This window comes from Medicago truncatula, chromosome 2, assembly GCF_003473485.1.
Source record: "Medicago truncatula cultivar Jemalong A17 chromosome 2, MtrunA17r5.0-ANR, whole genome shotgun sequence".
Classification (NCBI taxonomy): domain Eukaryota; kingdom Viridiplantae; phylum Streptophyta; class Magnoliopsida; order Fabales; family Fabaceae; genus Medicago; species Medicago truncatula.
Genome location: NC_053043.1, coordinates 3,143,736 through 3,200,874, shown reverse-complemented (window position 1 = coordinate 3,200,874; position 57,139 = coordinate 3,143,736). Strand labels below are relative to the sequence as shown.

Genomic DNA, 57,139 nt, shown 5'->3' with positions numbered 1-57,139 from the left:
GGCAACAACATGGACTTTTTAAATAAAAAAAAAAGCATTGTACAATTACCATTCAATATTCTTCAACCGATTGATTAATTTGAAGACACCAATATCTAAACGTTTGGATTTGATTAAAAAAGACATTTAATATATCCTTGAACCGATTAATTTGATGACACTAATTGCAATATCTTACTCAATTGATATATGTCTTTATAGAGACACTTATACTTCTTTAAGTAGACAACCATTAATTATCCGATATGGTTATATTCGTATTCATAATTTGAAATCTACCTAGTAGTATTCTTTTGTGTGTCTCATCTTCCAACTCAATTACTTGAGCTGCCATCTTAGAACACATGATTTGAAATTGTCTTTTTACCCGCTAGCTAACAAAAGAACAAGAACGGTGTTCCATAAAATATAAAAAAACAATATAGCTACTAGAGTCGGATTGTTCATGCAACTAACTATTTTAATGTAGTTGATATATGTCCATCCATGTTTCTAAGGATGTTGAAATTTGGGATATCTCGTTGAGTGTTTTCTCTAAAACAATGAATAATTGTGGACCAAGAAAGGAAGATTGTATTATAAGGAATCTCTTTTTGTTCGATATAAGTCCTTTTCGTGCATTTTATTCTCTTTAATTTACTCAATGCTCGATTGTTAGTTAAATTACTTATTAAATAATTAGGTAGATATTGGATAGACTAAGATTATTCGTAAATATATTTAGTTAAGATTCAATGGTAAGTTTTATGGAATTAATTTGTATATAGTAAAGTTTCTTTACACATCTTGTCAAAAAAAAAAAAAAATTCTTTACTCATGTATACAACCATTTCTATATACTCCATTGATACTAACACATACAAGACACCATTAATTAAAAAAAGGTCATAAAGCAAGTCAGCTATTCTTTTCTCACGTGATCAAATACTTGAATATTTCATCAATCCCAAAATATAAGTCATTTTAAAAAGAAAAAGACGTCCTTAAACCTTAAATCATTCTATCAATTAAATATTATTGTTATTTTTTTCCTATTATATCATTAATATTTTATTACTCTCTTTTATTTTAATTATTTTTTTTATCAATAATGAAGAATAATTATGTAAAATAACTCATAATTTCTATTTCTCGTACATAATTAATTAAGTTTTTTAGGGTCAAAATTAATTAAGTTCTTGGTCAAACAACTTATAATTTATGAAGGAGGAGGAGTATTATTATTTTGACCAAAATATTAATTATATTTTGAAGGGATATTAATTATTATTATTATTACTATTATTAAGGTCTTACTAACGAGTATTTTTTGAACATTCTTTAAGCATTTTAAATTTAAAAAAGTTAGATATTTTTAATTTTTAATAAATTAAATACACATAATTTTACAAATACTTATTATCTATAATCTTTAAATAGTGTTTTAAAAGCACCGGTTAACATTATCCTTGTTATTGTCAAAAAAGCATTTTCCTTATTGTTGTTTCAAATGAAAATCCATTGAAAAAAAAGGTAAAATTCCAGTAGACCACTAGAAATGACACGTCACCTACGAATAGACAGGATACATGCAACATCAAGAAATAAAGGGTTCTTGGGTCCAGAAAAACCTGTAGCCATGAAATTTGAAATAAGAGAGTTATTTTTCGATCGAATTTTATTTTTTATTTTAATAATAATAAAATTATTACTTTTAAAAGTAAAAACGTTTTTCCTTAAAAAAAGAAGTAAAAACGTATTAAAAATAATTTCAATGAGCTGAAATAAACAAGATCTAAAACACATTTTTTTCTTTTTGCTTAAGTAGACTAACAACTAGAGAAATTTACCTAAAGATAAACAAGTAAGGTGTTTGAAATTCGAACTTCGGTCCTGCATATAATATGTATTATCCATTGTCAAGTGAACTAAACTCACAAGAACATATCTAAAACACATTTAATTCTGTCAATATTTTTTTATTACAATTTTTATTGCATTTTTAAGTTGACACACAAAGAACAAGTCTTGCTTAAGCACAAACACAAATAAAAAGTGCTTAGATACACTCACATGAATGGAAGAAAATAAATAATAAAGAATTTAGTTTCATTATTCAATTATTTTTTCTTTTAATTTTTTTAAGATATGTTTATGTGGCTAACCACTTTTTATTTGTGTTGCTATATAAATATTTCTCCCTGACAAAACTGAATAGGTTAAGTGGTACAATTATCAATTGAGTTTTCGAATAAAAGCATTTTAAAATGCAATATGATTATCTTTTTCCAAGCTAATATAAAAAAATATTTTGTTAAATTGTATTTTTTTACGCAATCAAAATTGTTTTTTCTTTGCTTACTGACTTATTGTTGGTTTGTTTATCACTTGAAAGAGAGATTTATTGCAAATCAACGTGTCGTTTTTTTTTATATATATAAATAGATGCTGATGCATCATTTCATTAGATAAAACAAAAAAAGAGTACAAGAAAGAAAAGGGAGACTATACCTAAATCTTTTCAAAATGTGTTAAATCTAAAGTTGGGTATTCCCAACATATTCGTAGTGTACTCTCCTCTAATGAAAATTGTTCTTTTCTTTGCTTACCGACTTACCGTTGGTTTGTTTATCACTTGAAAGAGAGATTTATTGCAAATCAACGTGTTGTTTTTTTTTTTTTTTTTTTTTTTTTTTTTTTTTTTATAAACAGATGCAGATGCATCATTTCATTAGATAAAACAAAAAAAAGAGTACAAGAAAGAGAAGGGAAACTATACCAAAACCTTTTCAAAAGATGTTAAATTTAAAGTTAGGCATTTCCAACCAAATCAACGTGTCGTTGCTCCGCACATTCAATTCATAAAAGGAAAAATGAAAATAATAATAATAATAATATTTTTTGAGAGATAATAATAAAATAAAAACATAGAGAAAAGGTAGTATATTTAATTTCTTATTACCTTTATGGACGAAGTGATAATCATAATTTTTTTTGTGTATAAAGTATTCATGAGTGTAACTGCGTGTTAATCTACATTTTCAAAGTTATATTCAAACTCACAATATTTATTTAAGTAGAAGAAAAGTCGATTCTTAAATCGGATATCGAGTTTTTTTTAAAAAAAAGTAGAAGAAAAATCTCTTATCATTTGTTTATTAGTGTAAATGGAGTATTTTCTGTACGTCCAACTACAATGACTAATCTCTTAAGTTTTGTAGTATAACCTAAATCAGCGACAAACTATCTTTAAAAGTTGTTGTATATCTAAAGTTGGATTTGAATTGAGACATATCTCATCTAAAACTTTTAAATAGACAATGATCATTTAGAATTCAGATATGATAAAATTCTAAATTTGAATCGAGATGAATGTATCATAAGATAATTGTTAACTAGTGCGCAGTTAAAGATTTTAAATGATAAATTTTTATAAAAGTTTGTATAATCAATGCAATGAAAATTGAAAAATTTAATATTTTTAAAGACTAATTATTTAATTTAAAATATTTAAAGAAAAAAACCATTTAATTACTATTTGTTGGTTGAAAATTGAAAAATTTAATATTTTTAAAGACTAATTATTTAATTTAAAATATTTAAAGAAAAAAAAAACCATTTAATTAATATTTGTTGGTACAGACAGAAAAACATTTAATTATTACAATTGGAAAAATAAAAAGGAAAGAGAAATAAATTCTTTCTGTGTAAGTAGTTCTAAGTTCATCTAAGAGTTGAATCTGAATTATTCTCTTTTTAAATCAATATTATAAAATATTTTTCAGACAATTTTTCATTCTGACATATACAATCCAATTCCTAACTTCTGCTTCGGATTTCATCTTTTTCCATTCACCTAACAAAACAAAACTGCTTCTCAAACGTGCTTCTTCAAGAAGCAGAAAAAGTCATTTTTGAAGTCGACCCAAGTCATCAATTGCTGCTTTGATTCAGAAAGGAGTTTTTTTTCAGCTCAAGAAGCTGGTTTCATAGGTGCCCATCAAAAAATGGCAAAACGTGGCTACAAAATTCGTATCCTTTTTTATTTTCTTATAAATGTATTATGCTTGATGAAATTGCTTATCTGGAACTGATTCAACTTTTATTTTATTTTTTTGTTAAGAAATAATTTAAATCAAATAAAGTTAGGTACTTTGTATTGAAGTCTATTTTTTAAATTTTTTTAAGCTTTTGGTTTTCTGATTTGAGAGGACAAGTTTTGATGTAATCTGTTTGTTTTCTGGGAAAATCAGTGAAGCAAATTTTTTTGAAGTTGCTGTGAAAAGTTTAATTTTTTTTTAATATTTTAATTTCTGAAAATTGTTGCAAAAGTTAATGGGAGCTTGAAGATTTTGCCTTTGATTTCTGGTTTTATCTGTTCTTTTTTATTTCAATCATTTGAAAACATTCAGCTTTTTTCATCTTAATGAAAGTCATAATTTTTTTTATATGATGATGTGAATTTTGTTGGTTAAGCTTAAAAAGGTGATTTTTAATTTATTGGTGGTGTTGAATCTTTGTTTTTTATGTTCATCTGATTTTGTAAGTTGTTGAGTGTATTTGTTGATAATGTGATTTCCTGAGCCAATTAACTTCAGAGGAATTTGTAGCTCATTCAAGCAATGTAAATTGTTTAAATATTGGGAAGAAGGCGTGTCGTCTTTTCGTTACAGGAGGGGATGATCACAAGGTCAATTTGTGGACTATTGGCAAACCAACTTCTCTATCGGTCAGTGCTATTGCTGCCTTTGTTTTTTGAGCATTTCAATCATTTTAAGTGTGACCTAATAACAATGCTGACTTAGTTTGATTATATGCAGAGCTTGTCTGGTCATACTAGCCCGGTCGAATCGGTTACATTTGATTCGGGAGAAGTGTTAGTTCTTGCTGGATCGACATCGGGTGTGATAAGGCTCTGGGATTTGGAAGAATCAAAGAGTAAGTTAAATCTTTAATTAGTCTACGACTTCATGATGATCTTGGGATATACAATGACCTAGAATGATGTTTATTTATGGAGCATTAGAGTGTAAGCTAGGGAAATGAAAACTTGCCGATCATAAACTTAGACATTTATTTGATGCAAGAACTATGAATTTAGCTATCTACATTGCATACATAACCTTAAAAGGGGAATCCATAAGTACCATTTTAAGTTTCAGTTTCCAAAATTTATTAATATGCTTTAATATTTGTCATTGTTCTTGAAGTATAGTGGTTCGCACTGTTGCCGGGCACAGATCCAATTGCACTTCTGTTGAGTTTCATCCATTCGGTGAGTTTTTTGCATCCGGCTCCATGGACACTAATCTAAAGATTTGGGACAACCGGAAAAAAGGATGTATTCATACATACAAGGGTCATAGCCAAGGTATCAGTACTATCAAATTCACTCCGGATGGCCGTTGGGTAGTATCTGGTGGTTTTGATAATGTTGTAAAGGTAATACTACATACATTTATAAGTCCTTCGCAGTACACCTTGCAATAGATTTATTACAGTTTTCGTATTAATAAACCACATCACAAATTTACAGGTCTGGGATCTAACTGCTGGAAAGCTCTTGCATGACTTCAATTTCCATGACGGACACATTACGTCCTTAGATTTCCATCCACTTGAGTTTCTTCTGGCTACAGGTGATTTAGCGACTTTTGAACGATTGGTTGGGATGCTCTAGAGTGGTAGATGTTTATGTCTGCAATATCTATATCTAATTTCATAATCACTTACTTTAACGGTATTGAGTATTGATACATAGAAAAAATCTCTTATAAATGAGTGATATATAATATAAATTCTAGTGCTCTAAATGAAAATTTAATGAGTGATATATAGTATACTTCACCTGGGGGGGATTCTGGAGACAACGACTTCTCAATCAAGGATTACCATGGAAACTTTTGGTCCAATTGCTCAACTTAGGGCCATCAAAAACAGCAAGAGTTTTATGGAAATTTAATTTAAAATAGCTTAATATCAGCAAGATGCCAAGATCTAATAATGGGGGAAAGTTTCACTCTTCATTTTATTCAGGACCACTTTTTGTTCACTCCTTTCCAGACTTGTATTTATAACTTAAACCTAAAACTTTTAACTTTCTGAGATTTCGAATCAACCTGCATTAATTCTAACTGCGCCTAGGTCGATTATATCTTTCACATATCGTTTATCTCATGACTATCTAACCACAACAATTATGCATGCAAAACCTATCTATAATTATTTCTGTGCTCTCTCACCCTAATTAATTATCAAATCCTCAGCCCTATCTTGCCTAGAAATTAATAGAAAAATCAAACTTAAAAGAATGAGGATAAATATGGTTGATCTCATGTAAAAATTTCATTGTACTATCTGATAGGAAAATTAAAAATAAACATTAAAGATCCTATTCTATCTCCCATAGTAATAATGTCAATGTGTTATTTTTTTATAGCTGTGCCTTCCCTATCTTTGAAAATGTTTCAATCATCTTTTCTATACATATATAACTATGAAGTTTTTGAAAAAACAATTATTCAAGTTCTCAAACGGTTTTGCAGGTTCAGCAGATAGAACAGTCAAATTCTGGGATTTAGAATCCTTTGAACTGATTGGATCTGCTCGACGTGAGGTATTTTAACCAGCTGATCTTTGTTCTTGAGAAAACTATTATGTTCACATATTGTATGCTATATCTTTTGCTTGTTCTACTCTTATATTTCTCCACAACACCTATAGACAAATTTCAAACTACTATTAGTACTACTTGAGTGCTAACTCGTACCATTCTGGACACTTCTTTAGTTTGTCACTTTACACTATCGTAATGGTCAAGAACATCACTCCATTTACTGAAATTGTTAGGGTTCAAGTTTTCCTTAATACATTTTGATAGTACAATACATTTTCTTAATTTTAAACATATGGATGCCTAAAATGCTCTTGCATTTTATGTATACGATAAATATTCTGATGTTTCAACGTTATTGCCTCTGAAGCCTGCTAAATGTCCACAAATCTATGTTGTGCTTTAACTGGCTTATCTGGTTTTTCTTCTAATGGAAGCTTTTACATTTATTCTCCCAAATGCATGGCATTACAGGCATAAACAATAAACTTCATCGATAAGTATAAATTGCATTGCTTTTAATTTATATCACTTTTTTTTTTTGTGATGGTTCTTATTACTTATCTGAAGTACATTATATTACTTATTATTAGGCCACAGGTGTACGCTCAATGGCTTTTCATCCTGATGGAAGGACCCTATTTAGCGGACATGAAGATGGTTTGAAGGTAAAAAACTGTTGCAAAATATTTATTATATTTAGAATATAGAATAAATATAGCAGACATGTATCAGGATAAAGATAAAGATGTCATTTGCAAAACTCATATATTGCAGGTGTTTTCATGGGAACCCGTTATTTGCCATGACACTGTTGATATGGGATGGACAAAACTTGGTGATCTTTGCATTCACGATGGCAAACTTTTAGGGTGCTCATACTACCGAAACTCTGTTGGAGTTTGGGTAGCAGATATATCGGTGAGACCCATTATCATTTAGATATGTTCTTGCTTTTAGTTTTTATCTTGAAGCATCATCTTTCTGCTATAAATATATATTTGGCATACATATTATTCTGCAACGAAGAATGTTTTGAGATGCACATGCTCTTCTCTGTTATCCCTTATTCTGAGTGGTAGTTTCAATGTGTCAGCTTATTGAGCCGTATGGGGATGGCTTGGATCTGAAGAAAGATATCGGCACAGAGCAGAAACATAGTCTTAAGGGAAGTAAATTGGAAAATGTAGAGGTTGATGTAGGACCAACTGCTGGGTTTCGCAGCATATCTCCTGATGAGTCAAAAGAAATAAAGAATATATATATCGACTGTAAGCCACTGCTTTTTTTTGTTTTTCCTAAGTTGCTTTTGAAATTTGAAGTTCAGTATTAATTATCTGTGTTATTGCTGCATTTAGTGAAAGTATTATATCCCACTATATTCTTTCACTTAAAGGTATTAATTTCTCAATTGTCACAGTAAAATAAATAATTTCTCAAATTGTCTTCTAAATTTCATTACTGGAAACTGTTCTGCTATATTTTGCAAGTCTCTAGCTTTCTTGAAAGTGTTGAGTATTTCCATTTTGGTGTTGGTTAATTTCATAAGCCTAACTTGTATTGACTTTTTAATGGTTTAGTTGTAAGCTGTATGTGCCACCTCTCATGATGTTGATTTAAGTTCGGTTTAAATTTGGATTTGTTGAAGTTCAATAGAGTCTGCTCCATATAGTACGGATGAAGATTCTTAGAATTTGGGTTGAGTCTAACTCAACTTTACAAAACTAGCTTTTAGAGTGAGGGATATCTCCCACCGATGAATTCAATTTCGCGCCTTATCACATCTAATGTGGGACTCTTAGTGCACACGCCTCATGCTTAGGATTGGACATCTGGAGTGTGACCTGAGTAGCCCGATCGCGGGCTTCCCATCTAATCTTGGATAGGCTCTTATAACATCTAAAATTTGGGTTGGGTCTAATTCAACCCCCACAAACCGACTTGTAGAGTGAGTGAGGGATGTCTCCCACATATAATATCATTTTCAGGCCTTGTCTCAGTGTGGGACTCTTAAAACACCCCATCACGCCCAGGAGTGGACATCTGAAGCGTGACCCAAGTGGATTTTGGATAGGCTCTGATACCATCTTAAAATTTGGGTCGAGTCTAACTCAACTCCTACAAAACTGGCTTGTAGAGTGAGGGATGCCTACCACATATAAACTCATTTTCAGACCTTATCCAATATGGGATTCTTAACAAAGATGAATTGGTAGAATTCTACCATTACATCAATGGGTTGTTTTAAGGAACGATGTACAAACAATTTTCTTGAAGTGACTCAATCTGGAATCTTAAATTTACTTGCAAGCAAACTAATGAATTTCTTGACATGCTGAATGCATTTCAAGGGGATACGAACATGTTTTTCTGGTGTCTATGCATTTATGATTCTGATTACTTTGGTGATTGTGAATCTAATAAATTGTTTCTTTTTATGTATAAAGCTTCTGGTGGGAAGCCTGTTTCTTTACAAAGATCAGCATCTTATCATTCTGCAAAAGTAGATCTCGCAGAGGAATCCAAGGAAATTTATGACTTGGAAACGTTGAAGCAGAATCCTGCAACAAAAGTTCATGTAAAATCAAATGAACAAGAAACTAGAAAATCTATAATCGTGCCAAACATTCCTGATTCTAAGGACTCTGCTAAACCTGTAAAAGAAACCATCACTTTTTCAAAGACAAAACCCGGGATGTTACTTAAACCAGCTCATGTACGGAGAGCATCCACGGGCAGATTTGATGTTGATAGGTTTTCTGATGTGAATTCTAGAACTTTTTGCGATACTGCAAGTAAATTAGACAGTGCGAAATTTCCTAAGTTTGAAAGTTATGTTGGATCTCAGAATGAAGTCAAAGAATCTTGTGAAGATAAACATCCTATCAAGAATGTCACAGACAAGTCAAACAAAACTGTGTCTCCATACAAAATTTTCAACCTGGCAAAACGTAAGTTTTTCGTGTTAAACAACTTGGCAGATTAAAAATGCAAGTAACCACTGATTATATTTCCTTATCCTATTCTTCTTGTCTCTTTTATGCAGTCTACATTTCCTCTTATAGAATGAGTTCTCTCTCAGTCATATCATGTGTAGATTGTTATTTGAAATCATTTCTCCCATAATAGCCAAGTTCTAATCATATTTTGTTTCTCATCCTTTCATTATAATACCATATATTTACACTAAGACCTTGCTTGTGAAATCTTTCAACTTACACAATGTTATCTAAGACTCTTAATAAATAAGATCTTTTAGAGATGTGAGCAGGTGTATATTCTAACAAGTAGCTTGTTTAGTAAACGAGCTGGACGGCTAATGCATAAGTTCATTCAATCAGTGATTTGTTGCGTCTTTGACTTTCTGATTTGTTTCAGGTGTTGAGTCCTCTACTTGCAATGAAGAAATTACTCCAGTTAAATATGTGAATGGAGGTTTGTTTTTCTTTAAACATGTAGTTTTGAAATGTAGAGAGCCAAGGAAAACTGATTTTTTTATATTTTATTATTGCAGTTGCTGTTGTACGAGGAAGAACCCGTTCTCTGGTTGAGAGATTTGAAAGAAGAGAAATAGTTCAAGTCAATGAAGATGAAATTAATGCACCCCTTCCCACAATAAATGAAGCAGGGGTAAATATTCATAATGAAGATCAAACTAATTCATACCCCACTTCGGTATTTGAGAGGAAAGAAATAATTCCCTGCAACGAAGATCAAACTAGTGAAACTCCTTCTGTGGTATTCGAGAGGAAAGAAAAAATTCCTCGCAATGAAGATCAAACTAGCGAATCCCCCTCCACGGCATTTGAGAGGAAAGAAAGAATTCCTCGCAATGAAGTTCAAACTAATGCATACCCCCCTATGGTATTTGAGAGGAAAGAAAAACTTCCCCGCGATGAAGATCAAACTAATGAATCTCCCTCCTCGGTGTTTGAGAGGAAAGAAAAAATTCCCCGGGATGAAGGTCAAACTAATGCATCCCCCTCTACAGTGTTTGAGATGAAAGAAAGAATTCCCCGCAGTGAAGTTCAAACTAATGCACCCCCCTCCGTGGTATTTGAGAGGAAAGATAGAATTCCCCGTACTGAAGTTCAAACAAATGCACCCCCTTCCACGGTGTTTGAGAGGAAAGAAAGAATCCCCCGTGATGAAGTTCAAACTAATGCATCCCCCTCTACGGTATTCGAGAGGAAAGAAAGAATTCCCCGCATTGAAGTGCAAACTAATGCATCCTCCTCCGTGGTGTTTGAGAGGAAAGAAAGAATTCCCCGCAATGAAGTTCAAGCTAATGCACCCCCCTCCACGGTATTTGAGAGGAAAGAAAGAATTCCCCGTAGTGAAGGTCAAACTAATGCATCCCCCTCCATGGTGTTTGAGAGGAAAGAAAGAATTCCTCGCAGTGAAGTTCAAACTAATGCACCCCCATCCTTGGAGAGGAAAGAAAGAATTCCCCGCAATGTAGTTCAAACTAACGCATCCCTCACCTTGGTATCTGAGAGGAAAGAAAGAATTTCCCGCAATGGAGTTCAAGCTAACGCATCCCTTGCCATGGTATCTGAGAGGAAAGAAAGAATTCCCCGCAATGAAGATCGAAACAATTTTCCCTCCATTCCTAACACACCATCTGACATTGATGAATCTCCTAGTCCTAACATACCGGTAATTTTTATCTCAACTTTCACTGTAGCTTGTACGTTTTAGTTAAAAATCTGTATACTATATGTAGATCCAAGTTTATAGCTTCTAGCCTGCAACTATCCCATTGAGATTTTGGTAGGCTTGATAATTTGATATATATAATTTTGGTCAGTTGTTTATTTTACCCCAAAAGATTTAAATTCTGTAATTTAACATGATATCAGTAAAATATGTATGTTTCTTGGTTCTTTCTTTTTCTTGTGCATATATTATTGGTTGCTTTTGTTTTATTGCGTAGTATAAGTATTTAGGATGGTCTTATGAGATTAACCTCCTCTAAGGTCGATAGGACATGTTTTACCAATTATTTTCCTTCAAATTTGGGGCTTAAGCTTTTAGGCCTATGGTGCTGGTCAGACACCATGCTAAAAAGATAGGAAGCAATGGAAAGGTTGAAATCTGAACAGAGAGGATGTTGAAAAAGATTCTTCGTATGTGGTCACATTCCTCAGAGTGGTTGGGTTATATATAGCAACTCTAAACCTCTCTATATTTACCATTCATACAAGCCTGAGAAATCATACTTTTTAGTTGAAAGTATAGTACAATGAATCACCTCTTTACTCCTGGAGACTTTCATCATTACTTTTTATTTCTTAACACTCCTCAAGCTGGAAGCTTAGTTGCAATAGGAAACCCAAACTCATCAAAGTAAAAAAAGCTTCAAAATTAGGCACTAATTTGGTATATTTTCTAATAGAGAGTAACATCTGAGCTTAAATAACAAGAAAATACAATTTCTAGGACTTTTAAAATTTATAGTATTTCAGGGACTAATCTTATAACACCATACAATTTAGAAATTATTTTTGGGGTTCGCTTAAAAACTAGACCTATCCAGAAATGGATTTTGGCAACAAACAAGTTTACTTTGTGCATCCAGATTGAACTGCAGTTTAAATACTACATTTTGCCAGTATACACTTTGGAGCAATTCCTAATTGATTATACATAGCCAAATAAAATGTAATTGCTTAAGTTGGTACTTCAGATTTAATTTCTTATACATAGAAAATATTATTTACTAAAACAAGCTCTATAATTTTACATGATGCCTCTATTTTAGAAATTAGCCTCTCAGGTCTTTTCTCTTGAATCCTTGCATGAAACATCCTAGTGGGATTTAGATAATTGCTCAATTGTCTTGCTTTTCTTTTTTTATTTCTCTGAATTTCACTGTTTTTTCATCTATAATGTACAAAATAGAAAATGAAATATCAATTTGAGAGAATGTGAGAGATATGACACAATCAGGTTCTCTCGCTTTCACACATTTTTGCTTTGGGTTCAACTAGTCGTGTTTATTCTGTTGCATAATTTTTTCAGAAACTTGAACCTCAAGTTTCTCAAAGGGATTCAAGCAGTCCAAATGAAATGGCAATAATTGAAGGTCTGATGGAAACTCATGATGTAACATTAAGTAATCTCCGTTCACGGTTGACAAAATTACAGGTAATTTTAGCAAGTCATTAATATTAATATTTTTCGTTTGCATGTCTTTTTTAATTAATATACTCAAACTGTTTCGGTCTCTATAATCCTTAGCCATGGAACTTTCTGTGTTGTGTTTTGCTATAAGCTGACGTGTAACTATACTTTTTTCTCTTTGACAACACTAAAAGAAAAAAAAGATGATACAAATTGAAAACTGTTTGCAATTAACATCACTTACTGGTTAGTGATTGTAATGTGGATTTGTAGGTGGTTCGACATTTTTGGGAACGAAATGATATCAAAGGTGCTATCAGTGCTTTGAGAAAGCTGCCAGATCAATCTGTGAGTATTTCTTGAAGTCGTTGTATTTGCCGAGTCCCTTCAGTCGTTGGCTTGTTTTTGTTCTGTATCAGTGCTTTCTATTTTCTAACTAGAAATTAATGGCTTTCTTATTGAATATAGTCTTGAAAATAATTTCATCTTGATGCAGGTTCAAGCAGATGTTATTAGTGTCCTTATGGAAAAGATGGAGATTCTTACATTAGATTTACTTGCTTCCTTACTTCCTGTACTCACAGGTTTGCTGGATAGCAAGACCGAAAGGTAATTTTTCATTAATACGATGCCTTTGAAACTCATGATGGGAATTGAATGTGGGAAATGTTTTACGTCAACACATGATATTGACTCATAAGTATTTATCAGATCTGATGACATACAAACATTCATTCATTCAATCACATGCATATGATATTCAATAGGATGCAGATGAATGTTTCGCAAATAATTATTATAATTACATAATTGTTATTTGTGGTTTAAATAAAATAAAAATGTAAAAACGTGACGATGATTTTACGCTTTTATTTTATAAAAAATGTGAAGGCCACCATTGTAAACAGCAGAGTTGTGCATGTGAGTCCATTTACTCTATTCTTACTATGCAGACATGTAAAGGTGTCACTGGATATGTTGTTAAAGTTTGCGGCAGTTTTTGGTTCAACAATAACTGCAACCATTTCAGCACCTCCCTCTGTTGGGGTTGATCTTCATCGGGAGCAAAGGTGCACCTCGTTTTCACTTAATTTTCCTTTCTCTATCTTATGTAGTTTATTTATATGTCGACAAATCTAACTTGTTTGAAATCTCGAGGACAGGAGGGAATGCTGCAACGAGTGCTTTATGGAACTACAAAAAGTCCAAACAATTCTTCCAATGCTGATACGGTAATTTTGTAGTCTTCGGTGTTGCCAAGTAATATGTACATAATATCATATATTTGCATTTCTCGTCATGTCTCTCATATAACTTTTCTATGATTCTTTTATGCATCAATGAGATTTATGAAACAAGTACTATATCCATCCCATCGAGGGACTCATTCTTTCTTGCCTCTTATTTTCTTTTGGTTACTTAATTCAACAACTTAGTTGGCCTGTGAATGAGTTGAGTAAAATAATGATGCTTAGTAAACCTTCGAACAAAATTTTACTTCCCTTACGTTTTGATACAGAAACTGATATTTAGCTTCTATTTTTTCTCTTGATTATTTGATGCAGGAGGGGTGGTTTATTGGCCAAATCTTCCATGGAGCTAAATCTTGTTCTTCAACGATCGTAACAGAAGATGTTTATATGATGATCATTCAATTTGTGAAGGAGCAACTTGCTTTCATGTCGGATTGTTATTATCGTAGCGTATAACCTACAATTTTGTCTTGGTGGTTTTCTCTGTTAGTTGTTGTCATCACCGGCTTAGTTGATGGAATGAGACATTTATGATAGTTGAATGAGTTCTTTTGAAGATGGAATCAGCCATCCAAGGATATTTGTCTTCAACAATTCTGAAGGCTTGTGGTCCTAACTTCAATTCACTGATCAATGGTTATTGTTTGTATGTAAATCTTGTTTTTCTTCAATTTGTTGTTACTTCTTGTTATTAGTGGTAGTGTGATACTGACCCCTATATATTGCATTACTCCAAGTGGGGGCTTGGCTTTCAACAAATATATTAGATGTATGTAGTAGCTTTGCTTATTTCAATGTATATCTCATATTTTGTTCAATGAAATGGATTTTCGATTTTTTTGATTAAACTACTCTATATGTGTTGTGATTATTTTTTATTTACACACGTGGGGTTACTTTGACGATTATGTTCTTTTATTTATTTATGGGCTCTAACTACGCCCTAACATATCAAATATCTTTCCACTCTTTTTTCACATGAGACGTACGTCCGAGTAGACATGGCAACAAAGCCCATATCTATGGGTACCTACCTGAACCAAATTCAAATCGATGTGTTTTCCTCGTTTTGATTGAATTAGAGTTTTTCTTAATTTTAAAACACGGGTATGGAACGAGTAATGAGGATATAAGTACCAACCCTAAATTCATACTCAAACCTGTCCATAGAATTAAAGTTAAAATTAATAGTTTTGGAAATTAAGCTAAAATTATTTAGCAATTATTATTTTATTTTTATTGTCAGGTAGCCTAGTGGCTAGAATTCACCTTATAAGGTGAATAAGTGGGGTGTCTGAGGTTCGAACCTCGACCCCTGCATATAATAATGCATTGTTCTACCAACTGAGTTATGCTCACGGGACAATTATTTAGCAATTTATTAACTTAAAATCTATTTTTGGTTAGAAAAAGTTAAAGATGTTTGAAAAAATATTCTAGAAAAGCTCTACGTTTATTACTAATCAACGCATACTAATGAAATATTTAAAGTACATAATTTTTTGCAGTATTAAATAAGTTACCTGAATTAGCATATTATCCTTCAGAAAAATGAATTAGCATATTAAATTTTTTATAGTATGGATAAATTTCATAATTTAACATAATGAATAATTTTTTGAGTTTTTCTATTTACACCCCATGTTTTTCTGGTTACATCCAAATTTTATTAATTTTTTTTTATAATACCAAAATTGCCCTTTTATATAAATTTTCTTAAAACCCTAATTTTATTCATTGTCAGTGAGTTTCACCCTCTTTCACCCCACAAAACGATCGATCAAACAATTTGATGTTCAATATCAATCTCCATGAAAATTAAAGAGTGAATCAAAATATTTTTCATCCATACTCAATTGGATATAAGTAAGTGAATTTCTTCTTCTATTTGCTAGTTTCAATTTTTTTCCTTCAACTGCACTGATGCACTGTACGATTACGGTTTTAATTTACATTGACAAGGTTAACTTAAATTCAGTTTAAGTAGGTTCATGTAAGTAGGTTCATGTAAACATAAGTTTACATGAACCTATTTAAACTGAGTTAACATGAACCTACTTAAACTGAGTTTACATGAACATACTTAAACTAAGTTTACATGAACCTACTTAAACTGAGTTTACAAAATTGCATAATTGTGAATCGCAGAATAAGGAAAACACAAAATCAAAACTGAGAACCATAACAAGAAAAACACAATCGATTGAAGAACAACACTTGTTAACCTGATTTGCTTCGAATTTTCTTTGAAATCATGAATGGACGTGAGAAAGTATGGTTTTGAAAATCTTCGCAGAACACAATCGATCGATTGGAGAATTATGGCTTTGGAAGAAGGGTTTTGGGGTGTAACCAAAAAAGAAGGAATAGGCTTTTTGAAAATCAAATTTTATGAAAGGGTAATCTTATCATTTTAGGGTGCAACCATGATTAACTAGGGTGCAAGTAGAAAAACTCTAATTTTTTTATGTCTTCTACCAGCACCTTTATTTCTGTTTTATTATCATTTTAAGTAGAAGAGAAGTAAAAAAAACAAAGTAGAAGAGAAGTAAAAAAACAAGGGATAAAGCCCTATGAAATGAAACACACTCTAACTAACATTTATTAGAAGAATCTGGTGTGGTAGTGAGAAAAGCATGTTTGGTCTTTGGTTTATGGTTTGGTCTTTGTAAGTAAGTACCACTAACTTGGGGTTGGTTGGATAAGTATAAGTCTACGTAGTTCCCTAAGAATTGCGTGAGTTGCAAAAGCCAAACAAAAGAACTTTTGTTTACATTTGATAGTGATAGCCAATTCATTTTGTTTCTTGGTCAAGATTGCTTCTAATGTTGTTTTCATTAGGAAAAGAAAATGACACATCTACCAAAAAAAAAAGAAAAAAAGAAAATGACACAATATGATACTTACTCCTTAGGCTAAAATCCTATATGGATCCTGATAAATATGTGAGGCCACGTAACACATGAGTACGTGACATTGTGGCATGGGATGTGTCACGTAAAATAAAGTCACATCCTAACATTTGTGGTGGTGCCTAATGTTTGGTTTGTTTTATGCTGCGATTAGATATTCGAAGATTTGTCTAGAAGTTCTAACTCAACTGACAAATACTAAAATTTCAAGGTCAGACGTCGTAACCCGTGAAAACTCACAGTAGTGTGCGCATTTAATTTTAGTGGATTACTACTTCATCTAAGACTAAAAAAAAAAGATATTCGATGATTTTATAATAAAGATTGAGTCAACTGATAAGAAGTTGATTCATATTTTAAGGGAATGAGATTAACTTTTATTGTAAACTTGAAGTATCTTTGTTGGTGAGCTTCTACGGTGCAGTCAGGAAACTGACTTTTTTGAAAAAGTTACTTTTAATTTTAATGTTTGATTTATTTTCAAATTGTTGATTACTTATTCATGATAAATAGTAATTCATCTAGTAATGCTTGTAATATCTTGGACTTACATGTACTATTTTATAGTTGACATCTTTAACATGCAAACATAGTTGATGATATTATGTGATAGTCTTAAGTGTTACACTTTGTGGGGTGTTACACTTAAAACAAGGTAAGATAAAATTAGATTAAGTGTATTCTTCTTAGTCTGATGAATTGATGATACTATGAGGACTGAACTTTTGATGTCATTGTACAAACAGTTGCGTGTTACTCAAAACATTTTTGATATTATAGTATTAACTTCATCAGAAAAGTCATTTTCGTAACTTCACCATAGAATTTTTCTCTTTATTGGTGTTATCCAAGTCTTTCGTATATCCCTATCGGTGTAAATCCGCCTCTAGAATCCAATTCATTTAAACTTTTCCATTTTATAAAAAAAGATATGTCCATGATTTGAAAATAGGATATTTATATAAAAAGATATTTTCATTTGTCAAAAACATGATTTAATTTTAAAAATAAGGTCATTCCAATTTCACGTAGTTGTTTGGAAATACCCTATCTTCACTCAAATACCAAAAACCATCTCTATAAAAATTTCTCAGGTCAACTCCAAGCTTTCTTGGAAATCTTGTGATTACGATATTTTGAATCAAACATTGCTTTCAGTGATTTAAACCAATATAAAATTTTAATTAACTTTCTTTTTTAATTGAAAATTTTAATTAACTTTAGAAGTATTAAATAAATTGATGTAAATAGATACTATATATTTTTTTATCAAAAAAATATACTATATATTTTATTATTATAGAAAGATATGATAATATATCCCTAAAAAAAATATGATAATATATTATTTATCTATTTTTTTTATTCAAAAAATAAAATATCTATGCTATTTTTTTTGAAGGGGATAAATAATATTTTTTTTAATTGAATTCTCTTTTCCAGAATGTTGCTGAGATTATGTATAGTGCCCAACTTTTGGTTTAGTTAATGCATTCTTGCGTAAAAAAAAAGTTGTGTCAAGCCTCTTTTTGTTCGTGCTTCCAACATTTGGTTATGATTTTTTTTTGGAAACTAACCTAAAAAAATATATCATAGTATGATTTGGTGTAAAAATCCACATCTAATGTCACAATCCTTTTCCTCTGGACTTCATTCTCCGAAACGCCACTCCATGAAAAATGAACATTAACAATTCCTTGGTATGCAAGCAACAACCCCTTGGATTTGAGAATTTCAATTCTTCACTTGTTTTAAAACTCGATGAAGCTTTATAGGGCTTAAAATAAGATCCAAGTGCCATGTTTGAGAGACTAAAATCAGTGCATCTTTGTCCATATTTATGTTGATACATCATTGTTACTGGCATCTCTAAATTATTGAATTCAACAATTGTATACTAAACTTAACTCTACTTTTTATTTAAAGAATCATGGTTATTATGTGGATTATCTTTTGGAGATTGAAGTATGACACGTCTCCAATGTGGATTATCTTTTTCAGAAATAATGTTATAGACGTTTTTATAAGGTTGCTGATAAACAAGGTATCATCTACAACTTGAATATATGTATAACGAGTAAAATTTCGATCAACAAGAGTTGTTCGTAGCATTGAACTCTATCTCAGACATATAACTTGCACACGACCTTTTCCTAAGGTGTATTCTAAAAGCCCATGTGTTTATGGCCCAACACGTTTATCCCAGTTTGATGAACGTGCTAGGTATTCTGCATAAAATTCTCATAGAAATCGACATCAGTTCCACATTCGTAGATGCGAGTCTATCAAGATTACTCATGTAACTATGTACACTCCACATAGAGTATATATATCTCATTAAGAATGTCTATTATCGCATCCTTCTGTCGTTGTAGGAATTATGCTTCTCTAGTTTTATCATAGCATGGTCTATCACATATGACTTGATATTACCCATTGAACCTACTTTTTAGGATCTCCAGTCATTTAAGTCGGGTTACCATAACTCGTGATCTTTAGGCATTAGTCCCATCCTATTGAATGTGTTTATGACTTTCTTTCTAGCTAATCATTTACAATTTTTCCCACGAAGGAATCTCAACCAGCAAGAATCATATCAACTTGCTTCTTCACTAGTTTTCTACAATGCTCTCATCTCAATTTCCATAGTGGACTGAGTTAATATTTTATGTTTCTTATCTTTCAAGAAACAAATCCTCTAGTGATGCTCAATGTGTAGCCATTGGTCCATTAAGAATCATCTGAAAGGATGTTCCATTTTGTATCATTATATTGTTCAAGTACAATATATACATCTGATAATGTAACCCTAGAGTTGTAGTCCTTTTAAGGCACCTCACGACTCTTTCAATAGCATGGCAATGCTTCTCGCATGGTCTACTAGTAAACTTGAACAAAAGTCTCACGACGTGGGCAACGTCGGGTCTAATATATTTAGTGACATAACTAAGAACTGCCAATGATGCTCGCATATTATGTTTGTCTAATAAATTCTCAAGTGTTCTTGAAGAGTTTTACACTTGAACCATAAGGTGTGCATGCAAAGTTTCCAGTCAAAATAATTACATTTCCTTAAGATCTTCTCAACATAGTGAGATTGCTCCAAAAAAAAAAATATATATCTCTTCTAATCTAGTAATCTTGATACCAAGAATTACTTCAACTTCACATAGGTCTTTCTTATCGATATTGTTGATAAACAATGATTTCACATAATTTAGAGCATGAATCTTTTAACCAAGGTGAGCCTTTTATTCATCAATTAAACCGTCAGGTTTTAATTCTTTTTTCCAAAATTCAAATACAACCGATTGATTTGCAACCAGAAGACAAGTCAACTAAGTGTCATATTTCGTTACACCGCAGAGAATCCATTTCATCGCTTATTGCTTCTTGCCATATTCAACACCCAATGAGGATATAACTTTAAGACTTAATGGATCATCTTCTAATGTGAAAACCATATAATCAGATCCATACTCATTAGCAATTATTGTTTTCTTACCTCTTCGAGGTCCTATAATATTTTGTATGAGTTTTTCATAATTATTTATGATTACTAAAATGTGATCAGGTGCAATGCCCCCACTAGTTCTTAATATAAAAGGATAATTTATTTTGCCTCCACTAGTGCCCCACTATTCTTTAATTTTTAGGGTATTTTATTTTCATAGAAATCGATATTGTTTGATTCTATGGTCACTTTAGTATTTAGGTCATAAAACATATATACCCAATGAATACACTTTCATAGGCTATATATATATTGTTACCATGTCACTGGTACGAAGTTTCCACCGATGTTTAGGGGTGATTATTCTTAATCCCCTCCCAACTAAATATTTTTTATACGCATGAGCCAGAAATCGAACCTCTAATCATGTGCTTAAGGGGATCAAGTACTTTATTACTTGGATCAATTCATTGTTGGTACAATACATATATTTCTATAAAACATGGAAATACCGGTTAAAAAAATAAACGATGAAAGTCTAAATGAAAATAATACTAAAAATAACATACACACACATACATAAATACATATATGTGTGTGGATATGATCAATTGACACTATGATGTCAAACTTAATATAGACACACACATACATACATACATGTGTGTTTGGAAAATAAAATAAAGTTATGTGGTAGTGAGCTTTTGTTACAAAAGCCTTTCACAACACATGTTTATTTTGTCTCTATATCTTTGGTAACCAATCTTTTTCTCTGTCAAAATAATTTATTTTAATTATTCATCTAGATATTAGATACACTAAAGTCACGCAACAAAAAAGTCATCCGAATATTTTTCTAACGGTGTATTGGTTAGGTAGTGTACCTATGAATCATTGTTACCCAATTCGATTCTTCCAGTGATTGTTCTAATTTTTTTAAATAAATATTTATTAGCCTGATCACTGCTTTGTCCCTCCCGGTTCATCAATGCTCGCGGTTCAGTTGTTTTCATCCGTTCTTATCGATTTTCACGAGTTTTAGTACTTATCTAATCCAATTGGCAAATCAGACCGGTTACTCCTTCAGTTCACGATTCAACTAGTCGATTAGGTACGTTTTTTATTTTTCTTTTCAAACAATGATCCTTCAAATATTTTCTATCAACATTTGTTGTCATTATTTTAAGCCCACTTATGTGTAATCTTAGAAAATTTGAATTATTTTTGCAATCATATTTTTTTGTTATAATATTTAATACATTATAAAAATCTCACCTGCAAAAGCTTAGAATTTCTTAACAAAATATGAATAGAATATAAATTTTTAAGTTTTTGCTACTTAAAAATTTATTTTTAATTCATCATATGTTAAAAAATAAAATAAAAAAATAGAAAAATATTTGTTGGAGAAATTCGTATAACATTTTAAACATGTTTTCAAAAGCTAATTGAAAAATATGAAAGCTATACATGAGCTGCTTTGAAAAACATAAACAAAGAATATTGATAGAAAATATTTAAAAGGCTAAATTAAGGGTGTTCAAAACTGAACCAACCCAATAAAATATCGTAAACCAAACCAACCTAAATCATACATCGCAAAAATTGCATTTGATTTGGATGACCATTTTTATTTAAAACCAATTTGTATTCATGCCAATTTTTATATTGTAGTTCATATAACTTTCTAGTCTCAAAATCGAACCAAATGATAGCCCAAACATCCTAAGCTATGAACCTCGGATACTTGATACGACACGACACCGATACGTTTAAAAAAAGGCTAAAATATGATTTTGGTCCTTGCAAATATGCCTCGTTTTGGTTTTAGTCCATGTAATTTTTTTTTTGTTGTTTTTGGTCTCTGCAAAATATTTTGTTTTTGAAAATAGTCCCTCCAGGGACTATTTACAAAAGTAAAATATTTTGCAGGGACCTTTTTAAAAATCAAAAGATTTTGCAAGGACTATTTTTCTAATAAATGAGTTCAGTCATCATGCGCCACATGTGCAAATCATCATAAAAATAGGGCCAGGGACCAAAACCAAAACGAGGCATATTTTCAGAACAAAAAACAACAATTTTTTTTACATGGACTAAAACCAAAATGAGGCATATTTTTCTAATAAATGAGTTCAGTCATCATGCGCCACATGTGCAAATCATCATAAAAATGGGGTCAGGGACCAAAACCAAAACGAGACATATTTTCAGAACAAAAAACAACAATTTTTTTTACATGGACTAAAACCAAAATGAGGCATATTTGCAGGGACCAAAATCATATTTTAGCCTTTTTTAAAATTCAAGATACGATACGGCTGTACTATATATTAAAACTCAATATACAAACTATGGATTAAAACTCGAAAGCAAGAAAATGGGCGTAAAACATATACCAAACAGACATAAAATAACAATAAGGCACAACAATGAAATTGCATTCACATGACAATCAACAATAACAGTATTCTCAAAACAACAAAAAGAAAGACAAAACAGACGGTGGACAACAACACAGATAAATATAAGTAATCTTCTATAGTACTATATATAAAGAAAATAACATGTTTTGACCTTTTTAAGCTGACTTTTTCTCTTTTCAAAATTATCTGAATTTTCAAAACAAATAACATATAACAAATAAATAAGAGTAAATTCAAATATGAAAATAAAAGAGTAATAAACACGATATGATTATATACACGTCCAATTTTTTACAAAGAGAATGAACATATACAAAAGCTTAATGGAGGCTAGTGATGATGAGACCACAGTATGTTCAAGTATTTTGTCCATAACCCTTCCCATTCCCAGAAAGGCTGCCAAATCTATAAAATCATAATCAAATCAAATTATTATTTATTTCAAGAATATTACCAAAAGTGCTGAAGGACACAACCGTCCTTTCACATAAAATTCTTATATATACCGCTCGGGAGAGAAAAACAGGAGATAGAGAGAGAAACAAAGAAAAACCCATAATTTGAGAAAATACAATTGTCAATTGGTTCATCATCCATTCATCCAATTTACTTTTGATTTTCAATATTCATGTTGTTAATATATCGTTTTTTCTCACTCTTCAAAACCTTACAAATAGAATCCTTCACCCCCCCTTCTCACGCTTACTCTCTTAACTAATTTTCACATTCTATTTTTTTTTCGACAACAAAAAAGACAACCTTATTTTTTTCAGACAGCAAAAAAACAACCTCTTTAAAACCACCTTAAACCAACCAAAACTACCATTCCCGAAATTTCCGCCGGAAAATCGACATACCCACGTCAGAAAAACCGGTTTTCCGACACCGGTAAGCCTTATTTTATTTTCTCTGTCTTTCCGGTGACCGGAGAAGATGGTGGTTGATTTATTTTATTATTTTATTTATATTTTTATTTCAAACAACATGGCGGCGTATGCTAACGTGAGCCGTGTGCGCATGTTATTATTTAATCAGGTACGTACACGTGGGCAGTGATGGGTGGATGGGGGACATGGGAGGAGCTCCTCCTTGGTGGGGCGGTTTTCCGCTACGGGACACGAGACTGGAACGTCGTCGCCGGTGAACTCCGGGAACGCATTGATTGTCCTATCCCTTTTACCCCTGAGGTACTATTAATTAATTAAATTAAATAATTTGGATTTTATTTTATTGTCCTTTTTGTTTTTTCCCATGATGAAAAAGTTCTAAAAAGATTGCTTTCTCTTTTAAAATTCGTTAATTGTTTATTGTTTTGCTTATAGTGGTTATATTACCAATGTGTTTTCTACTTTTGTTAGATAACCATCATGTATCAACCAATAACCACTATGTTTTTTGTGATATTTAATATTAAAATAATATACATACTTCGTCAATTTCCAACAAATTACGAATTAAAAATATACTAGTTAGTGTACAAAATAAATCATGAGTTAGTGTATAAAAATATTTTTTTATTAATGATTAGTGGTATGGTAAAGAGAACATAAAAGAATAGGAAAAAGAGAGGGTATTAAGTAATAAAGTGTAATAAAGAAATAAAATATTAATGCGTTATTGTTGAATTGGAAAAAAATTATTAAAATAAGATTCTAGTCAAGATTTTGCCGCATTCACACGGTTGACCCATCTGCGATCGTTGGATTAAGATCGAAAAATTAATACAATTTTAAAATAAAAATATATATTAAGTTTTGATTTGAATCATCGTAGCCTGATCCAACGACAAAAAATATGCCAAATGCGTAACTACGCAAACCTTTAAGAGCATGGAACCCTATTCTAAATTTGTTTTGGCTAGAATAATATAAACTTTTGAGAGCATGGAACCCTATTCTAAATTTATTTGGGCTAGAATATGTGGGACGAAGTAGTAATTATCTAAAAATTATTACAAGAATCATTACAAGGATTTTTGTAGATTAAAGAATCATTACAAGGATTGATGATAAAGATTTGTATTTGGTTTATTTATTTAATTAATTGATTTGAGTAAACAATCAAATTGATTAATGTTTTTGTAAATAACTTACAATTCTGTATCCATGAGTTTAACTCAGTTGGTAGGGACAAATACATAATATATACAACGTCTGGGGTTCGAACTCCGGCCACCAAAAAAAGAAAACAACTTACAACTCTTAAATTAGTTCATGACTCTTAAATTTGTCATATGACAAAAACAAAAATTTAATTGAAAAACTTTTGACAGAGACTAATTTAAAATAGGGAAATATTAACAACGTCAAAGAATAATTTAAAAATAGTCTACACATGGATCAGTTTAATGGTTTCATAAAAAAAATTCATTGTGTGCTTTTCCAGTTTTTTGTAGTAGTTTTTCTTTTTTAGGGATTTTTTTGTAGTAGTAGTTGATTTCGGCAATGTGACAATTTAAAAATTAATTTGTTTAAGACTTTAACTTTTCTTTTTAGGGTTTAATGCAACTTTTCTTTTTAGGGTTTAATGCAATGTTAACATAAAATAACTACAACCAGCAAATCACAACTAATTTTTTATGTAAGACTTTAGAAAATATATAAAAGTTAAATATAGCTAATGATTTTCTGATATAATCCATTGACATTGCTAACATAATTTACCTTACAAATCTTTACACGCTTTGGTGAGCTTAACTCACTTGATTGGTCATTCTATAACATATATAAAGGTTAGAATTCGAATTCAAATTCAAAACATCCTACTTATTCACTTGAATTGATAAATTTTTAGTCATCAGACTACTAAAAAAACAAATCTTTGCTCGTGCCTATGTCTAAGAATTAAATATGTTTTTGAGAGGAAGAATATAATATGTTCACTTAGAAAAAAACTAAATCCTACTTATTTTTAATCTGCCCGCAAAGTCCCGGAAGCTTCTGCGCAATTATATATATATATATTGAAGCGTCACAAAGTAAGTCAAAGACATATCTTTAAGGTAATGCTTACCCTTCATATAAAGGGGTATGAAAGGAAACCACCTACATGACCTTCAATATATATTTTTGGTTACTCACGACCTTCAATATAAATATAAAAAAAAAGGATCAAAACTAAAAGGAGATAGCCTTAAGAAAATAAACCATTCATATTATCTAGTTTTTTTTGCTTTAAATAATTCTTTTTACAAGATACTTTTTTATAACATTTGCTTTTAATAATTCCGAGGCATACTTTAATTTTTGACAATTTTTATGGTACACTTTAAAATTCGAGTGTTATGGTGCACTCAATTTTTAAATTAATAGTTAAATGAGTTTTTTTTTTTTTTTTAAATTCTATAACAAATTATGATAATTAAATTTTATTTATTGAAAGTATTGGCGAAACAAAATTTTATTTGTCTGAATTTTTTTTAGATGAATTTTTCTGAATTTATTAATACTCATAGTTGTAAATATTGATTTTTTTCACGATATAATGTAAAAAAATAAGTATTATTTTTATAAACAATGAAACAATGTTTTCTTGCATAAATGATATTTTTTAAAATATAAAAGTCAACCAATGACTTTTTTTCTTTTAAAAAAAGTCAATAAATAGTGTTTTTTTGTTTGTTAAGTAATCTAGTGGTTATAAATTTATCTTTTAAAAATTAATAAATGGGGTCTTCAGGATTGAAACCCTAACCCTGACGATGATGTCTGTGCAACTGAGCTAAGCGGGACAATGATCTCCTTCAATTTTTTTTTTTTTTGCATAATCATCACAAGGTAGCTATTCCTGGCAGTCCTGTCCTATACACTAAGCCCGATTTCTTTTGCTTAGAATTGTTTCAAGGGAAATGATAGATAAGTGACAAAATTTATCAAGAAAATTTTTAAATAGTATATTTGCTAACACCTTTCTTTAATTACACATCATTACCTTCTTTGATTTCCGACAAATAATAAATTTAATTGGTTGAGACCTTTTCTTAACAAATTCTTAATAAAAACTTTTTAAATAAATAGCAATCTCTTATTCCAATCAGTCTACAAATGTTTGTATTGAGACCGTTTTAAGTTAACAAAAATTGTCCCCGTTTTAATCCTAAACTTATCATGTTTTATCTCTCTTGTCAAAGTATTTATCCTAATTATTTTTTTAAAAGATATTTATATAAAATATAAATTGGGTTAGAAATTAGAAATTTGTAGAATACGATAAGAAAGTAACTTATTGATTTATTCCTATAAAAATAATTTAAAATATAAAAAATTGATTTCAAAAAATATATTTAATTGTTTTGCTAGGGTAATCTTGTTATTTAAATATGATCTATATCTTATCATTGTCATAGATAAAAACAAAAATTTATATATTTAAACCTAAAAACGCAGTAACTAATTTTTTTAATGACAAAAGTTAGTAGTTGATCGTTAGATTAATATTTACTCCACTGTATTTAGGACCCCGACTTCTTAACCTTTAAAAAAAATTGTAAATAACGTAATTATATTTTTTATAATGTACTCCCTCCATTTCTAAATATATGCAAAATTGATTTTTTAGATTCATTCATTTAATGATACATCATTAAATGAATGAATCTAAAAAATCAATTTTGCTTATATTTAAGAACTGAGGGAGTATGTACCAAACATATGTTAGGATAAGTGTTTATCATGTCACTATCATATCATTCTTATCCTACACACCGAACGGGTCTAGTGAAGATGCAACGTCAGTGTAAACCAATTTACACGTCCGTCCAATGAAAATCCATCATTCGACATGTCACCTCACTCTTTTAACTTAATCTTAAAATAAGTGCCTATGAAATGACAAAATAAAAACAATCATCGAATGTTAGTATTATACCACTTTTTTTTATCAAGTTGTCTGATAGTTAGACTCACACATTAAGTGTGAAGAAGTGAGAAATCTAAGGTTCGAACCTCAATCTCTATATATCAACGTCCATGGAACTTACCAACCGAGTTGCAATTACAGGACGTATGAACTAGTTTTTACTAGATGTATATGTTTTTGTTCTTTTTTGATTATATGTGTATGTCCCTTCATCCTCTATTATTTTTTTTTTTTGAAGAGGCTATATTATTAACTAAACTAAAAGGGATTTTAGAGTGACGAATCAGTGGACGCCATGTGTCATATACAGTAATGTTGGCATCCACCTGGCAATTGTTATTCACAGGTGCTGACCACTTAGTTGAAATATGTCACAATGTCTAATACAAGATCACTTGCACATGGTCAATTAGGTGGCACACTTCCTTTTGCTTTGTTTGTTCTAATGATAAATGATAATGCCCAACCTCTCTGTTATAAAATTGGTAATCAGAAATGGAACATGGCTTAGATAAATCCTAGTAAGCATAGGATTAAAAACATGTTTTATTTAATAGGTAAATTTATTTCAATGGTTAAACCTTGTGTTTTGTTGTCATTCCCAAAAACATATCAACTAAAAAAGAAAAATAGAAAAAACAAATCCAAACGACAGCTTAAGTTTTTTTTGTTGAAATTGAGCATGTTTTGTTGATGATGCATATGCTAAAGTACTGATGAATTTTATTTTGTTTCCAAGTTTTGGGGTAAGATATGACTTATATACTCAAATATGATGTGTATGATTATAATCTCACTTTTCTACAAAAATAATTGAAGGAAAGTTAGTTGGTGTCCGTTAATTAAAGTAGAGATATTACTTTTGTAGGTCTGTAAAGCCAAGTTTGAAGACTTGCAACAACGGTATTCTGGGAGCACGTGAGTATATTTTTTTTTATATTTTTGTTATAAACTTTTTCTAGGTTCGAACTCTGGAAACTTTTTTTTATATCACAATGTCTACCAAATGAGCTATGCTTACGGAGATTCTTTTAGTGGAATACCCTTTGAAAATTTCATACAAGTTGTATGTTATGTCTCATTGCATGATGGTAAAATTACAATGCCAGGGATTTTTTGTATGAGGAGCTTAGGAAAAGAAGAGTAGAAGAGCTAAAGAAAGCTATTGAACGCTCTGGAGATTCAATTGGGTTAGTTTCATGGTTAACTTTCTCTTCAAGCTTAGTATTTGTGAGTGGACAATAAGTATACATACTTATTCTTAAATTCTACAACATGTCTCCATTTGTTCTAGTTTTGTTTTTCCTGCATGTTCTTCATTGGTGGACATGATAAAAATTAAGGAATATATGATAGGATAATCTTTTATACTATATTGTTATAATGTTATAATCTTTTATCACTTTAATATATTTTATTAGCTGCGTCAAAACAAAACATATTTTATTAGCCAACTAATATATTTTGAATTTAATAGTGATGTACTGCAAGAGTGCCGGTGTAAGTTAGTTTTACACCGACTTCCAATGAAAACTCATCATATCACCACATAAGCCTATTTTGTAACCGCTTCTCATATATAAATTAATTTTGGCACTTGTATATTTTTTATGTAACAATTTTTTAAAATTTTTAATTCAATACTCATCTCTACATGGATATAGTTTATAATTCAACAGATTGAAGAGACCTTAAAACAAAGGTAATTGTAAACGAAACCCAAAAACCAGAACTGTGAACTCTAAACTAACACTTGTAAATCCTTTTACAATGTGTAGCGTGCGCTGTATGGACATTTTGGGTCTGTTTCATCACGATAGGTTAAGAGAGTTGAATAGGAGTAGAAAATGACATAAACATGATAATATTTTATCATTTGATGAACCGTATAATTCAACACATTCTTGTTAAAATTATATAAAAGTGTGGTTACTTGTATGTTTCAGGTCTCTTAAATCAAAGATTGAAGACCTCGAGGCTGAGAAGAACGAGGAAAAAGATGATTGTGAAAATGGCTTAGAAAGTCCAGCATCACATTTACCTTTGCAGAAATTGGAGAGAGTTAAATCTTCCACCAAGGAAACATCAAAGGATGGCCTATCTGCCGGAAGTTTCACTCACGAAACGAGAACAAACTGGTCTCCTGAATCCCAGGTTTCAGCGGCATCTGCCGATAATAACGAGACTAAGCTTGAAGTTTTGCAACCTACTGAGCAGGCTAAAGTTTCGCAATCAAAGCTTGAAGTCCTCGAGGCTGAGAAGAACGAGAAAAAACATGATTGTGAAAATGGCATAGAAAGTCCTGTATCACATGTACCTTCCCAGAAATTGGAGAGAGTTAAATCTTCCACTAAAGAAACATCAAAGGATGGCCTGTCTACTGGAAGTTTCACTCACGAAACGAGGACAAACTGGTCTCCTGAATCCCAGGTTCCAGCAGCATCTGCCGATGATAATGAGACTAAGCCTGAAGTTTTGCAATCTACTGAGCAGGCTAAAGTTCCGCAATCAAAGCTTGAAATCCTCGAGGCTGAGAAGAACGAGAAAAAACATGATTGTGAAAACGGATTAGAAAGTCTCGTATCACATGCACCTTCCCAGAAATTGGAGAGAGTTAAATCTTGCACTAAAGAGACATCAAAGGATGGCCTATCTGCCAGAAGTTTCACTCGCAAAACGAGGACAAAATGGTCTCATGAATCACAGATTCCAGCGGCATCTGCCGATGATAGCGAGACTAAGCCTGAAGTTTTGCAATCTACTGAGCAGGCTAAAGTTTCGCAATCAAAGCTTGAGGTCCTCAAGGCCGAGAAGAATGAGAAAAAAGATGATTGTGAAAATGGCTTAGAAAGTCCAGTATCACATTTACCATCCCAGAAATTGGAGAGCGTTAAAACTTCCATTAAAGAAACATCAAAGGATGGCCTATCTTCCGGAAGTTTCACACACGAAACGAGGACAAATTGGTCCCCTGAAACCCAGGTTCCAGCTGCGTCTGCTGATGATAACAAGACTAAGCCTGAAGTTTTGCAATCTACTGAGCAGGATAAAGTTTCGGGATCAAAGCTTGAAGTCCTCAAGGATGAGAAGAAGGAAAAAAAAGATGATTGTCAAAATGGCTTAGAAAGTCCAGTATCACATTTACCATCTCAGAAATTGATGAGAGTTGAATCTTCCGCTAAAGAGACATCAAAGGAAGGATTATCTGTCGGGAGTTTCACACAAGAAACAAGGACAAACTGGTCTCCTGAATCCCAGGTTCCAGCTGCATCTTCCGATGATAATGAAACTAAGCCTGAAGTTTCACAATCTACTGAGCAGGCTAAAGTTTTGAATGGAGATAATTTGGAACTTACTTTATATGAAATACAAGTAGGATGTCGTAAAAAACGGAGAGGGAAGAGAAAAAGGAAGGATTGTGGAAGAAATATTATGGAAGCGGCAAGTTTAGAAGAAAGTGACTTATTAGATGCAGTTGATGTTATGTCCTGGCGTAAAGAAAGTTCTACTAGTAACTGTGGTGATGTTGCCAAATCTTCTGCTGATGTAGACAATAAAAAAAGTAAGAACCCAAAAAAGCATAGCGCGGAAGATATGATTAAGATTTTAGATTCTATTTTTGAAACTGAAGGTGCATCTGCCTTCCGTCGAAGACTTGATGGTCAGGTATGTGTAATTAGAGTCTCATCTTGTTCATTTGCAGTTAGTTTCTGAGTTTTCTTCTCTCCATAAAGCTTTTGATGCTAGCTCTATTAGTTTCTTAGATGCTAGCTCTATCAGTTTCTTAGATGAAAAAAGATTTTGATTTTTACCTATGATGGTTAGTTTGTTAGAGATGTTTGTTTGATGTTCTCTAGGGTGTGCTTGTTATGGTCAAAATATGAGGGTCCTTAAAAGAGGTGTAGGCGGATGATAAAATATGAATCAACATAATTGAGTATTCACATAATAATATGAAAATGAAGTGATTAGCATACTATATTTGACCACCTCATGTCCTATCAGATAATTTTGATCTTATCGTGAGTAAAACATAGGTGAGATTCAGTGTTTAAGACTAGTCTTCAAAGAAAATATTTAATGCTTTAACTACATATTAATAATTTAGAACAGGTACTTTTAAGTTTTTTTTTTCCACATAGGTCCTTTTAAGTTCCATTACATGTGCACCGTTACCCTTTTCACACATTCTGTTACAAAAATATACATGTGTTTGTTATGTTAATGTGTCATGAACAAAGTTTATTCTACGTGTACCCCTTTCTCATCTCCTAGGTGTTTGTTAGGCTATATGACTTGGAACAAATATTGCCCTCTGAGAATTTGTACATTGGGAGGTGAATACGTCTGGGGATACAAAATCAATTCCTCTTCTCTTTTGCACAATATTTGCACCAAACCGTTTAACCTACTTCTAAAATTGGCTAGAGGTACCCATAGAAGATAGAAAAGGCGTGCACATACGATAAGTGGCTAACTTTGTTCCTGCCATGCTGGTAACATAACAGACACCTATGTATTTTTGTAATGAAATGTGTGTGAAAAATGGTAACAGTGCACACGTAATACAGCTTAAAAGAGTTGTGGGACAAAAAAACCTTAAAGAGCTAACCAGGTACAGAAGATGTATTATCAATAATAGCTATGAGAATTCTACATTTCATTCTTTAGTTTTGTTAAATACTATATAGGCTGTGAGGAAGAATGTATATAAATTTCACCGACCTTATTCTTGAACTTCTTTCTCGAAGAACTTACAGGCGAAAATAGGAACTTATCATTACTCTATAAAAACTGATCTCTTTTGTTTTTTTTCTTTAAATCGATTTTCATCTGTCCTACCATTAGTCCATTTACTAAGCACACCATTAAGTTTCCAATGTAGAATTTGCATCTTTGGATTTTATTAATTTTGAAATGTTCAGCAATGAAGAGTATGAATACAAGGCACTATTCATTCATAGAATAACGAGTGCATTCCTATTTGACAACAGAAAAGAGGAAAGTACAAGAAAATGATCCAGAAGCACATGGACTTCGACACTATAAGGTCAAGAATTAGCAGCCGAACAATTGAATCAACCAGAGAACTATACCGAGACTTGCTGCTACTCACCAACAATGCCTTAGTCTTCTACTCGAAGATCACTCACGAATATAAAACTGCTCTCCTTCTAAGAGGCATAGTCGCCAAAAAAATGAGGGAGAGTTTGAAGGGTAGTACTAGTAGCAGCAAAAAAGTCACTGAGCCTAACGAGTCGATGAAATTACCAGTGCATCATAATCTTCATGTGAAACCAAGAAGTGTAAGACCAGGCAACAGAAAAATTATTGCAAAGGCTGTTGGTGGCGACAACTCTGCATCTTCACAAGGAGCTAAGAAGCCCATTAAAGCCGATTCTTCGCCTTCTGTGGAATCCTTAAATGTCACGAAGAAAGCTTTTGGTAGACAGAAAAAAGTTGAACCTGTGAGTTCAAGCCAAAAGACTGCAACACCAGTGAAAGGAAGGAAAAGAGTTAGAACAAAGTAATAGTGATTTTAGGTTTAACCAATAGGTATGGTTTTTTTTTGTACAAAAATTTTCTCCTTTTTGATTAGGTGTTTTCTGGTTTAGTTTATTGAACCCAACAAAATGAACTTTGAGTTAGATGCAGGAGGGAAACTAACTACAAAATATATGAGAAATAGTTCTGAAAAGTTATAGTTAACCAATATGGATAAGTTTAATATCAAAGTGGTCACAAGTTTTGTTTTTGCTAGCATCAAAGGGATTACACTTCGATGTAAATTGCAGGCAAGGTTTTTTTAGCAATGGTTATGACTTCCTATCAACTAATCTAGTCTTTTACTTTTGTTGCAAAAGTGTGATGGGAAGTGATTGATGAGCATAATAATTTTATTTTTGATCAAAATTTTCTGTTAGCGTACGTAAAGTGTTACTAATTAACTTTTTTTTACTCAAATGTTACTAATGAACCTAAGACAATGAAAGAAAAAAAAAAGTACGAATTTTAGGTGTATATATGATTAATCGAACGGTTGTTCTCTCTGAAAATCATATCATAGTATATAAAAGAGTGGAAACTATTTGAAGGAAAAAGAGTGAAAACTATTGTTTTTTGTTAAAATCAAAATAGATTCATTGATAAATACATATTTTTTTAGGAGCTGTGTTCTTTTGCCAAGAAATATTTATAATTTATTTTAAAATCAAGGCGATGGGATACGATAATAGTACCACCATTGAGATTGACCAATTTACCCGTTTGCCCTACGATGGGCGTCATTTGCTGGAATTCCGAACTCAACTTCACACCAATAAATTTAGACGTGTGGAGTAGAAGAAAGTTGTAACCACAATGTGTAAAGCAAAAGATAAAGAGAGTAGAGAAAATAAACACCCTAAGATTTGTTCAGCCAGTTCGACCCAACAATGCGTGAAATCTTCACCTCACTATCAATGAGTTCTCACAAATATATACAAAAGTTGTAACCACAATGTGTAAAGCAAAAGATAAAGAGAGTAGAGAAAATAAACACCCTAAGATTTGTTCAGCCAGTTCGACCCAACAATGTGTGAAATCTTCACCTCACTATCAATGAGTTTCTCACAAATATATACAAAAGTGGTCACGATTAATTAGTTTCAACGAGTTCTCTAGAACAAACTAATTTTTACCTATTTTCCTAACTTTTCCCTTGAACTAGCGATTCAATAATTTTTACTCATCCAAAGTGTTTACCATTGTTTCTCAACCTAAGAATCTCACCTAAAGACCCTCATATCTTAGCATCTAAGTTCCATGAAAGTTTTCATCTTTGGTTTCATGAGATTCCCTCAACAAATGGATTAAAAGTGCATTTTATAGTTGTAGATCACGAGAAAATCGCCTCACGGTTGGTTCAAATCGCCTCACAATCTCTAGCTGGTTGAGCACATCGCGCTATGATCCTTCACTATCAGCTCACTATCAGATTCAAATACATATTTTATATAAGACTAATAATATATTTAACTCTTATAAAAATACAAGAAATATGTTTGTTCATTGTTTTAAATAATATGCTTTAAAATATTTTCGTCGTTTTGTTTCTGTGATGGATAGACTACTTTTTGCCACTCCATTTTTTGTTTGCGAACACGTGGAATCATCGTAATTAAACTCTATCACACAATGCATGTGTTGTTTAAAATTAAATCACGTACATGTGATTATACGTGACCAAAGGTCGATTCGGGATAAATAAAAAAGGTTAAATAAGTTTTGATCCTTATAAATATAGTCAATTTTATTTTTAATGTTCATAAAAAAATTGATATATTTTGATCTCTATAAAAAAATTAGCATTTAGTTTTAGTCCATTTTAAATTAAGATTTGATTTTTTTTTTTTTTTTTCTAATCAAAAGTGGACAATTGAAGAATTGCCTCACGAAAAGATAAAAGGAAAGATATACAAAGAGAAAGGAACCAAACCAAAACCATCTCAAAAGATGAAAAATTGGTATACCAAGTTTGTTCCTACCAAAGTGTTCCAAAAAGTATAATTATCTATAGTTTAGACCTAGATTAGCCAGATCATTTTGCAGAACTATTGTCTTCCTTATAAACATTAAAAATAAAAACATTCATATTCTTACAAAGATCCAAACATTTTTTCTAGTGGCTGCTTGTTTACCAAGGCACCAAAGATTTCTTCTTAAAAGCAAGCACCACTAACCGAGAATCAGATTCTATCCAAAGGTTCCTCCAACCTTGCTCAACAACAATTTCTACGGCTTTCATGACAGCTGCAAGTTTTTCTATAAAAGCTGTTTCATTTTGAAGTTTATGGGCAAAATATGCTAAGAAATGTGCATTAATATCTATGAAAATGGCTCCACAAGCTGAGGTCTCATGGTTGCTTAGAGGGGCCCCATCGATGTTACATTTCACCCATCCATGTATGGGAGGATGCCAAAGAACTTCCTTGATAGGTAGAGCTTTGGAGGAATGAATATTAACCTTAAAAGCTTTGATGATTGAAAAATCAAACATATAAGCATTTGTAGCTTTAGAGGTTTTGTTTCCAGAAAGTGAAACATTAGCAATCAACGTGGAAACTGCAAATTTCCAAGGGATGATTTTATCATTAAATCTAGCTTGATTTCTGGCATACCATATAACATTGAAAAGATCAATCAAAGCAGCTGTACACCGGGGATTCCAAGATCTATGGCAGAAGTTTCAAATGTCTTCCATAGTGGTGAATTGAATGGTAATATTGAGAATTGTTGCTAACCATGGCCACAAATTGAAAGCATATGAACAAGTGGAAAATATGTGGAAAAATGTCTTAGATTACAGATGGATATGGAACATAGCAGTCTCTTTCCATAAGTTTCTCGTCAGTAGGCATCTTGTAACCTCTAAACAAGAAATGATTTTGATGGTGGAATATCAGTGCTCCAAATGTTCTTCTTCCAAGACAAAGAATTATAATGTTGAGATTTGAAATTATACGATTTTTTTTGAGCTAAATTATGGTCTGTAACATGGTTCCAGATGAGTTTGTCTTGACCCTGGTCAACTGGAATATAACTTGCTAAACAAGATTTCTCAAGTTTGTCAAAATCTGAAACAAACTTTCTAGAATATAATTCTCCACTGATTCCCAACATTGAAATCATAAACTTTAGAAGTAAGATGAGTCTGCATATGTTGTGGGATTTAAAGAGTCTTAGTTAAAGAATGTCCACATCAAGCATCTTGCGAGAAATTTATGTTGTCCCCATTTCCAAGAAACCAAAGAGTGTTTACAAATAATGTTGCATATTCAGGTTTTATTCCGCTCCATATACAGTTTCCCAACACTCTATCTTTTAGAAGAATAGCCCAAGATTCTTCGGAATTCATCAAGTCCCAACACATCTTCAAATTGCTAGCATAGTTCAAAATGATAATAGACATGATTCGTACTCCACCTTCCTGATGAGATTTGCACATTTTTTCCAAGTACGGTGAAAGCTTCCTTTTGGAGATATCACCACTTTTCAAGATCCTCAAGTAAAGGAAATGGCCAAGAATAAACTGTGATGATAATGTGAACAAGCATCCCTTGTATCAATCTTCTAGCCATACCAAGAGTTGTCTTTCACTTTGACTTCACCTTATCAGCTATCCCTTTCACGAATTAAAATTTTTAAATGATTTTTTTAAATAATTGTTTAAAACATTATAAAAGTTCTTCCACAAAAAATTAACTCAAAATTTAATTTTTAAGTCGAATATGATTAACTTATTTTAATTCTTAGTTTAGATTATTTAACTTTATTTATTATTTGCAATGAGAAGTTAACACATCTGCGATCAATTTAATCTACATGTCATAATATTTTTTTAAAAGTAATCTGTTTATTAAAAATATGCAAAATCATTCTCATGTTTTTATTTTGTGTTTTAATAGTTTAGTTTTAATTATTATTTCAAGAGGAACACAACATAACTTTAAGAGCACCGCTATTTGCAGCGACATATTCTATCACAAAAACCTCGTAAATCTCTTATTAACCAATTTAATATCATTTTTTTCTTCGAAAATCACAATAAGTTGTGGTGAAGTTTTTTAAGCATTCAACCTTATATGTTAAAGTTGGACGCTTGTAAAATAGTCGTAATTGTGATGTGTCAATTCACGATAACTAGCATTATCCTAACTTTAAGTCCCCAAAATAAACAACTTTGATTGTTCAAGTTAATATCCTTGACATATTAATATATTTTAAATTTGTTAGAACTATCTATCTATATCTTATATAATTTTGTACTCAAGTTTATTCTAAAATATAAATAAATATGATTTTTGTTAGGGAACATAAAAATGGAAGTAACTCGTGTAAAATGTTTATTTGATGATTGGGAGAGAATTCGACAAAAAGAAAAATTGAGAGAGAGGACAGGTAACCTACCAACTCCCTAGAAAAAATGGGAGGGGGAAGAGCTTGGGGTGTGTTAGGTGAGGTTGGTTCCCTACCACAATCCATTTTCAATTTCAACATAATCACATTTAGTGGCCAAATTAATTTAAAGATTGATTTTGCAGCTTGCCACAATGATTCATACCTACTTCCCCCCATCATTTTGCAAACAACGAACATAAGCATGTTAATTACCAGATATAGGTTCATAATTTTTTTCTTGCCGAATATTTTTTTTTAACAAACAAAAATGAGATATATTATAAACAAAGTTGGATTACCCTGCATAAGATATGCAAAAGGAAAATCAATCAAAAATATATACACCAGTGTTGGTAAACTGAAAGCACCGGTAAAAAGCTAAAACAAGTTAGACAGAAACTCTCATACACAGAAGTGGATGTTTCCACCAATTATGAAAACTATAGCTAAAGGCGGCATGTTTAGATTTCAGCCACAAGAAAGAGTTCAACTTAACCTTTTCAGCTAAAATAGAAGAATCTGAGACCGTATTTTGGAATACATGGTTGTTCATTTCCTTCCAAATAGCACAAACAGTAGCAAACCAAATAATTGTCAAGAAAGATTGAGTGACTCTAGGCAATCCTGTCAATTTAGTAAATTGAGTAAAATGATGTCGAATGTCACCTGAGGGAGCCAAAGAAATACCCCACCAATGCAACACATGACCCAAAGAGAATTGAAAGTGTCACATCCTAAAAACAGATGAGTAGCAGATTTTGTTGCACCACAACCAGAGATACAAACCGAATCTTGTAACTGGATGACACACCGCTGCACCAAATTGTCTCTAGTAGGAAGTCTATTGCGAAGGAGGCGCCACACAAACAGAGATACCTTTGAAGGAATATGCTTATGTTAGTTTTAAATAGAACTTAATCAATACTATATCACTTTATTCTTAAGATAAAATTATTTTGTTTTGATGATTATTTTTTGTATCAGGATCAATTTTTACTACTGTTTGTTAAAATATAGAAATACTTTATTTCTTACGTATTCTCCTAACAAAAGTAAAAGCATTTGAATGTGCACATTTATTTTAAAATTAAAATAGAGATTAAATTGTAAATGAACAACAACCGTTGGTGACTTAATAAATGTCAATCACTAAGGTTTTGCCATAGCAGAGGGAGTATATATAAATGTCGAGCACTATTGCCCATTACTGAATAAGTTTATGCATTGCATTATTAGAAGGATGTCCAGATTAACATAGGCATAGTATAGCACATCGGTAACACTTTTTTGTAGTGTTAATTAGATATTCTTTGTGCATAATTATATATAGGCTAATCAAATTCTAACGTAAGATATTGATTAAACTAAAAAAAGACTCGTACTATATCATACATTATCAACACTTTAACTTGAGCAAATCTATTTTTTATCAAGTAAAACCAATTTAACAATCACACGTTCCACTCCATTTTACGTTCATTTATTTAGATTTGCTTTTCGTTTTGTCTCAAAAAAACAAGTAAGCGTCAATTTCACGTGGTAGGTTTAGTCGTGCATACCATTTGCACATACTCATTGTCACGTACTCCTTTTTTGTGCTATAAAATCTTAAAAAGTGTCCTTACAAATAATAATATTACATTCACACAAACCGTTATTGTCATAAATCTAAATTTTATATTACATTCAACAGGGCCGTCCCTGAGAATTCGGAGGCTCGGCTTTAAAAATGAAAAGAGGTCAGTGATAAAATTAAAACATAATTTTTTTTAAAAGAGCAATGTTCTATTTATATTTTTTAAAAGATAAATACAAGGTGCCGTATATATGCGGTACACCTAGAGGTGAAAATGACTACCGTATACATGAGGAACCCCCACCTAACACCAAAATCAAGAGGAACTAATTCTAATAATCCTAAAAGAGGTCCATCCTTGTGAGGGAATGAAATAATCTTAGGGGACCTAAGAGATATTAAGGGGGCCTAAAAAGAAACCACCATTATACTGGATATAAAAAAAAATGAGGCCCATCCTTGAGGGAGGCCCAGCTCGTTTGAGCTGTTTGCACCCCCTCAGGGACGCCCCTGACATTCAAATAGAAACAAAAAATGGTGTGGTTATGGAAAAAAAATCAAGTATCACGAAGAATGGAGTGAAACTATTTTACTTTACAAATCAATTTTGCGACAATTGTGTTATGTGCAATTCAAATTTTATATCGAACTTAACTCTTCTTTATAAAATAGACATGTTGAACGAATATTGTCATCTACTTATAAACATAGTTTCAAACCATATCTTATTTATCTACGAAAAATTATTTGTAGTGGTTCATTCGTATCGACTATATGGTCCCAAAGACAACCAATCCAACTATATATTGATAAATTATTTATGACGCTGGGAAGATGTTGAATTTGGCGAGTACCATCATAAACCCCTTGCTCAAATAATTAATTTAAGGAAGGGGTTTACGACGGTTCTCGCCAAATTCAGCATCTTGTTTTTTAGCAAGGGGGAAGGGGTTTACGATGATACTTTCTTTATATGTGTATCAAAATTTGATAACTTTTTTTTAACAAGGCAAAATGCAATACTGATTAAACGAATCATTCTCAAACATGTTAACAAATAGACGAGGTTAAATCTTAAGACAAACTAAAAAGAACAAAACACAACTAAATGCATGCATACTTTTTTTTAACTATTTTTCTTACTTAATTCAGTTTTTTTTAAAGATGATTATTAGACTGCTTGAAAAGAAGAAGAAAAAAAAGGAAAATGTATTTATTCCTATAGACACTTGTATACCCCGTGCATTAGTGAGAGAAAAGAGGAGATGAAAGAGAAACTGTGTTTGGGCGGGATCCATGTGACCACGTGTCAGATTTTTGTGTATGTATCATTATTTTTATGGTGACATCCTTAATTTTAATATTTTTTTTGGTACAAGCTTAATTTATTTTTTTGGCCTACTAGCCCAGTGGCTAGAGGTCACACAATTAAATGAGGAGAAGTGGAGTGTCCAGGGTTCGAACCCCGGTCCCTGCATAAATTATGCAATGTCCTTAACGGGACGGTAATTTTAATTTCTACTAAAAAATAAAATGAAAAATATAGTAAATAATTTGGATGGATATTCTATTTATTTTCTTTTTTTTGAACAAGCTAAAATGAGATATATTAACAAAGAGTTTTGTTCCCTAGCACAAGGAGTGCCAAAGGAGACAAAACAAGGTTACAAAATAGTTCCAATCAAACCACAAAAGATATGAACGAAAAATACATCATACATCAGTCAATCCCTAAACAAACAAGGGGACGCTGCCACCATAAATGATAACCAAAAGGAAAGCACACATTTTTTGCTTTCAACCATTTGAGAGATGTAATCTTAACCTTCTCAAGAAGTTGCTCTGTTGTTTTAGCTGTGTTGACAAACAATCTATTATTTCTTTCATTCCAAAGAACCCAAATACCACAAAGCCAAATCAAATGAAGAAAAGACCTTCTTGGAGCATAATCACCTGAAGAATAAACAAACTGATAATAATGGTCCAAAACCTGATGAGGATCCACAAAAAACACACCGATCCAAGTTTTAATTTGTTGCCAGAGAGCTCCAAAAATAGGACAATGAATAATTAAGTGGTCTATTGTTTCATTTTGTCCACAACCTGTAACACAAAATTGAGTATCATAAGAAATAACACCTCGTCGCACCAAGTTATCCTTTGTTGGCCATCTATTGCGGAGAAGACGCCACGCGCAAATAGAGACTTTCAGAGGAGCACTCTTATGCCACGGAGCATCCGAAACAACGCCAATCCACCAACCCCTTATTCATGCAAATAGTATTCCAGTCTACCCAGACAATTTTTCTATGATCCTCACTCCCACCCCAAAAAAATTTAATTAAAATAGATTCAATGGAAGAGATTATACCTGCGGGAGCTTTGAAAAAAGAAAGGGCGTAGACAGGCAGCGAAGACAGGACAGACTTAAGGAGAATCAAGCGATCACCGTAAGATAAATTTCTACTTTTCCATTCCGACAATCTAGATCTTAAACGCTCTAAAACCGGATCCCAAAAACAGAGACGTCTAGCATCACCACCAATGGGCAGCCCCAAATACATAAATGGAGTTTTACCAAGTTTACAAGACAAAATAGAAGCGGCTTCCTGTAACCAAGATTCAGCAATGTTAATACCAACCAACATGCTCTTATTGTAGTTTACCTTCAAGCCAGACATATTCTCAAAAATCACAAGGATTGACCGCAAGGCACGAACATTCGCCCAACTCTTGACACCTAGTAAAAGCATGTCATCAGCGAATTGCAAGTGGGAAAGCACAGTGGGGGAATGCATTCCTATAGAGTAACCAGTAAAAAGGTTTGAGTTTACTGCTGAAGTCATTAGAACATTCAAACCTTCAGCTGCTAGAAGAAAAAGAAAAGGCGAGAGAGGATCACCTTGACGCAGTCCCCGTTGCATATAAAACTCGTTAGTAGGGCTACCATTAACCAGAACAGAAACAGTTGCAGTACTGACACATTCCTTCATCCACTTACGCCACAAAGTTGGAAACCCCATTTTTCCCATAACATCATCAAGATAATTCCAATCAACCGAGTCAAACGCTTTTTCAAAATCCACTTTAAACAATAACAATTCTTTTTTCAACTTGCGGGCCTCATCCACCACCTCATTAGCTACTAGAATACCATCAAGAATTTGGCGATCTTTTACAAACGCTGACTAAGTATCCGAGATTACCGTTCCCATTACCTGACGCAAACGGTTTGCTAGCAACTTCGCCAAAATTTTGTATAAACAGCCCACTAGAGCAATGGGGCGAAAATCATTAAGACGATGCGGACAATCAATCTTTGGAATAAGAGCGATGAAGGTGCTATTTATTCCTTTTGAGAGGTGAACGTTGCGATGAAATTTCAGCACAAACCGCATAATGTCACCTTTCAAATCCGGCCAAAATTCCTTAATAAATCCCAAAGGAATGCCATCCGGACCCGGACTCTTGTAACCATCACAATTCCACACCGCAGCCTTAACTTCAGTCTCAGTAAACAGGCAAATAAGGGAATTTTCTTCCGCAACAGATAATCTTTTAAAATGTAAATCATCCACCCTAGGCCTATTCATGACATGCGCCTGATAATGGTGTTGGAAGTGACTGAAAACTGCTGCCCGAACTTCGGAAACTCCCTCCACATCATTTCCATCAACTAAAATAGATGAGATGGTGTTTCTTCTACGTCTGCCGGACATAATGGCATGAAAATATTTAGAGTTTGCATCTCCTTCCCGAAGCCATAGTAATCTCGATTGTTGCCATGAAATACTTGCGTTTGCATCTACTTATTTTCTATTTAGTTTATTTTGTAATGATTAAAATTAAGTGTACCATCCAAAGTTTGTTCCTTGTAAAATCAAGGAGCTTTAAGCATGACTAAATTCTAAATCGAAGATTAATCTCAGCCGACCTAAATAGTTGAAGCTGTGGTGGATATGCATTACGTACTATTGAAATCAAAGGTCTAAGTTAAGCTGAACTATATCCACATTCTTTTCTTTCAAAAAACCTAAAATTTGACACTAAATTTTCTGCACACATGACACAGGATTTGGCTGCATTGGATGACTCCAATTTTATTTTTTCCTGAAAAAGACTCATGTGATGTTACCAACTGTCTCAATATTACACTGTTATTTCTTTTTTTTAAAAAAGGCTCATCTTACCAACTGCACAAATCGACAAGCATATAAATTTGGTATCTTACCATTAACACCATTTTTTATAGTATTAAATATATATTTTTTCTACGTAAAAAAAAATCCATTTAAAATGAATAACTTTTGGTTTTAATCCTTATAAAAAAACTTCTTCAACAAATAAAAGTCCTTTTGTAAATTTTTCCTTAGTTTTATCCATAAAAAATGTAAAACTATTGTTTTTGTTTCTAAGATAGGTAAATTTTGATTTTTTGGTTCCTATATTTTAATTTAAAATTTAAAATCGCCATATCTTTAAATTCTGTAACCAATATCTTTTATGGGTGAAGATTTTTTTTTTCTTTCAAGTAATTAAATGTTAAAACAACATCACTAAGTCCATGGGTGTCACGTAAGATCATGCAACACTTGGTAAGACACATAAGAGCATCTCCAGTCCAGCACACATGCTCTTGAAATATTCAGAACCAAATACATGTATCTAAGTTGATTTTTGTGGTTCCACAAATGCCACACGAAATTTAACATTTAACAACAATGACTTTTTTCACTTCAATGATAAGAAAACATTTTTATTCTGAAAAATGTTCTTGCATGTGGATGTCAACTCAACCACCCCCTCCAATGCTATGAAAAATTAAAGACCATTTCTTAACTATTGTTACACGTTAATAGCAATGCATTGAAGATGGTTTAAGCAGTCAATTAATCGTTACATAACGACATAGTCAAAAAACAATCCTTTCCTGATCATGAGAAATGAAAACCAAAGATTTATTTTTATTAAGAACAAATTAAAAACTCAATCATTTTTTTTATTAAGACAAGATTAAAAATTCACTCATTTTACATCAACCAAAAACATTTTAAATCCAGGCTTAGCATATCATCTATTGATCAGATTTGTTGCAATAAGCAAATCCATGTAGTCATGTGTCTTTTTTTGGGTACAAAAAAGAGGGCAGAACCCGTAGTCATGTGTCTTTAGAAGTCCGTTTAAAATTGAATGGTCCATATTCAAACTCAATATCTTTATAATTTATAAAAGGTATAAATATGCAAACCGTCCCTGTAATTTGAGCGCATTTTGATTTTCATCCCTGTAAAAAAAAAATTAATTAATTACATCCTTGTAAAAAAAAAAATTTGTTTTAAAAATGTCTCTGGCCCCACTTCATTGGTGATTTGGCAAGATTTTAGGCCACGTGGCAGTTGCTGATTGTGCAAATTATGCCACGTGGCGCTCTGTGCAACTGCCACGTGTCCAAAACCTTGCCAAATCACCATGAAGTGGGGTCATGGACATTTTTAAAACAAAAAAACATTTACAGGGATGTAATTAAATATTTTTTTTTACAGGGATGAAATTCAAAATGCGCTCAAATTACAAGGACGGTTTGCATATTTAAGCCTTTATAAAATAAGTGCATTTATCATGTATTTACTTCCATTTCAAACATTTTTTTTTTACAAAAAGAGGACAAAGCTCATGCTTTCTTTACTTAAAAAATAATATGACGTAAGAAAAAGACAAGATAGTACAAATAATTTTTTTTTAGTCACACCTTAAAAATATCAGATTACACAAAAACTATTTTCTAATCTCTCATTTCAAATTTTCACCTCTTCTCTCTCATAAACGTCCTTGAATATATTATCTAGTTGAGTGAAAATTTAAATATCGAATAACAAGGTATTTTATTAATGCTCTATTGCACTTCTTAAAAAAAAAAAAAAATACTCTACTACATATATTAGTGAATATTTCTGCATTTTCAAACATTAAATTTTACGTTTATATTTTTTTTCTTCATTTTTGAATCAAACGTGAACTCAATTTTTTTAAAGTTCTAATTTTAGATTTTACCTATACTGAATTCTTGTACGTCCCACTTAAGTTAGTCTCATGGTATTGGCTTGGAGCCTAGAAGTCTACTCATTCTCGATGTCTCAGGTTCGATTTTCTTCGGTTTCAACCCTGCACATATTTACGTACGTAAATTGAGTTTTGTATTTGTTTATGAATTCTCATATGATCATGTTATTAAATAGGTTTAAACGCACTTTTCGTCTCCTAAGTTTGCATAGGTTGCAATTTTGGCCCCGTGTTAAAAAAAATGGCAAAAGTGACCCCGTGTCTATCCCTTTTGCAAAACGTCAATTTTGACTTGGTCAACACTGTGTGGCATGTCAATGGTGCATTTTCTAAGTTAATAAAAAAAAATGCCACGTGTGTATTTACAGAATTAAAAAAATAAAAAAGAAAGGATTGATTGGAGGGAGCACGTGACATTCATCTTCTTTGTCTAAACCATTCATCTTCTTCCTTCATTTCTAAAAGAAAATGCAGAACAAGTTTTTGTTTATAAAGAAAATGCAGAATTTGAAACAAACACAAACCCAATCAAAATTTATAACACTCTTCATTCATAAATTCATCAAAATATTCAAACACAACATATCTCCAATTCAATACTGTGCCAAAACTGAATTCATCCCAAAAGTGAATGTGAATTTGAACATACCACTATTGCGTTTATGTCTCTTTGAATACTATGCCAAAACCCCAAACCCAAAGACACAGATAACTTCTCACAAGTACAAAATACAAGAGATGGAAGATGGAAAATAATCACACGAACAAGCTTGTCCATCTTCTGCTATTGACAAAACCAAACAACAAATCATCGAAAAATCCAGCAACAACAAACCAAAAATCAATTAACGATGAAATTACAATAGATTTCCATATGGTGACACCCGTTATGGCCGTTGTTAACAATAGATAGAAATTCCGGCACGATGGTGATGTTTTCCGGTGCGGCGGTCGTCGGAGAAATGTCATCCTAACATGATTTTTTTTTTGTGGGTTTTGTAGGGAATACGAAGGAGATTACTTTTATGGTGGAAATTTTTCGAAAAACATTTTGTGGTAGTCAAGATCTAACAATGAAGGTGGCAGTTTGAAAACTCAAAAAATATTTCCAATCGAAAAATAAATTTATGATGAGATAGAGAAGGAAGAGAGATAGTGTGTTGAGTGTCTATAATAAAACTATGTACTTCATTTAATCTGATGGTTAAAAACAACTTTTCCATGATGGGAAGATTTTCAAGTGTCCCGTGTTAAATGCCACCTTTTTCTTAACAAGCCAGAATGAAAGTTTGAGGAAGCTTAAGTGAATTACGTTAGTTAGGGTGAGTTTGGTAAAATTAAGCTATAAGCTAATTGGTAGCTGATAGCTGATAGTTGGAAGCTTATGGCTGAAAAGCTAGTTGATTGAAATTAAAGTGTTTGGTAAAATTAGCGTTTAAAATGACTGATAAATATAAAATGACAGAAAAATACACATAAGTTTAATATGATTTTTCAAGGACATATATTTAATATGTTATGAATTATATTTATAAATATTTTTAACTAATATATTTATTATAACAATTTTAATTTATTTCAAAGTAATTTTTGTCTTTAAAATGATAAATATGATATATGAATTTAATTGAGATTATATTTATTATAACCATTTCTGAATGAAAAAATACAAACCTCAAAACATAAGGAACATTAAAAAAAACATCAAATAGAAAGGAAAAAAAAAGAAGTGAAAACGCAACTGTAAAAAAAAAAAAACACAACGTGGGTAGTTATGTTTTCTTGAGTGGGTAGTTTTCTGAAATAAAAAATGATATAAAGGTAAAAAATAGAAGAAAATATAAAAAGCTACCAGTTATAAACTAAAAAGTTACTTGAATTAGCTTTTCAAAAAACACTATAAGCTCATGAGAAAAACTTGTTACCAAACACGTCACATTTTCATCCAAGAAGCTTATAAGCTAATCTAACAAGTTATAAGCTAACTTATTTATGTTACCAAACACAGCCTTAGTAGAAGCTTATACAAACTGAGTTAGCAGAAGCTTATGCGGACCGAGTTTAAGAAGGAAGAAAAGAAAAACAAAAGTAAAACTATCATAAAATGATAAACACTACTCTCATGTTCACAGGTGCGGTTATGGTGCATAAGGACCCTCCATAAATTCAGAAATAGTTTTGGAGTACAACTCACATAAACCATTTCCACAGCAAAATTGTTTTGACATAATTTTATACAAAACATACTATGATAAACACTACTCTCATGTTCAGGGTGCTGGAAACCATTAAGTACATATAATAATTTACTCACATAAACCATTTCTAAATTTACGTAGGGTGCATAAGAATTTCCTTATATGCACCATAACCGCATCCCATAACCGAGCATGAAATCAAATCAATCACAAATAGTAATCAACAAAAGAGAGTAAAAAAAAAAAAATTGTAACAATTTTTATCGTAATTAAATACTTACTATTTGTAGGATTTCCTTAACATGGGTATGATGTAAAAAACGACAAGAGGGTGTACATATAAACGATGTGAGCAAAAACAAAACATGTTCCTAATATTTACTAGGACTAGATAGGAAAAAAAGAGAAAAAGAAAAAACAGTAATATTACGAGATTCTCGGCGAAAATTCTCTAGGAAGAAGCATATCTATGGATTCTATTTCTAATTTCAAACAATTTTTCAATGTTCTTTAATTAAAACAGAGATTCAACAACAAGTTCAATCGAATAAACACATCACACATCATCATCACAAAGACACAAACTCTTTTGTTTTCGATATTGACACAAGTGGGAACAAAACACTGCACTTGTCATCATCAAACTCTTCCTTCTTAATCTTCATCTTCACCAACACAACACAAACTTTGACACGCATGCAGCATTCAATTCTAACTTTCAGGTTCATCTTCTTCTTTCTTACACCACTTTTTGTTTTTTAATATAGATAAACTTGTTCTGTTTTGTTGAAAATTGTGTTGTTTAACTCTTCTTTATTGCTCTTGATTCGTGTCAATCGTTGAGATTAAGATCCTATCAGCTTTTTTGTTTTTTTATCATATTTTTCTTCATATGGGTTTCACCGTTTCAGCTACTACTATTTTCATTTGATTTTGATATTTTCAAAGTTTTATGCTTTTTGGTTTTTTAAGGGTACCCTTAGTTTCTTAGTCTATTCAACTACTTGGTCATTGCTTTTCACTGTCTTTGTCTTTTTCACTTTTTTGGGTCTGATAAAACAAGGGAAGATCCAGGGTATGAAAATAATGGCTGAAAATCTTAGAATTTGTTGTTAGTTAGAGTGAAATTGAATAGTTTATACAAGACTTTTAGGTGAATGAATAGGTGTAAGTGATTTTGTTATTTTTAGAATTTTTTTTGAAGTTGTGTTTTTGGTGTGAAAATGAAACTTTACTCTTCTTTGAATGTTAGGAAAGAGCGTCACGAAAGGGTTTTAGATCTGATTGAAACGGTCAGTGAAGTGTTATTGTTTTTTTTCCTCTTTTATCATCTATAGAAGTTTTTTCTATTCCTTTTTTATTTTATTTTATTTTTCTGGTTTAAAAAACTTATAGGAAAGAGTTTTTGATTTCAGTTTCAGGTGCAGTTTAGTGTTTTGAACAGCTGTGAGAAAACGTTTGTGTGTGTTTTTTTTGAAACATTCACGTGATTCCTGTTGTTTAGTGGAAAATCCAATGTTTGAAGTTCTGTTTCCGTGTTCCTAGGTGCTTATGTTTTAAGCAATTTCAATTTGGTTTTGTTTTTCTTGTGTGTTGGTTATTTATTGGTTTATTTTATTTTATGTCTTGATTCAGCAATCTAGGGCGTGAAATTCATGTTTCTTTGTCACTTGTCACATTGCATGTATATGAATATCACCGTAGTCCCTCCTAAAAAGTTTTATATAGTAGGGCTATGAAGGTTTGGTTTAGCTTTGAATGTGGATTTGTATGAAAGAATGTCATGTTTTGGACCTTAGCTTAGTTAGTGTTCATTAATTTAGATAAAGGACAACCCTTTTCTTGTAAGCACTATAGTATGTTTTTGAGTGTATGGTCATTTTATTTACCAATAGGTTTTCTGTTGCAGTTTTTGGTGAACACTAAATAAAAGATTGAATGACGTCGATGAAATCGTTGAGATGGCTGATGAGAAAAAAGAGTGGCTTGTCTGATGGGGTCTGTCCTTTTTTCTTCTAGTCTTGGTGTTTTTCTAGGTGAATTCGTGTATAGCTAGCTATCTTTATTCTGAATATTCGTATGCGACTTCACTAATTTGACATCGGTTTTATTGGAGCAGGGTAAATCAAGTTTCAGGATGAAACAACTGCCTTTTATGGCAGTTGTGTGTACAGTAATGTTGTTCATAGTATATAGAACTACAAAGTATCAGTATCATCAAGAAGAGGTGCGAGATTTGTAGAATGATTATAGATGCATTTCAAATTGATACTTAATTTAGCATCTTATTAAGGATACACTAGCATCGCTTTATCCTGAGTCCTATAATTATGAAACTACTAAACTCTTTGTCCTTCTAATTATAATGCACCATTATATGACTTGTTATATTCTTGTGCCGACTATGCTAATTTAATTTATTTTCCTTTGTTCATCATCCGCTACTATCAGATTGACAAGAAATGGAGTTTATGGGGAAAAGCAGAGGTAATAAATCTCATGACAGCCTTAGTAGCTTTCTGATTCTTCTGTTTTCATATTTGATGCATTATAGAAAATTTGTGATTAATGTGGTTGTTTTACGATCTTTGCACTAATATGGTTCTGTACTTTGGATGCATTCTTTTACTCATTGAACTGTTGATGTCATTACAGGCATATTTGACCACTTCGCAGAAATTGAAAGGCTTGCCACGAGGTATAATACAAGATAGTTCAGATTTAGAGTTAAGGCCGTTGTGGTTGAGAAGTAATTCGAGGTCAAAGGTAAGAGTTTTTGCATTATTCTTCTATATTTTTAGTCTCTTGAAGCTGTTGCATCACCTGAGCTAACAGATATAATGATTGTTCGATGGTGATTATGAAATTGCAGTCTAGGGATTATTCTAATCGTAACTTGCTGGCAATTCCAGTCGGTATTAAACAAAAGCATAATGTCAATGCCATGGTGCAAAAGGTACTTTTTATGACTATACTTGGGTTATAAAAAATACTTGTATCAGCAGCATTCTTTTATCTAATTTCATTTATTTCAGTTTCTTCCAGAAAATTTTACAATTATTTTATTCCATTATGACGGGAATGTGGATGGATGGTGGAATCTTGACTGGAGTAGCAAGGCTATACACATTGTCGCTCAGAATCAGACAAAGTGGTATGTATTAGACTGATCAACATATTGAAATTAAAGTCTTAAAACTATTTTTTCTCTCCAAATGCCTCGGCAATATGTTATAGATGGTGAATTGGGCAACGAGTAATTGACCATATCTATGTGCAAGCATATAAGCTTGTATATGTAATTGGTGGTTAACTTTCTAAGTTTAGATATGTATTTTTGGGTTCTTTGTCAGGTGGTTTGCAAAAAGATTTCTGCATCCGGATATAGTTTCTATTTATGATTACATCTTTCTTTGGGATGAGGATTTAGGCGTGGAACATTTTTCTCCGTCTAGGTATGAATGATGCTTTTGTTGCTCTTCATCAACTGGTGTTTATATTTGAATATTATAACCTCCTGCTTTTGCAGATATGTTAAAATTGTGAAGGAAGAAGGTTTGGAGATATCTCAACCAGCTCTTGACCCGAATTCAACAGAGATACATCACAGAATTACAGTTCGAGCTAGAAACAAGAAATTTCACAGGTGATTTATTTTCTGAGACTATTTATTTGCACCTACTCATATATGCTTATCGTACTTACAATGAATGTTTTCATTGATGCAGAAGAGTCTATGAACGCAGGGGAAGTACAAGGTGTTCAGATGCAAGTGAAGGGCCACCATGCACTGGGTAACCGTTCCTTTCTTTGAACTTGATAGAGCTGTATAGTTTTTAACCAATCACAATTTGCAAACACTTCAAATAAAAAACTCTCAAAGTTAGTTATTCAATTGTTAGATGTGTTGGCAAGTTGTGATTGGTTCAGTGCAAGATTTGGATCCTCTAAAGTGACTAATTTGTAAAGTGAGAATATCAAGTGTTGTTATTTTAACAAACTCCTGATTTGTTATGATATACTTGCAGTATCTACATTTGTGTTGTTAATTAGCAATTGATATTACTCACTTTACACGGTAAAGTGAATTCCTACTTTAGAGGAGCTGGATCCGACAGTGCATGTTCTTTAATCTCGTCTTTCTGATGTAGTTTTTGTTAGATCTTGTTTGTGCAGAAGAATATATTTAAATTTGTTCAGATGTTCAATCAATCAAAATATGTAAAATGCTGTCAATTTTGTTATGTTTTAGCCAATGACCTTGTGTTACACTGTTTTCCTTTTATTCTTTTGATTTCCTTTATTTATGAACAATATTGGCATGCATACTGTATAGTAATTGCTATGAATGACACAAACTTGAATACCATTTGTGTAGGTTTGTGGAAGGTATGGCTCCAGTGTTCTCTCGATCTGCATGGTATTGTACATGGCATCTCATACAGGTAACTTTATTTTCACATATATATGAATATAAAAACTAAACTCCAACCCTAAATCAAGTAGTGGAATTCTTTCAACATTATCCAAGAACTTTGTTGCTTGTAGCAGTTAACCCTTGTCTCTTTTGTAATTTTTGGACAATTTTTTCTATGGGTTATTGATAGATCAAAATAGCCCTTATTCTTGGTAGTTGGCATTCGATATTTGTAACACATGATTCTGTGTTTTCTCCAGAATGACCTTGTCCATGGATGGGGAATGGATATGAAACTAGGATATTGTGCACAGGTGAGAAATATGCATTTTCTCCAGAATTACTACTGCATTTAACAAGAGATAGTTATTGAATATTCTTTTTTAAAGAGAAATCATAGTATGTCAACTTGAGATGCATCACGTATATACCAGCTGGACTTGGACTTACTGCTGTTTCACCCTCATGTTTAAGCATCGTTAGTGAGATCAATGTCGTTTTTCAGGGCGATCGAACTAAAAAAGTGGGAGTTGTTGATAGTCAATATGTTGTTCATAAAGGGATACAGACTCTGGGTGGGAGCGATCATGGTGCAACCAAGGTATTTTCCTCCTCTCCGTATATTAGCTTCGTTAACTTGTACTGTGTCACTGCAAACTAAGAATATTGATTGCATCGGTGGGCTAACTTGAAAGGGTATTTCTACCATTTTAAATAGTTTGTTATGGATCTTCCACTTCTTGTAACAGTAACTTTCCTGATTTTTTGCAGGTTTCAAAACTTAAAAAGACAACTACGGTAAAGTTTTTAGTTACATGACGTTTAGATAGTACTTATATCTATAATCCTATTTCATTCATTTACTATCCCAGTGCTCCTAAATTTCACTTTTTTTCCCTTTCTAATTGGGTTGATAGCAGAAACAAGGTGGAGCAACAGTTGATGTTCGATCTGAGGTAAGGCTTTTGAGCTATTCTGGAAATCCGTTATTTCATTTCATTGATGTGTGAGCATGATCAATAACAAGTAAATGACACGTTTACTTTACTAACGTGGATTGAGTAGATACGAAGACAATCAACATGGGAACTTGAAGTCTTTAAAGAACGCTGGAATCAAGCTATTGCCAAGGACAAAAATTGGGTTGATCCATTCAAGAGACGCATTAGAAAATGGCGCAGCACTCACTAAGACCGTTTTTGCTTCTGCTGTAGATTGTCTTCCCACCGTGCATTGACACGGAGCTCCTTTTGCTAGCTTCATACCAACGCGAATCCAAACACAGGCTAGCTCGGTTGCTCGAATATGCCAAAGCTTCTTTCACGGCCATTACCTTTATTTATAGCCATAATTTTGTATTTGTAGCTATGTGAGTTCTTAGTTCATTCATTTTTGATAGAAAAAAGAAAAACACTTTTCTCTTTATATTCTTTTGTTGATATGCTCCCTATTTATTTTTTCTTGGCACCCTTCTTTCCTTGTTCTTTCTATAATACGCAATCCCCCAAAATACAATTATGATAAATCCAGCATAGTATTATTATGAGTAGATTAGAAGAAAAAAGTTTTGCCATCATGAAGTGATTTTGGTGGTACATGGTCCACATTTTTTTTTAATGTGGGACAATGTTGTTAATAATTAATATAGGGTGAGGTTTTATGTAATGGAGTTGGTGGCTCTTTTTGAGATAAGATATGTTGGTTATTGATTTGTAGCTGTTGGCTTGGTCCTAACATCACTAAAATATGTATTTTTGCAATGTTGTTTAAATGATATTTAGTTAGGTATAGTATTTTTATATTTTAAGACTAAAATATGTGTGCTAAAGAATGTTTGAGTAGAGCTATTGCCAACAATTTTTGTTATGATGCCAGCTCCAATTCAACATTGAGCTCAAGCATTGACTTTGACTCATGGTTTAGGTGTATATAGAGGTTTTGGTTTTGTTGAATCTCGTTTACAGCAAAATATACAAAGTTGATTTTTTAAGGAAAAAAGTTGGCAAAGCGTCTAGAATGTCACAAATGAACGTAACAGGCACGTTAGTGTGGCTGCCTGTTAATTTTAGTGAGTAAAACCATTCCATTGATGTGAAGGTTTGGACCTACTACAACTTCCATCAACATAAAATACAAATTTTCTGTCAATCAAGTATTTTTTTTTTTCTTCCTATTTTTAATACACTATACTTCTAGCTTATCTAAAGAAAATAGATTGTAACTTATATTTCTCTTATAAATTTAAGGAATTTTAATTTTTTTTTTTTTTTTTGCATTACATTTTACAAAAATAGGTTAGCAGATAAAAAAAATCCATGTCCTTAAACATAAACTTATCTTCAATTTACTAGATTTATTTTTCAATTATTTGTTACAAAGATACTTTTAATTAATTGATTATCTTTTAGGAAAACTTTTAGTTTTAGTGTTATTATTTAACTAAACAATTAATTTAAAGATGCTATCGAATTGTCAATACACGCAATATTTTGTTTATTTTTAATTGTAGTATCTAATCTTTTTAATGTGTACAACTATTTAAAAGAACCTAAGAAATGGAGGAGGTGGTATACATAAAATGTTGACATAATTTACCTTTTTTTATCAACTACTTTACCCTTTTTTTATCAACTACGTTTACAAAGAGGCTTAGAAGATTATTTTTTTTTGGTTGCATTTTTTAATCTAATGTCATTTCAGAAAGTCATACAAAATCAAAATCCTCTAACATATGAACTATTTATCTATTGGTTTCAAGGTGCATCATTGAAAGTGTCGAATCGAAGTGTACAACCTAACATTCTTATGAGACATTGCAGAGTCAAAATACAAATACAAATATTATAATGGGAACTGGGAAGTGGGAAGTATTGCAATGTATTTTATTTTTACTTCCCATGGGACGTCTGTAATTTTTCCTAACCTACTTCTACGGTGGACATTGGAAAATCTCTATATATTAAGAATTTCTTAAAAAAAAATATATCTTAAGAATATACTCCATTATTGTTATTATCGAAGATTCATTAGATGAAATGATAAAAGATTTTTTCGAGTTTTTTTTTTAAGGAATTAGATAAAATGATAAAAGATTTTTTTGAGTTTAACTAGATGTTGTTTCCGAAATGCAGTAATATAAAATTTTTTAAAAGAGAACTTTGTCATCCATTATAGTCTCACTCGTTTTGAAGATTAGTCTCTGTAATTTCTCACAGAAAATATCCAATTTACATAAAAAAAATAAATACTCTATTATTAATATTAAATGGACCACTCGAAAATTTATTATATTTTACCGAAATAAACACCACAATGATGATTTTACCAAGTTGTTACTCTTTCTGTCTCTTACTAAGTGTCATATTTTAAAAAATTAGAATAATTTATTATTTTTTTTCTTAATTTAATTTTAGGTAATAATTTTTTTTTTACATCATTTTAGTTCATGACCAATGTTTAAATATGAGTTTTCAACGAAACACTAAAACACTAGGACGTGACGTGATTTGATTCATATAATCGCTAAAATGAGATAAAACTGAAGAAGTAGAAGGTGTATTAAGCTGACCAAAAGCAAAGAAAGGACCCTTCCTCTGTCGTAAAGTCTAAACTCCAAAGATAAATAAATAAAACTGCTCCCATTGTTTAATTTGTTTGCATCCATTTTGTTGTTGTCTTACATAAGAAGATTCAAAATTTGTAACTTCTTCATTCTTTGATCCCAACTTCCAAATCTCCTTTCTTCCCTTAACAACACAACAGTTGCTACTTTCTTGTATTCTCCTCTGCTTGCTTGTTTTTATCTTATCATGGCCGGTCGTTACGACAGTAACCCCTTCGACGAAGAACAAGTCAACCCCTTTTCTGTAAGTACCTCTTTTCTCAATAAAGCTCATTTTTTTCCAACTGGGTCTGTCAATTTGATCTTGTTCAGTCATATTTGAGCCTACAACAACATATTTATTTTGTTTTTGATTTTGGGTTTGCGACTTGATTCACACTCCTTACTATGTTTCAGCTGGTTCCAATTTTCATGTTTCATTTCACTTTTGTCCTTTTAAGATGGTTTCAACTTGGTTTGTTCAGAAATTGTGTAGCTAGCTCTAATTGACTTGAATCCAAACATCAATACTGATATGTCAAAACATGTAATGATGATTGGACAAAATTATACTAATTGATTGTAATCACATGTGTCTGGGGGAGCGCTGCTGCGATCCAAGCCAAACCATGTTCAATGATAGACCATTTAAAGACTTGTTAAATTTCAATTTTTGTCTATAAACATTCATGATGCAGCATTATGGTGTATTTTGGTTTATATAGTCAAACCCGCTCTAATACCAAAAGATTTTGGTTGTTGTTGTTGTTAAATATCGTCCATGTTATTAACGAAGCTCTATGAATCATTCACATCTTCTTGCCCGCATCTAACACATGTTTTAAAAAATTTCAGAATTCTGGAGGTGTTGCCCCTGCCACAAATTCAAGACCTGCACCTCTTAATCCCGAACGTGCTGGTTACAATTATGGTTTTGGGCAGACAGTTGATATACCTCTTGATGCATCAACGGTATGTGTAATAGAAGAGTTTGTTGAAATACGAAATCCTTTTTTTATACATATTTGTAAACTTATTACATGTTTTATTTCAAGAGTTTATGGTTTTCTAATTATGACATGTTTTAACATTAGGATGTCAAAAAGAAGGAAAGAGAACTCCAAGCTAAGGAGGCTGAATTAAGAAAACGAGAGCAGGTATAAAATGGAATCTTATGGACTCTAGAATGAAATTTTTAACCCAGGAAAACTTGTATTTACAGGGGAGTCTAATTTTTATTACTAATTACTAATTTTAATTTATATGTTCCCAGATTTTTTTTTTTTTGTGTGTAGAAACAACTACCTAGACCGGTGTTTAATTGATAAACAATACATATTGACTTATAGCATGTTTGGATCAGCTTCTTTTTGACGCAGACGCACGTCTAGTGGCCATTTTTCCGTGAAAACAAGAAGCTAGTATTTGCTGCTTCTAAAAATTGACGTCTAGGGGCTTGGTTGACGCTGATCCAAATAGTCTATTAACTAAGAACCTAGCTGGTTAATTTGAACTAAGTTATTATTATTTTATAATCTATATATTAATTTCTGAAGCGTAATGCTTGAATCTGTGATTACTATATTATTTTTTAGACATTGGAAACTATGTGCGTCTAAACTCTGAAATTGCTGTGATTAGAAGGTAGTTTGATCTCTTGAATAATGCATCTTCTGAAACATGTGTTATCCTCTATAGATCTTGGTGTCTTCTATTCTATGTTTAGAA

At 31.9% G+C, this 57,139-nt stretch overlaps 4 protein-coding genes across 12 annotated transcripts in view; all 4 read left to right on the top strand.

The window, feature by feature from the left end:
- Nucleotides 1-3,671: 3,671 nt before the first annotated feature.
- On the top strand, nt 3,672-14,822 carry LOC11430367 (katanin p80 WD40 repeat-containing subunit B1 homolog KTN80.4). Of its 2 annotated transcripts, XM_003593432.4 has the most exons (18): nt 3,672-4,011; nt 4,578-4,708; nt 4,800-4,917; nt 5,195-5,421; nt 5,516-5,618; nt 6,525-6,595; nt 7,186-7,260; nt 7,370-7,513; nt 7,689-7,863; nt 9,040-9,543; nt 9,971-10,027; nt 10,107-11,251; nt 12,617-12,742; nt 12,992-13,066; nt 13,215-13,327; nt 13,672-13,788; nt 13,882-13,950; nt 14,284-14,822. In XM_003593432.4, the coding sequence occupies exons 1-18, from the start codon at nt 3,987-3,989 to the stop codon at nt 14,342-14,344; spliced, it is 3,336 nt and encodes a 1,111-aa protein (XP_003593480.2). In that variant the 5' UTR covers nt 3,672-3,986; the 3' UTR covers nt 14,345-14,822. The 2 variants fall into 2 exon arrangements, with proteins under 2 accessions (XP_003593480.2, XP_039686177.1); XM_039830243.1 differs by lacking the exons at nt 3,672-4,011; nt 4,578-4,708 and having other exon boundaries at nt 5,190-5,421.
- An 8,484-nt stretch (nt 14,823-23,306) lies between these two features.
- LOC11428546 (uncharacterized) lies at nt 23,307-33,453 on the top strand. Its single transcript, XM_024776737.2, has 6 exons — nt 23,307-23,651; nt 23,799-23,950; nt 28,489-28,538; nt 28,730-28,810; nt 29,567-31,286; nt 32,615-33,453. The coding sequence occupies exons 2-6, from the start codon at nt 23,819-23,821 to the stop codon at nt 33,149-33,151; spliced, it is 2,520 nt and encodes an 839-aa protein (XP_024632505.1). The 5' UTR covers nt 23,307-23,651; nt 23,799-23,818; the 3' UTR covers nt 33,152-33,453.
- Nucleotides 33,454-47,775: 14,322 nt separating this feature from the next.
- On the top strand, nt 47,776-53,286 carry LOC11430366 (uncharacterized). 8 transcript variants are annotated; one of them, XM_024777316.2, is made up of 16 exons: nt 47,776-48,115; nt 49,303-49,391; nt 49,513-49,620; nt 49,845-49,880; nt 50,049-50,159; nt 50,266-50,349; nt 50,429-50,547; nt 50,747-50,848; nt 50,923-51,039; nt 51,122-51,187; nt 51,772-51,838; nt 52,071-52,124; nt 52,316-52,411; nt 52,582-52,608; nt 52,728-52,766; nt 52,876-53,286. In XM_024777316.2, exons 2-16 carry the CDS (start codon nt 49,332-49,334, stop codon nt 52,999-53,001), a joined length of 1,212 nt encoding a protein of 403 aa, XP_024633084.1. In that variant the 5' UTR covers nt 47,776-48,115; nt 49,303-49,331; the 3' UTR covers nt 53,002-53,286. The 8 variants fall into 8 exon arrangements, with proteins under 8 accessions (XP_024633084.1, XP_024633089.1, XP_024633090.1 ...); XM_024777321.2 differs by having other exon boundaries at nt 49,303-49,429; XM_003593429.4 differs by having other exon boundaries at nt 47,777-48,115; nt 52,731-52,766.
- Nucleotides 53,287-55,368: 2,082 nt separating this feature from the next.
- LOC11429256 (secretory carrier-associated membrane protein) overlaps nt 55,369-57,139 on the top strand; it is a 5,485-nt gene continuing 3,714 nt past the window's right edge. The window contains exons 1-3 of the mRNA XM_003593427.4: nt 55,369-55,676; nt 56,267-56,383; nt 56,506-56,568. Of these exons, the coding sequence (XP_003593475.1) occupies nt 55,620-55,676; nt 56,267-56,383; nt 56,506-56,568 (237 nt within the window). The 5' untranslated portion in view covers nt 55,369-55,619. The remainder of the gene's footprint in view (nt 55,677-56,266; nt 56,384-56,505; nt 56,569-57,139) is intronic.

What these genes read in the sequence shown, in the direction of transcription:
- LOC11428546 (XM_024776737.2), top strand. Translation starts at nt 23,819, where the DNA reads ATGGGTGGATGGGGGACATGGGAGGAGCTCCTCCTTGGTGGGGCGGTT. An exon ending in CTATCCCTTTTACCCCTGAG is followed by an intron (nt 23,951 to 28,488) that starts GTACTATTAATT and finishes TTACTTTTGTAG; the next exon opens with GTCTGTAAAGCCAAGTTTGA. An exon ending in CGCTCTGGAGATTCAATTGG is followed by an intron (nt 28,811 to 29,566) that starts GTTAGTTTCATG and finishes TGTATGTTTCAG; the next exon opens with GTCTCTTAAATCAAAGATTG.
- LOC11430367 (XM_003593432.4), top strand. Translation starts at nt 3,987, where the DNA reads ATGGCAAAACGTGGCTACAAAATTC. An exon ending in GCAAACCAACTTCTCTATCG is followed by an intron (nt 4,709 to 4,799) that starts GTCAGTGCTATT and finishes GATTATATGCAG; the next exon opens with AGCTTGTCTGGTCATACTAG. An exon ending in AGTTAAATATGTGAATGGAG is followed by an intron (nt 10,028 to 10,106) that starts GTTTGTTTTTCT and finishes TTATTATTGCAG; the next exon opens with TTGCTGTTGTACGAGGAAGA.
- LOC11430366 (XM_024777316.2), top strand. Translation starts at nt 49,332, where the DNA reads ATGACGTCGATGAAATCGTTGAGATGGCTGATGAGAAAAAAGAGTGGC. An exon ending in GAAGTAATTCGAGGTCAAAG is followed by an intron (nt 50,160 to 50,265) that starts GTAAGAGTTTTT and finishes ATGAAATTGCAG; the next exon opens with TCTAGGGATTATTCTAATCG. An exon ending in AACTAGGATATTGTGCACAG is followed by an intron (nt 52,125 to 52,315) that starts GTGAGAAATATG and finishes GTCGTTTTTCAG; the next exon opens with GGCGATCGAACTAAAAAAGT.